Consider the following 72,089-nt stretch of genomic DNA (forward strand, 5'->3'; position numbering starts at 1 on the left):
TTTTCTGTTTTATATTACTTGTTTCTTCAAAAAGCAATCAGTCAGTGCATCACTTTGGGAGTCAGCATTTGCTTATTGTTTTAAAGTTTTCGGTAGACAGCTACAGTCCAGGCTGGTGGCCAGGTGTGCTTCTCTGACAGCTTTTTTCCAGAGGCCAATGGGAAATTATTTAACGAGACTCCTCTTTTCCTTGCCAGTATAGTACTGTTTTTCTGAGATCAATGACAGTACACTATTTACACACACACACTCTTGATTGTTTCCTCTATGAATATTCTGAGCTTTCATTTGAGAATATATGTAGAAATATGAGTAGTGTATAGTTAATTAATGCACATACAATACATGAATAAGGTAACTTGAGGATGATTTAAGATGCAGCAACCCTTTAAAGTGAAGTCAATCAAGCAAACACATGAATTGGCTAGAAAATGAGACCCCTTCAAAGTCAATAGAAAATAAAACATTCCTCCTAGGGCTAATATATAACTAATATAACTGTCATAATTGTGACATAATGGTCCAAGACATTTTCTGCAACAGGTTACACATACCTACATCCCACAATAGCTAACCCTTGATGCCTGTATTTTTCCATCACTTCCAGTACCTTGTCCCAGTCTCTGCATCCACTTCACCCTATATAAACCAACATCTGGGCTCATCGGTGACTCTTTATTCTGCTTCTCTCCTCAGCTGAAGGCCGTTCACGAACAGCTGGCTGTTCTGTCGCAGGCCCCAGTAAGTAAACCAAAGAAAATGGAGAAAAAGCAAAAAGATAAGAAGAAAGAGAAGGACAAAGACAAAGCCAACAAGGGGAAGGCTGATGACGAGAAGAAGCCCAAGTCAGCACAGCAAACCAAGCCAGCTAATCAGAAGAAGGCTCCAGCCCGGAAACCAAACCGCACGGGGACGGCTACCAGGTACTACTGCCCAGTCTTATCATACAGTGCCTTGAGAAAGTATTCACACCCCTTGACTTTTTCCAAATGTTGTTGTGTTACAGCCTGAATTTAAACGTTTGTGTCACTGGCCTACACACAATACTGGAATTATTTTTTTAGAAATTAAAAATGAAAAGCTGAAATATCTTGAGTCAATAATTATTTCAACCCTTTGTTATGGCAAGCCTACCATAATTTCCGGACTATTAAGCGCACCTGAATATAATCCTCACCCACTGAATTAAAAAAATAATAATATTTTGAACATAAATAAGCTGCACATGTCTATAAGCTGCAGGTGCCTACCGGTACATTGAAACAAATGAACTTTACATAGGCTTTAACGAAACACGGCTTGTAACAAAATTAAATAGGCTTTAACGAAACACGGCTTGTAACAAAAAATAAAAAATTACCAGTAAGCTTTAGTTGTCTTTTTGCACTGAGTCAATTCCTCACGCTGCTGTTTCCAACGTCTTATCATCGACTCATTAAGACCAAGCTACCGTGCAGCAGCTCTATTTCCTTTTCCAACAGCCAGATCAATCGCCTTCAACTTGAAAACTGCATCATATGCATTTCTCCGTGTCTTTGCCATGATGAGGGTGACAAAATGACTACCGTAATCAGAATGATGGGAAATTTGAGAGCGCTCGATTTAATCTAAACAGTAAACAAAAATGTTGTTTGACCATAACCCGTTCGGCAATTTCATTGGTCTAATGAAAGCTTCATGCCGCCAAAAAACTGAGCAAGTCACAGAATGTGTTTTTTTTGGAGGAAAAAAAATTTAAAGCGGGAAAAATGCATATATTAGCCGCGTCATTGTTTAAGCCGCGAGGTTCAAAGCCTGGGAAAAAAGTTGCGGCTTATAGTCCGGAATTTACGGTAAATAAGTTCAGGAGTAAAAATTCACTCTGTGCAATAGTGTTTAACATGATTTTTGAATGACTACCTAATCTCTGTACCCCACACATACAATTATCTGTAAGGTTCCTCAGTCGAGGAGTGAATTTCATACACAGATTTAACCACAAAGGGCACCTATTGGTAGTCAGCTATGGAGTTTAATGACTGTGATAGGAGAAAACTGAGGATGGATCAACAACATTGTAGTTACTCCACAATAATAACCTAAAATGACAAAGTGAAAAGAAGGAAGCCTGTACAGACTAAAAAATATTCCAAAACATGCATCCCATTTGCATAAAGACACTAAAGTAAAACTGCAAAAAAATTGGCAAAGAAATGTACTTTTATGTCTTGAATACAAAGTGTTATGTTGGGGGCCAATCCAACACAACACATCACTGAGTACCACTGTTCATATTTTCAAGCAGGTGGCTGCACCATGGTATGGGTATGATCGTCATCGGCAAGGTCTAGGGAGTTTCTTGAGGGGATAAAAAGAAACGGAATAGAGCTAAGCACAGGCAAAATCCTAGAGGATAACCTGGTGTTCAGTCTGCTTTCCAACAGACACTGGGAGACATTCACCTTTCAGCTGGACAATAACCTAAAACACAAGGCCAAATACACTGGAGTTGCTTACCAAGATGACAATGAATGTTCCTGAGTTGCCTAGTTAGTTTTGACTTAAATTATTCTAACATGTATCGACTCGGGTGTGAATACTTATGTAAATGAGACTTTTGTATTTCATTTTCAATACATTTGCTACAAATTCTAAAAACATGGTTTCACGTCATCTTTATGCTGCGTTGTGTGTAAAAAAAATAAAAAAATCTAATACATTTTGAATTCAGGCTGTAACACAACAAAATGTGGAATAAGTCAAGGGGTATGAATACTATCTGAAGGCACTGTATCCGTTTCGTAATTTGTCACAATTAATTTGCTCAATACTGCAGGGAACGTGAACTTTTGGATGAATCATAATTACCCATGCCACTTGTTGTAACAGTGTTACGCTCTGCTGTGTTACACTTTCCCCTTGTAGTCTGATCCAGACGTGTCAGTCTGTCACAAATCATCTGTACTTTAAACTTCTCTCAATGCTAATTTGAGCATCCTGAGAGAGGCAAAACCCGTAGGCCTATCAAAGATCTGACCAAACCATTTTCAGGCAACCGAAGAAAGGGACCAAGGTGGTGGCGGCAAACAACGAGTCTGAAGAGGAGCCGTCCCTTCCCATGTCATACGACGAGAAGCGCCAGCTCAGCCTGGACATCAACCGTCTTCCGGGTGAGAAGTTGGGCAGGGTGGTCCACATCATCCAGGCCCGGGAGCCTTCGCTGCGTGACTCCAATCCGGACGAGATAGAGATAGACTTTGAGACACTCAAACCCTCTACCCTTCGTGAGCTCGAACGATACGTCAAGTCTTGTTTGCAAAAAAAGCAGCGGAAACTTTTACGTAAGTTGTGAGCTATTACTCTTGTTGTTTTTACAGATGCCCTTCTCCAGTCGCTAATGGTTACCTGGTTCTTCAGGGGTAAACCTCTCTTTTCTCTGCCTGTTTACTAAATGCTCTCAAGCTCCCTTGTGTTTGTTCCCCCTCTTTTTAACACTGATGTTGCTCACCCTCCCACCCTTCGCGCAATTGCTTTTTGGTATTTTATTAGGATCCCCGAAACATGACATATTACTGAACAGAAATAGACAAGTAAAGCACGAGGACAGAACTACGTGAATTTAGAAACGACACACACAGCCTACATTTCAATACATATACACAAAATATCTAGGTGAAATAGGGAAGAGGCGTAGTGCCGTAGGTAGTGGTGAACGGGTCAACTGTTTGTTCACCCGCCCGCAATTGCAAATAACTCATCCACAACCGCTCAACTATATGCGATAAAGTGAAACTCTGAGGCCTGCACCCAACCCTAACCCGTAAATATAGAAAATGTCAGACTGTAGAACAAGTTTTTGAGTGTGTGTGCAGGATTTTGTTTTGCCTGATTTAGATATGTTTCTGCTTATAATATCCAACATTTTGGTAGGCTATTTGTTAGTCAACTTGTCTATAATTAGATATTATGTAGCTTCTCTTTTGTCATTATGTTTCCCTAAAATATACCCTTGCTCAACAGAATAGTGTAATAGCTTGATAGAATGAATGCTTCAATCTAGTTGACATCGGTAAAGTTCTCTGTCGTCTTTCGCAGAGCAAAGACCTTTCGGGACTGGGGAGAAAATACAATGCGATACAAACGTAAGACTTTCTGTGAAAAATGTCCAAATGACATCAGTTTGACCAGTTGTAAGGAAAAAGAATACTGTGAATACGACCCAACGTGTTTCAATTCGGCTTCAATGCATATTTTATGTGGTTGAAATTACCCAATCGTCGTACTTGATTAAAGTAAACTTAATAGAAAATGACCCAAGTAAAGTTGAAAGTCACCAAGTGAAATTCTACTTGTTTAAAAGTATTTGATTTAAAATATACTTAAGTATCAAAAGTAAAAGTATAAATAATAAAAAAAATCCTTATTAAGCAAACCAGACAGCACCATTTTCTTGTTTATTTAAATGTATTCATTTACAGATAGCCAGGGGAACACTCCAACACTCAGACATCATTTACAAACAAAGCATGTGTGCTATGAGTCAGCCAGATCAGGGGCAATAGGGTTGACCAGGGATGTTCTCTTAATAAGTGTGCGAATTGGACCATTTTCCTGTCATGCTAAGCATTCAAAATGTAAATAATGCTTTTGGGTGTCAGGAAAAATGTATTGAGTAAAAAGTACATTATTTTCTTTAGGAATGTATTGAAGTAAAGGTTGTCAAAATTATAAATGGTAAAGTACTGATACTTTAAAGTATTTTTGCTTAAGTACTTTACATCACCTGTTGATATACTGTCTCCTTTTATGATGCTTTCATGATGAAGACAGCAGCTCTAAAGATTGTATCTAACTGAACATTGCAGTCTCTCAAGATGCAGAAAGATATCATATTTCTCTACTCCTGTTCCCAAGTCCAAATTTTGCGTACATTTAGTGTATAATTTTACTGCAAGGAATGCTTAGTTCTGCAGGAGTTATAAGTAAGGCTATATCCCTATTCGCGTTGGGACTAGTTATGTATTTATTATCACAGAATGTCCGTTAATCCAGAGGACGATTCGGACAGGATATGTTTTTTCCAAACTGCACCCTGTAATTTATTTTTTATATATACACACTACCATTCAAAAGTTTGGGGTCACTTAGAAATTTCCTTGTCTTTGAAAGAAAAGCACATTTTTTGTCCATTAAAATAACATCAAATTGATCAGAAATACAGTGTAGGCATTGTTAATGTTGTAACTCACTATTGTAGCTGGAAACTGTTTATTTTCTTAATGGACTATCTATCTACATAGGCGTATAGAGGCCCATTATCAGCAACTGTCACTCCTGTGTTCCAATGGCACGTTGTGTTAGCTAATCCAAGTTTATAATTTTAAAAGGCTAATTGATCATTAGAAAACCCTTTTGCAATTACGTTAGCACAGCTGAAAACTGTTGTTCTGATTTAAGGAAGCAATAAAACTGGCCTTTAAACTTGTTGAGTATCTGGAGCATAAGCATTTGTGAGTTCGATTACAGGCTCAAAGTGGCTAGAAACAAAGACCTTTCTTCTGAAACTCGTCAGTCTATTCTTGTTCTGAGAAATGAAGGTGAGAAATTGCCAAGAAGCTGAAGATCTGGTACAACGCTGTGTACTACTCCTTCACAGAACAGCGCAAACTGTCTCTTACCAGAATAGAAAGAGTGGGAGGCCCCGGTGCACAACTGAGCAAGAGGACAAGTACATTAGAGTGTCAAGTTTGAGAAACAGACGCCTCACAAGTCCTCAATTGGCAGCTTTATTATATAGTACCCGCAAAACACCAGTCTCAACGTCAACAGTGAAGAGGCGATGCTTGAAGCACAGCGCGGTTTATGACTTCAAGCCTATCAACTCCCGAGATTAGGCTGGCAATACTGTAGTGCCTATAAGAACATCCAATAGTCAAAGGTATATGAAATAGAAATGGTATAAAGAGAAATAGTCCTATAATAACTACAATCTAAAACTTCTTAACTGGGAATATTGAAGACTCATGTTAAAAGGAACCACCAGCTTCCATATGTTCTAAGCAAGGAACTTAGACTTTAGCTTTTTTACATGGCACATATTTCACTTTTACTTTCTTCTCCAACACTGTGTTTTTGCATTATTTAAACCAAATTGAACATGTTTATTTATGAATTATATTAAGTTAAAATAAGTGTTCATTCAGTATTGTTGTAATTGTCATTATTACAAATAAATTAGAAAATCGTCCGATTAATCTGTATCGGCTTTTTTTGGTCCTCCAACAATCGGTTTCGGCGTTAAAAAAATCATAATCGTTCGACCTCGTGTGTGTGTGTGTGTGTGTGTGTGTGTGTGTGTGTGTGTGTGTGTGTGTGTGTGTGTGTGTGTGTATATACAGTTGAAGTCAGAAGCTTACATCTTAGCCAAATACATTTAAACTTAGTTTCACAATTCCTGACATTTAATCCTAGTAAAAATTCCCTGTCTTAGGTCAGTTAGGATCACCACTTTATTTTAAGAATGTGAAATGTCAGAATAATAGTTGAGAGAATGATTTAAAGCTTTTATTTCTTTCATCACATTCCCAGTGGGTCAGAAGTTTACATACTCTCAAATAGTATTTGGTAGCATTGCCTTGAAATTGTTTAACTTGCGTCAAACATTTCGGATAGCCTTCCACAAGCTTCCCACAATAAGTTGGGTGAATTGTGGCCCATTCCTCCTTACAGAGCTGGTGTAACAGAGTCAGGTTTGTAGGCCTCCTTGCTCACACACGCTTTTTCAGTTCTGCCCACAAATCTTCTATAGGATTGAGGTCAGGGCTTTGTGATGGCCAATCCAATACCCTGACTTTGTTGTCCTTAAGCCATTTTGACACAACTTTGGAAGTATGCTTGGGGTCATTGTCCATTTGGAAGACCCATTTTCAACCAAGCTTTAACTTCCTGACTGATGTCTTGAGATGTTGCTTCAATATATCCACATAATTTTCCTGCCTTATGATGCCATCTATTTTGTGAAGTGCACCAGTCCCTCCTGCAGCAAAGCACCCCGTGCTCCATGGTTGGGATGGTGTTCTTCGGCTTGCAAGCCTCTTCCTTTTTCCTCCAAACATAACGATGGTCATTATGGCCAAACAGTTCTATTTCTGTTTCATAAAAGTAGAGAACATTTCTCCAAAAAGTACGATCTTTGTCCCCATGTGCAGTTGCAAACCGTAGTCTGGCTTTTTTATGGCGGTTTTGGAGCAGTGGCTTCTTCCTTGCTGAGTGGCCTTTCAGGTTATGTCGATATAGGACAGGTTTTACTGTGGATATAGACACTTTTACACATGTTTCCTCCAGCGTCTTCACAAGGTCCTTTGCTGTTGTTCTGGGATTGATTTGCACTTTTCACACTTAAGTACATTCAACTTAGGAGACAGAACGCGTCTCCTTCCTGAGCGGTATGACGGCTGCGTGGTCCCATGGTGTTTGTTAAAGGTCGGCCGATTATGATTTTTCACTGCCGATACCGATTATTGGAGGGCCAAAAAAAGGCGATACCGATTAAAATCGGCAGATTTTTTTCAAATATATTTATTTATTTATTTGTAATAATGACAATTTCAACAATACTGAATGAACCACTTTTTTTTTTACTTAATATAATACATCAATAAAAATCAATTTAGCCTCAAATAAATAATGAAACATGTTCAATTTGGTTTAAATAATGCAAAAACAAAGTGTTGGAGAAGAAAGTAAAAGTGCAATATGTGCCATGTAAAAAAGCTAACGTTTAAGTTCCTTGCTCAGAACATGAGAACATATGAAAGCTGGTGGTTCCTGTTAAAAGAACTTAGTATAATATTCACAGGTAAGAAGTTTTAGGTTGTAGTTATTATAGGACTATTTCTCTCTATACCACTTGTATTTCATATACCTTTGACTATTGGATGTTCTTATAGGCACTTCAGTATTGCAAGTGTAACAGTATAGCTTCCGTCCCTCTCCTCGCCCCTACCTGGGCTCGAACCAGTAACACATCGACAACAGCCACCCTCGAAACATCGTTACCCGTCGCTCCACAAAAGCCGCGGCCCTTGCAGAGCAAGTTGAACAACTACTTCAAGGTCTCAGAGCGAGTTACGTCACCGATTGAAACGCTATTAGTGCGCACCCCGCTAACTAGCTAGCCATTTCACATCGGTTACACCAGCCTAATCTCGGGAGTTGATAGGCTTGAAGTCATAAACAGCTCAATGCTTGAAGCACAACAAAGAGCTTCTGGCAAACGCACGAAAGTGCTGTTTGAATGAATGCTTACGAGCGTGATGCTGCCTACCACCGCTCAGTCAGACTGCTCTATCAAATATCAAATCATAGAATTGATTATAACATAATAACACACAGAAATACGAGCCCTAGGTCATTAATATGGTCAAATCCGGAACCTATCATTTAGAAAACAAAACGTTTATTTTTTCAGTGAAATACGGAACCGTTACGTATTTTATCTAACGGGTGGCATCCCTAAGTCTAAATATTGCTGTTACATTGTACGACCTTCAATGTTATGTCATAATTATGTACAATTCAGGCAAATTAATTACGTTCTTTGTTAGGAATAAATGGTCTTCACACAGTTCGCAATGAGCCAGGCGGCCCAAACTGCTACATATACCCTGACTGCTTGCACGGAACGCAAGAGAAGTGACACAATTTCCCTAGTTAAAAGAAAGTCATGTTAGCAGGCAATATTAACTAAATATGTAGGTTTAAAAATATATACTTGAGTATTGATTTTAAGAAAGGCGTTGATGTTTATGGTTAGGTACACATTGGTGCAACGACAGTGCTTTTTTCGCAAATGCGTTTGTTAACCTCTTACATCTAGATGTTCCGCTAGCAGAACGTCTGCTCCAATATCCAATGATGGGCGGGGCGCGAAATACAAACTCCTCTAAAGCCGAAAACTTCCACTTTTCAAACATATTACTATTTTACAGCTATTTAAAGACAAGACTCTCCTTTATCTAACCACACTGTCCGATTTCAAAAAGGTTTTACAGCGAAAGCAAAACATTAGATTATGTCAGCAGAGTACCCAGCCAGAAATAATCAGACACCCATTTTTCAAGCTAGCATATAATGTCACATAAACCCAAACCACAGCTAAATGCAGCACTAACCTTTTATGATCTTCATCAGATGACACACCTAGGACATTATGTTATACAATACATGCATGTCTGTTCAATCAAGTTCATATTTATATCAAAAACCAGCTTTTTACATTAGCATGTGACGTTCAGAACTAGCATTCCCACCGAACACTTCCGGTGAATTTACTAAATTACTCACGATAAACGTTCACAAAAAGCATAACAATTATTTTAAGAATTATAGATACATTACTCCTCTATGCACTCGATATGTCCGATTTTAAAATAGCTTTTCGGATGAAGCACATTTTGCAATATTCTAAGTACATAGCCCGGCATCACAGGGCTAGCTATTTAGACACCCAACCAGTTTAGCCTTCACCAAAATCACATTTCCTATAAGAAAAATGTTATTACCTTTCCTGTTCTTCGTCAGAATACACTCCCAGGACTTCTACTTCAATAACAAATGTTGGTTTGGTCCCAAATAATCCATCGTTATATTCCATCAACGACGTTTAGTTCGTGCGTTCTAGACACTATCAGAATACTAAATCGCGGTCACGAGCATGGCGCAGAAAGTGACAAAAAAAATCTAAATATTCCATTACCGTACTTCGAAGCATGTCAACCGCTGTTTAAAACCAATTTTTATGCAATTTATCTCGTAGAAAAGCGATAATATTCCGACCGGGAATCTGCCTGTCTGTAAACTGGGGGAAAAACCGAAAGCCGGGGGCGGGGCAGGTCGCAAGCGTAAGGCTTACTCCACTGATTGACCACTTAGCTTTTGCTCTCCTTTGTTTCAGCCAGGGCTTTGAATTACGTCATTCCTGTTTTTCCCGGGCTCTGAGAGCCCATTGGAGACGTGGGTATTGTCACGTAACAGCAGAGATCCTTAGTTTTTGGAAGAGATGTCAAAGAAAGCAAATAAATGGTCAGACAGGGTACTTCCTGAACAGAACCGTCTCAGGTTTTTGCCTGCCATTGGAGTTCTGTTATACTCACAGACACCATTCAAACAGTTTTAGAAACTTTGGAGTGTTTTCTCTCCAAAGCTAATAATTATATGCATATTCTAGTTTCTGGGCAGGACTAATAATCAGATTAAATTGGGTACGTTTTTTATCCAGCCGTGAAAATACTGCCCCCTAGCCATAAGAGGTTAAATAACCGTTTGGCGAAGTAGGCTACGATTCAATGATAAATTAACAGGCACCGCATCGATTATATGCAACGCAGGACAAGCTAGATAAACTAGTAATATCATCAACCATGTGTAGTTAACTAGTGATTATGTTAAGATTGATTGTTTTTTATAAGATACGTTTAATGCTAGCTAGCACCTTACCTTGGCTCCTTGCTGCACTCGCATAACAGGTAGTCAGCCTGCCACACAGTCTCCACGTGGAGTTCAATGTAATCGGCCATGATCGGTGTCCAGTAATACCGATTGTTGTGAAAACTCGAAGTCGGCCCTAATTAATCGGCCGACGTCTAGTGTTTATACTTGCGTACTATTGTTTGCACAGATGAACGTGGTACCTTCTGGGATTTGGAAATTGCTCCCAAGGATGAACCAGACTTGTGGAGGTCTACAATTTCTTTTGAGGTCTTTGCTGATTTCTTTTGATTTTCCCATGATGTCAAGCAAAGAGGCACTGAGTTTGGAGGTAGGGCTTGAAATACATCCACAGGTACACCTCCAATTTACTCAAATGATGTCAATTAGCGTATCAGAAGCTTCTAAAGCCATGACATAATTTTCTGGAATTTTCCAAGCTGTTTAATAACCTCTTACATCTAGACGTTCCGCTAGCGGAACACCTGCTCCAATAGCCAATGATGGGCGTGGCGCGAATTACAAATTCCTCAAAAATACAAAAACTTCAATTTTTCAAACATATGACTATTTTACACCATTTTAAAGACAAGACTCTCCTTTATCTAACCACACTGTCCGATTTCAAAAAGGCTTTACAACGAAAGCAAAACATTAGATTATGTCAGCAGAGTACACAGCCAGAAATAATCAGACACCCATTTTTCAAGCTAGCATATAATGTCACATAAATCCAAACCACAGCTAAATGCAGCACTAACCTTTGATGATCTTCATCAGATGACACCCCTAGGACATTATGTTATACAATACATGCATGTTTTGTTCAATCAAGTTCATATTTATATCAAAAACCAGCTTTTTACATTAGCATGTGACGTTCAGAACTAGCATACCCCCCGCAAACTTCCGGTGAATTTACTAAATTACGTTATGTTTTTTGTGAACGTTTATCGTGAGTAATTTAGTAAATTCACCGGAAGTGTTCGGTGGGAATGCTAGTTCTGAACGTCACTCGCAAAACACCAGTCTCAACATCAACAGTGAAGAGGCTAAATGTAGAGAGCAAAACTGACTTGAGCTGGAACTATTGTTTTGGTCTAATTGAATTTCAAGTGGACTCGTTAGCACCACCAAAACAGAAAAACAACAATTTAGAGGGGACAGAGAGATGTAGTTTGTTGCCACATCGGCAAAGTAAACGTGGGAACTTATTCAATGGCGTTGTCTGCCGGATTGGGAAAAATAGTGCCAAGAACTGGTTCAGGAAAACATAAAAAGAGTTAGAAAAGAGCCTACAACTGAACCACATTAAGAAACTGCCAGCTTTGGGATGTGTATAATATATTGTCCATTGATGCTCTCTGTGAAAAGGATGTTTGTCTTTTTTCTGTAGTTGATATCTCTGGATTTGACTGTATGCCTCAGTATTAACTTTCCCCTTACCTCCTTCCTTCTCCTGTGCAGAGAAGGCAGGCTCGGCGCCAGCAGGGGGCGCCTCTCGAATGAGTGGCAGCAGCAGCTCCTCTGACTCTGGCAGCAGCAGCTCCAGTGGCTCCAGCTCAGAAAGCAGTGACTCCGATTGATCAGAGAAAGACCCACATACAGTCCAGTCCCTCTCTTACCGTAGTTAATTTACCCCCCATTTTAGCTAGTAGTCTACTCTCTTTTTTCTTCCCCTGGATGACTTTTATAAGATAATGAAAAGACTTTGAATGACGAGGATATTGATAATGTTTTGTATTTAGAAATGCCTTTAAAGAAAAAACGTAGGAAACGTGTAAGAAGATATAGCTGACTGAACATAGTCAGGATTTGTTTTTGCTGGCCCTTAAAGGGAAATGCCTGGTATCACCAGAACAACATGCGTTTAGTTAATATTATAATTTTTTAAAGACTATGTTACGTAAGTAGTAAACCGTTAAGAAACACTGAGATTGATTTTGGTTTGGACAAAATTGTCTCAAGGAACAAATATGGTCTTTCTCTTCCTGGGATGGCTGTTGCCTCTAGTTTGACCTTTGCGACCACACATTATTCCATTTTTTTTCCCCTCGGTTTTATGGATACAGCTATATTTAAGAAATTAAGATAATTGTTATTTTATGGTCATACATATAATTTCTGTTGACAATGTAAAACAAATGGTTTTAATGATCATCTAAAGAAGAGAATTGATAACTGTTTATTTTTGTTCTCAATCTTCCATTCTCCATTCAGTGTTTGTAAATCTGTTGTCTCAAGGGTCTGTTCAATGTAGTTGACGGTTAACACTAGACTGCGGTTGAGTGATACATTGACTTAATCATGGCCCTACTTGTATTTACTGAGTGTTTTATCTACACATTTATGGCAAAGTAAAGTTGCTGTTTGATACATTTTCTGATTGTCTTAAAGATTATTTTTGAGTCTCATGCTTTGATATTCTGTCCCCAGTATGTGGTGGCATATAGAAAAATTCACTTTTTGCAGCCAGTGTTAATGTTAAATGCTCCCTTACTAAGATGTAACACACATCACACACTCTTGTGGTTTGTTTCCCAGCCTGTTTGTATATTTGGCATGTGCCATATCTGACAACTTTCATTATTGAATGTTATAACTTTTTCCTTTGTCTGTGTATGGGCTAGTCTTTCATTTGAACATTATTGTTATATTCCATATGTAGGTGAATTAACACTCACAGTATAGCCTGTTTCTTTTTTTTTCTTTCTCTGTGTAAACGACTAATCGCCACGTGTACAAAAACTTACAAAAGACAGAAAATTTGAATCTAAAAGTAAATAATCTTATTGTTATTTTGTTAATATTTGAGCATTACAAAGACCTCTGTAAACAAAACTAGGTAGATGTGTCATAATACACAACCTAGTCTTCCTTCCAAATTCAGAATCATGAAGTCTGCTTGTTTACCTTTTACAATACACCTGTTGTGACTGGATTTTTACAATTATGTATCTGTAATTTCTGAGGTGGTAAGTGTATTTTCTATACATTTTAGATCATTTACAACTGCAGTTGACAAAGCTGAGATCATTTGGTTAGTTGTTAGTAGTGGTGATGTTTTAAACTTGATCTGCTAAATCCCCATTAACCTCATTATACAGATTCAGACAACCTCTTACATAAAAAAAAAGCTGGTTTTGCCCGAGGGATGTCATACGAATTGTTTTCACCATATTCACTTATTTGTTCATTTTAGTTCTTGGTCAACATATAATAGATAATTTTTATATTTTAATAAAATAATTTTATGTATTTGCATGCACTCCTGCTGTAACTTTCTGAAATATTTTTTAGCACTGTATTGTAACTTCTGTAGACATCAATCTTTGAGAACTAAAGATTTGTGTTGTAGTTTTAGGGTTGTTTAAGGGTGAAATTACATAGGGATGCTGGGCAAACAAAAAGTTAATATTTGATGTAATTATTTACATGGGATACCATATTTTCTGAGTTCCTTTGTTTTCATAAATAAACCACATAAACATACATGATTGTGAGCTCCTTTGTATCCCATCCACATCACAGCTGTTTAGGCCAATAACTGTCAGGGGCATAGCTATGTGAAAGGTTTGTGGTAAGTCAGAACTTATAGTAGTAGACAGACATTTAATTGAAAGAGCACACTTCTATTCCACATGACAGTGCACATAATCAACCTCTACTTGCTGTTGGAACAGTTTGTTTATTTTTTGTAATTGTTTCAGTTTACTTACGATAATACTGCATTGAAATGCAAAAAAATCAAGACATTATACATAGGCCTGAGCTTATACTGCCATGCCCAATACATACACAGGAAGCCTCTTTTAGAATCAGAGATTGAAATACTTACACATTCATCTTTAACATAATGTAGGCTCAGCATTCCCGAACAGTCTCATTTACAAGTCAGAATGTTGAACAAACTTCATTTCAACTTCACCTGTTGTCCGCAAATTTTTGTCCCTATGTCGGTGGTAATCTAATAGAAAATCACACTTTATTTGGATACTACAGAAAGTGTCATACTATCTGTTGATAAGCAACTACTTGCTAATGTTACGGTTAGGGTAAGGGTTAAGGTAAGTGATGAGCGATTAACCAACATTTCTGTTATTTTTCAGATTTAAAGCAACTAATTGTTTTGTTTTAGGTTTTTTTCTCTGTGCTCTATGTGCACATTGCACAGTTTCTCTAGAGATAAATCAGATCCAGCCTGAACTGTGCAATGGTAGTAGGGAGTTATAGTGCAGAAAACATGGTAATTACCTACAATGACCATAATCCATTGCACCTACTTGTCCAGTCTGTGTTTCTTTTATGCCTGCTATGGAAGAGAGAAGAATGCACACCTAAACTCAGCCAAAAAATAAACGTCCTCTCACTGTCAACTGCATTTAATTTCAGCAAACTTAACATGTGTAAATATTTGTATGAACATAAGATTCAACTGAGACATAAACTGAACAAGTTCCACAGACATGTGATTAACAGAAATTGAATAATGTGTCCCTGAACAAAGTGGGGGTCAAAATCAAAAGTAACAGTCAGTATCTGGTGTGGCCACCAGCTGCATTAAGTACTGCAGTGCATCTCCTCCTCATGGACTGCACCAGATTTGCCAGTTCTTGCTGTGAGATGTTACCCCACTCTTCCACCAAGGCACCTGCAAGTTCCTGGACATTTCTGGGGGGAACGGCCCTAGCCCTCACCCTCCGATCCAACAGGTCCCAGACGTGCTCAATGGGATTGAGATCCGGGCTCTTCGTTGGCCATGGCAGAACACTGACATTCCTGTCTTGCAGGAAATCACGCACAGAACGAGCTGTATGGCTGGTGGTATTGTAATGCTGGAGGGTCATGTTAGGATGAGCCTGCAGGAAGGGTACCACATGAGGGAGGAGGATGTCTTCCCTGTAACGCACAGCGTTGAGATTGCCTGCATTGATAACAAGCTCAGTCCGATGATGCTGTGACACACCGCCCCAGACCACGATGGACCCTCCACCTCCAAGTCGATCCTGCTCAAGAGTACAGGCCTCGGTGTAACGCTCATTCCTTCGACGATAAATGCGAATCCGACCATCAACCCTGGTGAGACAAAACCGCGACTCGTCAGTGAAGAGTACTTTTTGCCAGTGCTGTCTGGTCCAGCGACGGTGGGTTTGTGCCCATAGGCGACGTTGTTGCCGGTGATGTCTGATGAGGACCTGCCTTACAACAGGCCTACAAGCCCTCAGTCCAGCCTCTCTCAGCCTATTGCGGACAGTCTGAGCACTGATGGAGGGATTGTGCGTTCCTGGTGTAACTCAGGCAGTTGTTGTTGCCATCCTGTACCTGTCCCGCAGGTGTGATGTTCGGATGTACCGAACCTGTGCAGGTGTTGTTACATGTGGTCTGCCACTGCGAGGACGATCAGCTGTCCGTCCTGTCTCCATGTAGCCGTGTCTTAGGTTTCTCACAGTACAGACATTGCAATTTATTGCCCTGGCCACATCTGCAGTCCTTATGCCTCTTTATAGCATGCCTAAGGCACGTTCACGCAGATGAGCAGGGACACTGGGCATCTTTCTTTTGGTGTTTTTCAGAGTCAGTAGAAAGGCCTCTTAAGTGTCCTAAGTTTTCATAACTGTGACCTTAATTGCCTACTGTCTTTAAACTGTTAGTGTCTTAACGACCGTTCCACAGGTGCATGTTCATTAATTGTTTATGGTTCATTGAACAAGCATGGGAAACTGTGTTTAAACCCTTTACAAGTCAGATCTGTGAAGTTATTTGGATTTTTACGAATTATCTTTGAAAGACAGGGTTCTGAAAAAGGGTTTATTTTTTTCCTGAGTTTACTTGTCAGGTCTGTGTGTTCATTTTATGCCTGCTATGGAAGACAGAAAAATGCGCAATTGTGAGGGGATATTGAGAGCAGCTGTTGCTTCGCAAGGTATCTCTACCTGAAAATTCAAGATCTAAGTAATTGATAGTTGGTATTCCGCAGTCATAAAAGTATGCCTTATTTACTTTGAAGTACTACAAAATAGTGATTTTGTCAGACAGCATAGGCAGCAGTTCTGTAGACTTGAAATTAAATAATATTATAGAAATGGAAAACCATGATTATTTTTTACTAATCTAAGCGAAACTGAACAGACCTCAAAAGCACTAATCGCTCAGAACTAGTGTTAGGATTAGGGCTGGGGTTAAATTTAGGGTTAGGATAAGGGTTAAGATGTTAACAGAATGTGTAATTTACCATATTAAACACAAAACTATGTTTCATGTGAGAATTAGAAAGGAGTGATGCTGAAAAAGAAAATTCATTATTGCCTACTTCACCCATATTTTATTTTCTATTAGCAAAAAAAATTGTAATTCCAGAAGTTAGCTACACCGCTACATGGCAAAACTACTGAAAACACTACCTATATTTTAATTTAATTCAACTACCACCAAGCTACTGCAAAATGTAGTTAAATTACTAGTTGAACTGCATGTAGTTCACTACTCCCAAGTGGTGTAGTGCTATTTTTTTTAGGTGAGGTAGCGCAATTTTTTTATTTTAAATAACGTCATCAGTTCATCAATAAAAGTTTGTATTGACAGATATAGACTATTGAATAGCCTATCATTATAGAATATTCATAAAATGCATCCTCCAATTGCTACATCTGCCAATGCCCACACTTAGGCATACCTCATTTCAAAACAGGCCATCATTACTGTCAATTGTGAATTATAATTATTTATGCTTTACCGGTTAAAAGTCCAAACTGCATCTGCATGCTAATCATTCGATTGACCTAAATCAGTTGGGAATATGCATTTACCTTATAAACTACATGACCAAAAGTATGTGGACACCTGCTTGTCAAACATCTCATTCCAAAGTCATGGGCATTAACATGGAGTTGGTCCCCCATTTGCTGCAATATCAGCTTCCACTCTTCTGGGAAGGCTTTCCACTAGATTTTGGAACATTGCTGTGGGGACTTGCTTCCATTCAGCCACAAGAGCATTAGTGAGATCGGGCACTGATGTTGGGCGATTAGGCCTGGCTCGCAGTCGGCGTTCCAATTCATCTCAGAGGTGTTCGATGGGGTTGAGGTCAGGTCTCTGTGCAGGCCAGTCAAGTTCTTCCACACGGATCTTGACAAACCATTTCTGCATGGACCTCGGTTTGTGCACTGGGGCATTGTCATGCTGAAACTGGAAAGGGTCTTCCCCAAACTTTTGCCACAAAGTTGGAAGCACAGAATCATATAGAATGTCATTGTATGCTGTAGCTTTAAGATTCCCCGTCACTGGAACTAAAGGGCCTAGCCCGAAGACCATTATTCCTCCTCCACCAAACTTTATAGCTGGCACTATGCATTGGGGCAGGTAGCATCCTCCTGGCATCCGCCAAACCCAGATTCGTCCGTCTGACTGCCAGATGGTGAAGTGTGATTCCTTACTCCAGAGAACATGTTTCCATTGCTCGGGAGTCCAACAGTGGCGAGCTTTACAAAACTCCAGCCGACGCATGGCATTGCGCTTGGTGATCTTAGGCTTGTGTGCAGCAGTTCTTGTGCTGACGTTGCTTCCAGAGGCAGTTTTGAACTCGGCAGTGAGTGTTGCAGCTGAGAACAGACGATTTTTACACGCTACACACCTCAGCCCTCGGTTGTCCCGTTCATTGTGCTTGTGTGGCCTACCACTTTGCTGCTAAGCTGTTGTAGATCCTAGACGTTTCCACTTTACAATAACAGTACTTACAGTTGACCGGGATGGACGAACTGACTTGTTGGAAAGGTGGCATCCTATGACAGTGCCACATTGAATGTCACTGAGCTCTTCAGTAAGGCCATTTTACTGCCAGTGTTTTTCATTGGAGATTGCATGGCTGTGTGCTCGATGTTATACACAGCCATATAGCCGAATCCACTAATTTGAAGGGTTGTCCACATACTTTTGTATATAGAGTGTATATATTAGATCCAAATAAACCAATAAACAAACAAAGCACATATCCTGCCTAGTGGCACGCTCTGTTGAGTTTTGGCGCATGAGAAAACATTGACTATTCAGCTTCAGCTTTTTTTCATCATAAAATCTCAGAATGAGGAGGTGTTTTTTGTGTAACGTTTATATGCCTACTATGCTATGCTATTATATTCGGTTATGTTATGTAAAATTCAAATAATCATGTGATCGTGCGAGACATTGATTCATCTTTGATCTAACTTTACTAAACGAGCACCATTGAGAGATGTGATAATATTCTATTTGTAATAATAATAATAATGAGTAATGAGTAGGACTTATTATGAATTTTTGGGGGGGGATCCAGCAACATTAAGGCAGTTGTATACAATTTAAAATTTGACATGACATTACATTTCATAACACATTAATTGTCTGCCCTCAGGCCACTACTTTACTATCACATATTTACAATACAAAATCCATGTGTACTTGTGTGTAGAGTGCATGTTTTATCATCTGTATGTTTATCTGTGCCTGTGTGTGTGTGTGTGTGTGTGTGTGTGTCTTCACAGTCCCCGCTGTTCCATAAGGTGTATTTTTATCTGTTTTTTAAATCTGATTCTACTGCTTGCATCAGCTACCTGATGAGGAATAGAGTTCCATGTAGCCATGGCTCTATGTAGTACTAGGCATATACAGTAGCCAAAAGATCTTGATGAGTGTTATTTTAAGCAATTTGAGTGACCTTCATGGTACTGCAACAGCACCACTTTAGCATTGTTAATGATAGTTGTGCCTGTTCATGCACTCTTCATTGCTTGTGTTGGAAAGGTTTTTTCTGCAGCTATTTCAGCTGTGCGATGTGATTTGAACCACTATGACTTTGGACAAACACCGTTCGTTTGAAAGTGTCAACCCTTGAGACTTGTAGACTGACTGATGTGTGACAGCACGTTTTGCAGCCCAGCTTACCTTCTTTACAATCTATCCATGGGTATGCATCCTGTTTGTTGCTCCACATACTGTTTGTCCATACATCAGCGCATGGTAACAGGCCTATTGGTGCCGTGGTGGTGGTACCAGCTGCAGGGAGAGGAGGGAGTTCCCTCCTGTCATCTGAGGGAACCGAGGTAGCTGAGGTGGTGGTGGGATTGGTAGCTGAAGACATGTTGGGATCGGTAGCCGAGGTGTTAGCATCGGTAGCTGAGGTGGTGTGATCGGGAACTGTCAGTGTTGCGGAGATTGGGCCAGGACCCGGGGATTGGGAGGGAGCTGTCAAGGTCATGGTGGGGGCTCATGTATCACTGCCACGTTTCCTCTACAGTTGCCATAGTCTCTACAGTATCTATACTCTCTATAGTATATATAGTCTTGCGTATCTATCTATAGTCTCTCAGTGTCTGTAGTTTCAGTAGTTTATGTAGTCGTAATTGCTATGGTCTCTATAGATTCTATAGTCTCGCCGCATACATATATAATAACACACACACTTTAACACATTCACTCAGTACTTATTATCCCATTTTGAATCACTTAACTAATGTTTCTTAGTATCCAAATTTCAATCTTTTATTATCCAAATTTCAATCAGCTTAATAGCCAAATTTCAATGCTGTTATTATCCCAATGTCAATCAGCTTCTATACTTTCCAGACTCACACAACTTTCACATCCACATTCACTACACTCACACAACTCACATCCACATTCACTTTGTGCTATTACTTGATTTAGGACTAGTGGTACCCTTCTCCATTTTTACGTTGAGTTTTATTATTATTATTCTTTACAAATTCATTTAAATTGACTTACTGAAATCAGTTGCGGTGTCTCTCAATTGTTCGCAATTGATGTGTCTCCTCCTGAGAAGCACACAGTAAGGGTCTTGGCGAGTCTCGTCCTCTTTTAATCAGATGAGAATTTCCCTCACGCTTCATAAAATGCGTCACCAGTTTAACTTGCAGACCCCCACAGAAAAGCTCCGCAGGCAGAATCAATCATCCTGTTCTTTGACGCCAAATTGTCATGGACATTCTACACATGGGACACTCAAAGTCAATCTTAAATTAATATTTGTTTATTAACAGTTAACTGGAGAGGTTCACTCAATGCACCAAGTACACATGTTGATCAGGAGCTCACCGGGGCAGTCCCGTTAGTTCTCTTATATACTGCAGACAAGTTATATTTGCATGATTTAGCTTATTCATCGTTCATAATTAATTCATCATTAGCGTTTGATTCATTCATGTGACCGACCAATACCTCACAAGGCTTCTTCTCTCTAAGATGAGACTTTGAAACTGAGATATCTTTTGTTCTCAAAACAATGGTCTGGGCATACTGCCAAATTGCAGATACTGATAGGGGGGATTTGTTCAATCAGTCACTTGCATGAACACAGAAATTGGTTTTTAGAAAAGCACAAACATAAAATGTTCCATCACAACTTGTAGCTCAACTAATGCAGCATAGTGGCTATAAATATATAGGCTAAAGCATGTCCATCTGTATTTGTGCTATATCAGTGCTACCCAATCTTTTCCAGTCATGCCCCCTATCATCATGGGGGAACATCCTATGCCCCATTACCTCCCCCAATTGAATGTTACACAAAAATATGGTATAAGAATACCTTTTACCAGGGGCACAACTTCGGTTTTAGAAGTGGGGGGACATAATATTTATATATAATTTTTTTTATCCAGTCGGATAAACACTCCAAACAGCCTACCCGACCGCTCGGATGCATCCGCATGGTCCTAAAGCACAACCGTTGACTCGTTTTGTATCACATTACAATGATAAACTGGGGGGGACAAAAATGCAATTTCAGAATGTGGGGAGGACATGTCCCCTCCGTCCCCAGTGAAAGTTGCGCCCCTGCCTTTTACTCATCAAGAAACACAAACACCAGTACCTGGTTTCCCTTCCATATTGAAATCAAAAAGAAAAATCTCATAGAAATAAACCAGCTTAATGTTGTGCAATGAATGTCACATGCATCTCTATCAATAAAGACTAGGGTGGGCCAATTTCTTTTGTAAATTTTCCAATTTAAATAAAATATAAAAGTGGTTCTGGAAGTATTCTTTGGGTGATTATTAGGTTTCATAAACATGATGAGTGCTTTCCCCCCACAATTTTGGCAGTTTTCTTAACATACAGTGAGTGCCCTCTGTAGTTATTGAGACAGTGAAGCATTTTAATTTTTTTGGTGCCATACTCCAGCATTTTGGATTTAAAATGATACAATGACCATGGGGTTAAAGTGTAGACTGACAGCTTTAATTTGAGGGTATTTTCGTCCATTTCAAGTGAACCGTTTAGAAATTACAGTGAGAAAGTTAGACTCGCAAATATCTCCTAAGAAGAAAAATTCAAATAAATATCATCCACCCCAAAAATGCTAACCTCCCCTGTTATTGTATTGGTGAGAGGTTAGCATGTCTTGGGGGTATGATATTTCTGCGTCTTTCTGACTCATCATTATTCACAATTCATTCAGGACTATCTGTAATCATGGAAGCATCCACATTAATGTAGAAGTGTGAAGAAACATATTCTATTCTTAGATTATTGATATACTGACAAGATACACGTGTCACGTCTGCTCCCGCTCTTCCCTCCCCTGGCGCTTGAGGGCGCCAGGCTGCCCTGCATCACTCACTCCTATCATCTATTATGCACACCAATGGAACCGGGGGTGCCTAAGCCAGCCCGTCGGCTTTCACGCCCTGGCTGGCTCGAGAGGTTTCCTTGCCTCAGTTGGCTCGGCGGCTTCCCGTCCCACATCACTCTCCACCAGATCATCGGGCTCCCTCGCTGCAGCAGGATCGACAGGCGTCTTGCCTCAGTCGGATTGTCTCTCACATTCCTGCCAGTTCGTAGGGCTTCCATGCCCTAGCTGGCTTGAGAGGTTTCCTTGCCCTGGTTGGCTCGGATGGTGCCCATCCCACGTCGGGCCAGCCGGATCGTCAGTTCTTGTTCACCCAGCCGGTCCAGGAGTTTTTTTGTTTGTTTGTTGTTTGTTTTGTTGGTGATGTCGGGGTGGATTCCGCCGTAGATGGAACCGGGGGTGCCTAAGCCAGCCCGTCGGGCATTCACGCCCTGGCTGGCTCGAGAGGTTTCCTTGCCCTGGTTGGCTCGGCGGCTTCCCATCCCACATCACTCTCCACCGGATCATCGGGCTCCCTCGCTGCAGCAGGTTTGACAGGTGTCTTGCCTCAGTCGGATTGTCTGGCTTCCATGCCTCAGCCGGCTCGCCAGGCTCTCACACTCCTACCGGTTCGTTGGGCTCCCACGCCCCAACCGGTTTGCCCTGCGCCCAGGTGGGATGCCGGGTGGTGCCCCTAGGGGGGGGGGTACTGTCACGTCTGCTCCCGCTCTTCCCTCCCCTGGCCCTTGAGGGCACCAGGCTGCCCTGCGTCACTCACTCCTGCGATCAATTATGCACACCTGCCTTCCCTTGTCATGCGCTTCAGCGATATTGGACTCACTCATCATCTGTTTATTTCCTCCCCTATATTTGGCAGTTTCCTTGCTCTGTTCCCCGGTGCTGCATTGATTGTTTTTTGTCTTTGTTTTCTTGTATGCTGACGCTGTTCCTCTCGTTCCATGTCCGTTCCTTATTAAATGTTTACTCCCCGTACCTGCTTCGTCTCTCCAGCGTCAACTCATGTGACAACATGTCTCTCCGCCTATCCTTTCTTTGGATTGGTGGATTCATCTCATTATTGTAATTCTGTTTTAAATATTCGATGAGAGCTGTTGACGTCAACCGCCTGTATTCAATGGCGAGAGATACTATGCTACTAGCCTCATGCCATGAATATGTATAGCCATCTCGAGACAACTCAAATATAAAGTGTTTTTTTTCTCAAATTTACAAAATTTCTATTCGATCAAATAAACCTCACGTAGAAAATAGGCCATACATTTGTGTCGACCTTCATTCAAAAACTCCTTGCTTGGTGGGTGAAAAAAAGAGGGGGGAGACAGATTTTCCGCTGACTTGGGCCTCTCTCTTCCTCTCTGTTTTTACAAAATGGTAAGGGTGTCAAACAAAGATGTGGGGACATGCTTTTGTGCACGCACATCCGGACCTAGTGTCAATCAGACCAGTAGCTTGCCAACAATCTAGGAGGTTGGCATATAGCTACACTAGCACACACTTCTGCTACTTTAAATAGTTTTTTATTAATGTAGCTAGCATTAAATCATTTTTACTACTGCCTTATTTAATAATATCTTGAATTTTGTAGTGTATATTTGTGGGTTTCCTATGAACAATATTAAGCTAGCCTAGCTACATGTAACTAGGTGGAAACATTATCAAGCCAGCTAGCGAGAGGCTGGACAATAGAACGAGTCAAAATTCACCCATGGCTGATAAAAGGCCATAGAACGTTGGCTGAGCTGGAACACTAGAGTGAGGCCATAGCAAATGAATTGAAACAAACCTTCGCTGAGCCTCATCTGACTGGAGTGATGTCACCAAATAATGTCTACCTTTTTATTTTACCAATACAATCTGTTCTTAGGACAAATCTGAAAAATAACAACTCATGTAGAAAGTAAAGATCCGCACCTCGATAGTGTCAAGTGTGCTTATGTCTGCGTAACGAGGAAGTAGGGAAAAAAATTCGGACCATTTCTGGTCTAGCGATAGATGACAGCAGAATATGCTGCCCAACCTTATGTCATTAGAAAGAGGATATTATTCTGATTAAAATGGTGTCCGACTTGGGAAAAAAAAATTGAATGTACACATTGTGAGATATTTGGCGAAATAGACTGTGTAGAATTTCCCCATAGGGAAACAAGGGAGCAGGCTCAGAGTTCCAACGGTAATGTGTAGTTTCTGACATTTTAAAGGCTAGCGTTTGATAACAGCAGAGCTTACTGCCCAGCCTTACATCATTACAAAGAGGAGATTATCCTGATTAAAATGGTGTCTGACTTGAAAAAATCTAAATATACACATTGTGAGATATTTGGTGAAATAGAGTTATACCCCCTATTTCCCCTATAGGAAACAATGGGACAACCTTAGAGTTCCATTTGTAAACATTTTACCAGCAATTGATCACAGCATACTATGCTGACCAAATTTACATAATTAGAAAGCATAGATTATCCTGAATTAAATGGTGTAAAACATAAAAATTCATCCATTTTGAGTTATTTGGCGAAATACAGACATGTCCCTATTTCCCCCAAAACAATGGCAGTCTAAATATTCTAAGAGCAGTCTTTTATTTAACCAAATTACTATTTATCTGCTAACATTTGCCTTTTTTGTGTTCTACATTTTGTGGTTTGAACTAGGCCTCTATGAAAGTGTGGCAATAACTTAACTTTTCATTATTCACAGGTCTACTCTGATCACATGGCAGGCAGGCATGCAGCACAATTCTAAAAATGAACTGCTCAGCAAAACAAAGGCACTTTTAAGAACTGTCACCAGCAAAGCACCCCCACAGCATCATACCTCCTCCATGCTTCACGGTGGGAACCACACATGCAGAGCTCATCCGTTCACCTACTCTGCGTCTCCCAAAGATACAGCAGTTGGAACCAAAACTCTCAAAATTGGACTCATCAGACCGAAGGACAGATTTCCACCGGTCTAATGTCCATTGCTCGTGTTTCCCAAGCAAGTCTCTTCTTCTTAATGGTGTCCTTTAGTAGTGTTTTTTTTTGCAGCAATTCGACCATGAAGGCCTGATTCATGCGGTCTCCTCTGAACAACTGATGTTGAGATGTGTCTTTTACTTGCACTGTGAAGCATTTTTTTTTGGTCTGCAATCTGAGGTGCAGTTAACTCTAATAAACTTATCCTCTGAAGCAGAGGTAACTCTGGGTTTTCCTTTCCTGTGGCGGTACTTATGAGAGCCAGTTTCATCATAGCGCTTGATGGTTTTTGTGACTGCACTTGAAGAAACGTTCAAAGTTCTTGAAATTTTACAGATTGACTGACCTTCATGTCTTAAAGTAATGATGGATTGTTGTTTCTCTTTGCTTATTTGAGCTTTTCTTGCCATAATATGGACTTGGTCTTTTACCAAATAGCGCTATATTTTGTATACCACCCCTACCTTGTCACAACACAACTGATTGGCTCAAACACATTAAGAAGGAAAGAAATTCCACAAATTAACTTTTAACAAGGCACACCTGTTAATTGAAATGCATTCCAGGTGACTACCTCATGGAGCTGGTTGAGAGAATTGTAAAAGTAAAAGGGTGGCTACTGTTTAACCCTTTTTTGGTTACTACAGGACTCCATATGTGTTATTTCATAGTTTGAATGTTTTCGCTATTATTCTACAATGTAGAAAATAGTAAAATAAAGAAAAACCCTGGAATGAGTAGGTGTGTCCAAACTTTTCAATGGTACTGTAGCTAACTGTCAAGTAATGATTGATGATTTTAGAAAATCATGGGACATCTCGTCTTTGGTCTTATTCCGCCATCTAATGGAAATGTTTAGCAATTAAAAGTTATTAATCTGTTTAATGGCCATTGTTATTCTTGATATATCCATTGATTCCTGAAGAATATAACTTATGAATGCCCAATGAGCTTAGCACAACAGTCTTACCCTGTCATAACCCAAATAGATGGTTCCCATTGTTTACAAACAAGAATGTAAAATAACTATGTATAGCTACCAAATGTGGATGTCATAAACTGTCTTTGGTTGCGTTCCAGGCTGACACCATTGCAGAGACATTGCATTACGTCAACCAATGGACTTGTGTGCCACATCATCGACGGCACAGTCACGTGTTGACTAAATCATATGATGTGGTTAGCTAATATGTTAAATACCTATCCAGATGCTGTTAGATCTATCAGGTGTCTCAAATGTAGTCAGGCCTGCCTGACCAATCCTTATCAATCCAATCTACTCTCAACAAACATGCAGGACTTCCACCCTCAATCCCTAATTTAAGCCTTGTTCACATTGACAGTTTGAAATGACTCATCCTATTTTCTTGCATACCCAATTTGAATCTGTTCTTTTTCCTGAACAGCCAAAAAGCACATAGAATCAGATCTTTCAAGCCACATTCAGATACAAATCTGATTCCTGGACATGCGACTCAAATGTTTATTTATTTGTATTATTTTGGGGGGGTTGACAGCTGATTCAAATAATCAAAGCTTGATGATGAGTTGGTTACTTGAATCAGCGGCGTAGTGCTAGGGCAAAAAACAAAACATGCTGTCACGACACCGACGGATGGTGGCGCCCCTCCTCGGCCGGGCGGAGCTCGGCGGTCGTCGTCGCCGGCCTACTAGCTACCATCGATCCCTTTTTGTTTCACTTTCTGTTGGTTAGGTCTAGGTAGGCACGCACCTGTTTTGGGTTAGTCATTAGTAGGGGGGGTTATTTAGTTTAGCGCTATTCGGTTTTGTGTATTCGATCATCCCCCGGAAGGGAGAGCGGTGGGTGAGCGGCTGTTTCACCTGAGGCAGGAGACGAGGAGCGCGCAGGATTTTGCTCTCGAGTTCCGGACCTTGGCCGCGGGAGCAGGGTGGAATGAGAGGGCCCTTATAGATCACTACCGTTGTAGTTTGAGGGAGGACGTCCGCCGGGAATTAGCCTGTCGGGACACGACCAACACACTGGACCAACTGGTGGATCTGTCCATCCGACTGGACAATCTGCTGGCCGCCCGCGGACGTCCGACCCGGGCCCTGCTCATTCCACCCTCCAGCCCTCCTGCTCCCACGCCTATGGAGATAGGGGGGGCAGCAGCCAGGAAGACTGGAGGGGGAGTTCGCTCCTGCACCTCATGTGGTCGCAGAGGGCACACTGTGGACCGGTGCTGGAGAGACTCACCTGGGAGTCCAGAAGGCAGGCAGAGCGCTCCTTTGACACCTCAGGTGAGTCAGCACCAGCCTCACCCAGAGCCCCCTGTCCGTCACATGTATGTGTCAGTGTCTTTTCCTTGTTTCTCCCCTCACTCCCGGTTTAAGGCGCTAGTCGATTCAGGCGTGGCTGGGAGTTTTATGGACCGTGGGGTCGCGGCTAAGTTAGGGATTCCCCTGGTCCAGTTGAACCAACCCTTCCCCGTGCACGCCCTAGACAGTCGACCACTAGGGTCAGGGCTGGTCAGGGAGGTCACTGTGCCACTTGTCATGGTAATGCGGGGGGGTCATGAGGAGCAGATTAGTCTTTTCCTCATTGATTCCCCAGCGTTTCCAGTGGTTCTAGGGATTCCCTGGCTAGCCACTCACAACCCTAAGATTTTGTGGGGACAGAGGGCTCTTAAGGGGTGGTCAAATGAGTGCTTGGGCAGGTGCATAGGAGTTTCCATCGGTGCGACTACGGTGGAGAGTCCAGACCAAATCTCCACCGTGCACATTCCCTCAGAGTATGCCGATTTGGCTATCGCCTTCAGTAAAACGAAGGCGACCCAATTACCACCTCATCGACGAGGAGACTGTGCGATAAACCTCCAGGTGGGCGCTGCACTTCCTCGTAGTCACGTTTATCCCCTGTCTCAGGAGGAAACAGCGGCTATGGAAACATACGTCACTGAGTCTTTGAGGCAGGGATACATTCGGCCATCTAACTCACCCGTCTCCTCGAGCTTCTTTTTTGTGAAGAAGGAGGGAGGTCTGCGCCCGTGCATTGACTATAGAGGTCTAAATGCCATCACAGTGTGTTTCAGTTACCCACTACCTCTCACCGCCTCGGCGATGGAGTCATTTCACGGGGCGCGCTTCTTCACGAAATTGGATCTCAGGAGTGCATATAATCGGGTGCGTATCCGAGGAGTGGACGAGTGGAAAACGGCATTTAGTACCACATCTGGCCATTATGAGTACCTCGTCATGCCGTATGGGTTAAAGAATGCTCCCGCAGTCTTCCAATCCTTTGTGGACGAGATTCTCCGGGACCTGCTCGGTCAGGGTGTAGTGGTGTACATCGATGACATTCTGGTCTACTCCGCTACATGCGCCGAGCATGTGTCTCTGGTGCGTAAAGTGCTTGGGCGACTGGTGGAGCATGACCTATACGTCAAGGCTGAGAAATGTGAGTTTTCCAAACCAGCCGTCTCTTTCTTGGGGTATCGCATTTCCTCATCAGGGGTAGTGATGGAATGTGACCGCATCTCAGCCGTGCGTAATTGGCCGACTCCCACCACGGTGAAGGAGGTGCAGCGGTTTTTGGGATTTGCCAATTACTACCGGAGGTTTATCCGGGGCTTTGGGCAGGTGGCGGCTCCCATTACCTCACTGATGAAGGGGGGCCCGGTGCGGTTGCGGTGGTCCGCGGAGGCGGACAGGGCCTTTAGTCGTCTGAAGGTTTTGTTCACCGACGCTCCGGTGCTGGCGCACCCGGACTCCTCTTTGCCCTTCATAGTGGAGGTGGACGCGTCCGAGGCTGGGGTAGGAGCCGTGCTGTCCCAGCGCTCGGGCGCCCCCCCAAGCTCCGCCCCTGCGCCTTCTTCTCTAGGAAGTTGAGTCCGGCGGAGCGTAACTATGATGTGGGGGACAGGGAGCTGTTGGCTGTGGTCAGAGCCCTGAAGGTGTGGAGACATTGGCTTGAGGGGGCGCGTCACCCTTTTCTCATCTGGACTGACCACCGCAATCTGGAGTACATCCGGGCGGCGAGGAGACTGAACCCGCGTCAAGCCAGGTGGGCGATGTTCTTTACGAGATTTCAGTTTAACATCTCGTATATCCCAGGTTCCCGGAACACTAAGGCCGACGCACTGTCTCGTCTCCATGACGCCGAGGAACGGTCCACCGATCCCACGCCCATACTTCCAGCCTCCTGCCTGGTGGCACCGGTGGTCTGGGAGGTGGACGCGCACATCGAGCGGGCGTTACGGACGGAGCCTACTCCTCCGCAGTGTCCAGTGGGTGGTAAGTACGTTCCGCTCGGTGTTCGCGATCGTCTGATTCGGTGGGCTCACACGCTTCCCTCCTCGGGTCACCCAGGGCTTGAGTGGACAGTGTGTGGTCTTAGTGGGAGATACTGGTGGCCCACCTTGGTGAGGGACGTGAGGCACTATGTCTCCTCCTGTTCGGTGTGCGCTCAGAGTAAGGCTCCCAGGCACCTGCCTAGAGGGAAATTACAACCCCTCCCGGTTCCACAACGACCATGGTCCCACCTGGCGGTGGATTTCCTGACCGATCTCCCGCCGTCTCAGGGCAACACTATGATCCTGGTCATTGTGGACCGGTGCTCTAAGTCTTGCCGTCTGCTTCCGTTACCCGGTCTTCCTATGGCCCTGCAGACCGCGGAAGCCTTATTCACCCACGTCTTCCGGCACTACGGGGTGCCCGAGGATATCGTCTCAGATCGAGGCCCCCAGTTCACGTCCCGAGTGTGGTGGGCGTTTATGGAGCGACTGGGGGTTTCGGTCAGTTTGACCTCGGGGTTTCACCCCGAAAGTAATGGGCAGGTAGAAAGGGTAAACCAGGAGGTGGGCAGGTTTCTGCGGTCCTACTGCCAGGACCGGCCAGGGGAGTGGGCAAGGTTCGTGCCATGGGCCGAAATGGCTCAGAACTCTTTGCGCCACTCCTCCACCAACATGTCACCATTCCAATGTGTGTTGGGTTATCAGCCGGTCCTGGGGCCATGGCATCAGAGCCAGACGGAGGCCCCTGCGGTGGAGGAATGGGTTCAGCGCTCAAGGGAGACCTGGGACGCTGTGCAGGAATCCCTGGAACGAGCCAGGGAGCAACAAAAAGCGAGTGCTGACCGGCACCGCAGCGAGGCCCCCGTGTTCAGCCCAGGGGAGAGAGTCTGGCTCTCGACCCGGAACCTGCCCCTCCGCCTGCCCTGCCGGAAGCTGGGTCCGCGGTTTGTGGGGCCATTTAAAGTCCTGAGGAGAATAAACGAGGTGTGTTACAGATTACAACTTCCTTCTTATTATCGTATTAACCCCTCGTTTCATGTGTCTCTCCTCAGGCCGGTGGTAGCTGGTCCGCTGCAGGAAAATGAGGTACGGGTGGTCCCTCCACCCCCCCTGGACATCGGGGGGCCCCCAGCGTACACAGTCCGGTCCATCTTGGACTCCAGACGCCGGGCGAGGGGCCTGCAGTACCTCGTGGACTGGGAGGGGTACGGCCCGGAGGAGAGGTGCTGGGTACCGGTGGAGGACATACTGGACCCAGGAGTCCGGGAGTTCCACAGCCTCCATCCAGATCGCTCTGCGCCTCGCCCTCCGGGGCGTCCTCGAGGCCGGCGTCAGGGGGGGAGTACTGTCACGACACCGACGGATGGTGGCGCCCCTCCTCGGCCGGGCGGAGCTCGGCGGTCGTCGTCGCCGGCCTACTAGCTACCATCGATCCCTTTTTGTTTCACTTTCTGTTGGTTAGGTCTAGGTAGGCACGCACCTGTTTTGGGTTAGTCATTAGTAGGGGGGGGGTTATTTAGTTTAGCGTAGGATGTCTGTGTTTGTGCGTGATTGTGTTTCTTGTCCGGTTTTGTGCTATAGGAACGTGTACTGGTTTTCCTCTGCCTGTGGTTGGTTTCATTGTGTACACCACCGCAGAATAATTTAAGGGCTGCGTCCCTATATTTTTGGCGACCACATCCAGTTTTCTTGAATAAAGAAGTGTGGTCAAGAACTCTCTGTCTCCTGTGCCTGACTCTACCTCTCCTGGTTTTTTTCGAGCCAGCCCGTGACACATGCACCCAACAGGGGGCCCAGGACCGAGTTTGGGAAACCCTGAACTAGTTGACAGCTGTGGCTAGCCAAAAATGACTCTTTTAAAAATTGGATCATGTTATCCTTTGAGGCTTTAAAGGTTTGAAACGTCCATGGCAGGCATTGTTGTCACCTTAGCTTGCTACATAACTTCTGAGTGATAGGAACCATGAGCACCAACACCAATCAGCCTGTCATTACTATGACAACTAGCATAGCCATGTCAGCAAATTACTGCTGTCTGAACACAGACAAATCCGATTCGGTCACTTGTTTCTTGCTGTTTCGACAGTCAGTATTCCAAAAGGATTTGAAAAACATAAGGCAGTGTGAACAAGGCTTTAGAGATAGGCAGGATCTAGGAACAACCCTTAGTCCAGCTATTAAATCTGCCTGGATGTAAAGCTCACTGATTGGACAGAGTCCACACATCTGGTGTCCCATTTTCCTGATTATATGGCGAGAATGAGAGCCAGCAGTACTTAAGTCCTCAAATGTACATTTGAACAGACTCACTTTCAGCCAATTACGACGCAATCTAAGTGCACACTAGTTAAAAAGTAACATTTGACATTTTAATATATATGGTTCAATTCTGACACATCTATTACAACTTGTTTGTCTTGTTTTATTTACAGATCCTTGCAATACCACCACCAACTGGACCAATGTTCCCAAGACAGTTGGTATGTACTATATATCTTTTACTGTCTTGACAAATTGTCTTGACAAACTTTGATTATAATAGTTGGTTAGGGTGCTCATACACACTGAGGAACAACTTATGATCATACAGTATATGTAATAAACATGGAATTGGATGAGTGCTTTACGATCACCAGTCACTTTAAGAGCAGTTTTCTCGCAGTACGGTATAGGCATATAGGCCTAATGTTTTTAGTTTTTTTTCAATAATGTAATAATGCTACCTTGCACTTATTTTGTTTGAATATCAGCTTTGTGATAGATGCAGAGATGGATGTTAATTTTGCGTTTGCTTTTAATTAGTTTCGTGATGATTCAATAGCATAATAACTCAATCTGTCAAGACCATATCTCATTGACAACTGGCTGGCAGTGGAGGATGTCACCTCATCACCCAAATGTCAACAGTGCGGTAATCAACCCAGCTGTCGTGCGCTGTAGAGACTGCCTTCCGTGTCCCTTCTTCTGTGCTGATTGTGAAACAGTCAGGCATTCCATTTTTGTGGTCCACAATCGATATGCCATGGTGAAAGGCTTTCTACAGTCACTGCCTCCCACTGACGGCAGCCTTACTTCAAACCAACTTGGTAACTTTTTTGTGTTTAAAAAGATAACACATTCTATTTACCTTCCTTGCCATGTTCAATATCCTTTGTCATTAATTGTATTCTGATATCTGATGTTTTTATTTAGATCATCTTCTGCTTGTAGAGATCCTGCAACGTTTTTGTCTGTGTCCACAACCGGCAATTACACGGAACCCAAACCGGCTGCGCGTGTGCGCTATCGTGCAGAAATGTATTGTGTCCCCCTACACCAAACGCGATCACGACACGCAGGTTAAAATATCAAAACAAACTCTGAACCAATGACATTAATTTGGGGACAGGTCGAAAAGCATTAAACATGTATGGCAATTTAGCTAGTTAGCTTGCACTTGCTAGCTAATTGGTCCTATTTAGCTAGCTTGCTGTCGCTAACTAATTTGTCCTGGGATATAAAAATTGAGTTGCTATTTAACCTGAAACGCACAAGGTCTTCTACTCCGACAATTAATCCACACATAAAACGGCCAACCGAATTGTTTCTAGTCATCTCTCCTCCTTCCAGGCTTTTTCATCTTTGAATTTATATGGTGATTGGCATCTACACTTTTACCACAACAACCGGCAAAACATTTCGTCTTTCTATCAGCCACGTGGGTATAACCAATGAGGAGATGGCACGTGGGTACCTGCTTCTCTATAAACCAATGAGGAGATGGGAGAGGCAGGACTTTCAGTGCGATCTACGTCAGAAATAGGAATGACTTCTATTTTAGCCCTTGGCATCGCAGACGCTCGTTGGCGCGTGCGAGCAGTGTGGGTGCAATAATTGAATAACATGGATTTCTAAATTTATTTTGCGAGGCTCGCGCACGCGACGTGTCCGGTCTGGACAGCATGTTAGGGTTTGCCCTGGCAGATCTGTTGCACTTTTAACCATGAATACTAAGGATGCAGTATATCTTTATTTGGTTTGTCTTGTTTGACTTTTAAACCAATCAACTCATTCCTCTCTTTAGGTCGTTAAAATCTGGCATTGCCTGAGCTCCATTTCGAGACCTGCAAGGAGACCGGTAAAGCAGGCATAAAAGACCTGCAAAGGAGTAGCTACTGGCCTGCCACCATCAACTTTTGCACCATCTTCTCAACAGACGTGTTCTCTTCATATGAAGAGATGAAGATGGCTGCGCCAGGCATGTCACGACAAGCATTTTTGACAATGCCTGACCAGAGGACAGAGCGTTTTGGAAGAGTAAGTTTATCCTCATTATTCTAAAGCAAAACTGACAGACTGATTGTAATGCAAGACTGGTGGTGGCTATTTTATAATTAACTGCTATTTTGTTATTTATCAGACAGGGGAAAACAATGCTGTCTTCTAAACTTCCATGGCTAGTTGCAGGGGAAATGTTGGAATTTAGAAAATGCTCTGTTACTAAAATTAATAATTTTTGGCTCCGTGAAGTAATCCAACAACGTGTACGCCGCCATCTTGTCTATTTCAAATCTTCTCTCATTGAGCGAGACAGGTAGTTGTCCACCCCAAAGTGCTGCATGTCATGCGTGTCTCAGGAATCAAACGTCGCTTTGAATGACACTCACATGTCTCCATCAATGAGAGAAGATTTGAAATAGACAAGATGGTGATGTCTTTCATGCCATTGTTGGATTACTTCATGGAGCAAAGAAATTGATTTAATTTAATAAATGGAGCATTTTCTAAATGAGTGCCCCATGGTGGCGGTCGGGTTATGGTATGGGCAACGAACACAATTGCATTTTATCGATGGCAATTTGAATGCACAGATATACCGTGATGAGATTGTGAGGCCCATTGTCGTAAACATTCATCCGCCGCCATCGCCTCATGTTTCAGCATGATAATGCACGACCCCATGTTGCAAGGATCTGTACACAAATCCTGAAAGCTGAAAATGTCCCAGTTCTTCCATGGCCTGCATACTCACCAGACATGTCACACATTGCTCTGGATCAACGTATGCGAAGGAATTGTGTCGACCTGCATTAGACAAATGGTGATCACACCAGATACTGACTGGTTTTCTGATCCACGCCCCTACATTTTTTTAAAGATATCTGTGACCAACAGATGCATATCTGTATTTCAAGTCATGTGAAATCCATTGATTAGGGCCTAATTCATTTATTTCAATTGACTGATTTCCTTATATGAACTGTAACTCAGTGAAATCTTTGAAATTGTTGCATGTTGTGTTTATATTTCTGCATTGATCCAACATTGTATGGAAGGGCTCTTCAACCCTGTTCCTGGAGAGCTACCGTCCTGTAGGTTTTCGCTCCAACCATAATCTATCTCACCTGGTAAGCTAAACCAGGTAAGTTATCACTTTGACTGGAGCGAAAACCTACAACCCTCGAACAGGGTTGGAGAGCACTGATGTGCAGTAACAATGTATTTGTGCACTAATATTCCTCCTCCCTTCCTTTGCAGTGCCTCAGATGGTGACAGACACTCCGTAATGACGGAGCAAGCCGAGCTGCTGGAGGGCCACCACGAACTGATGAACCTGGAGTGCTCATGGAATGACCTCATGTATTAGCAGTACCGAACAGACAACAAGAACACTCACAACATTAACCTCATTCCAAACTACTTTGGAAAGGTGCAGAGGCCCTGTCTGACCTGGCCAAGCAGCTGTGGATAGCGCGCATTGAGGGCACCCAGTTGTGTCACGCTAGTCGGACAAGATGTGGCTGAAGGAATCACAAACCTAAAACTTCAGTTTTACAGCAGCACACTGGCAATCTGCCATGGATGTTGTTTATAATTAGGGCCTTGTGTTTTGAGCAAGCATGTGTCATAGCAAGACTTTATCCTGTATTTTAAGCCTTATCTAGAATTGAGAATTACACCAAAAATGAAAGCAATTCCGAGGATGGTGCTGGATCATCTGACATAAAAAGAAAAGATATACAGTTTAAGGAAAAATCTTTAATCAAACTGTCCCTGCATTCATCTCCTCCCAACTCCACTACTGCAACGAATTACTCTCCAGCATCAACTCAAGCTCTCTCCATAAACTCAAAATGTTCCTGACATCACATAATAATAATTTGGTGGGGGCTTATATTTGTCCTATTTCACAATCTACAGGTTTGTATTAATACACGTGTGAATTTGATTTTAATTTTTTTTGCATAACGCAACTTGGACAAATTAAGGCACATGGACATATTTTTTTACCTTGTCGGCCCAATGCGTTAACCACTAGGCTACCTGCCGTCTTCATCACCCCCATCCGCCGTGAATTCCCCTGGTACCCTGTCTGCCACCACATTGAATACAAGATCCTCTTTCTGACCTACAAAGCTCTTCACCACCTTGCCCCCATCTTACCTCTGACTTTCGCCCCGACCTTTTCCCCTACCAACCCACATGCTCACTCCGTTCTACCACAGCTGGCCACCTTGTTCCACCAAAGCTCTGGAACTCCTTCTCTCCAGCTGTCATCCCACGCTCTATTTACATAAAGTTGCCTCATGAAACAGAAGATAGACTTCTGCCGTATGAGCCGTTATGGCTGGGACAAGGCTAATTATAATGCACCCACTGGTAACGTTAACAATTTTGCACCAAACTTAAACGTTTAAAGGTTGTTGATTACATTTACTTCTTGCAGTCAGTTGTGTAAAGTAATGAAGTAGAAATACTTCGTTACTGTACTTAAGTAGTTTTTTGGGGTATCCGTACTTTACTTTTTACTATTTATATTTATGTCGACTTTTACTTTTACTTCACGACATAAAAAAATAAAACAAGTATACTTTTACTCAAATATCAAATCAATCTGAAGCTGGAAGAGAAAAACGAATCATGTTGGAAAAAGATGCAAGCAACATTGGCGAGTCGGCACACTCAATGGAGGAACTTGTTTTGCAAGGCAGCAGGCAACGACATGCAGAGTTGAGTTGATCCAATCCTCATCAATTTGGGCAAATCCAAGGGTCCTAAAGTGTAAACCCCACCCACCGGGAGCCTGTCACTTGCAAAACAGTCATCCACTCAGCAGCACTTTGCTCAAGCGTGTCCGAAATCGATCTACCACCACCTCCCGATGAGGACGAACACCCTTAGCTGTATGTAAAATACATTTTTTATTTTTTCGGAATGAAGGATTCATCCTACCCGGATGAAATGTCTGTTATGTTTACCAAAAGTTCAGGAAATAACGTTACTAGCGTTCAAGAACTCGCCATCGAACCTAAAAAAAATACAGGTAAATATACTGGTAGCTTGCTAGAATAACGTTAGCATGCTAGCTAACATTAGCTAATCTAGCTAGCCCACATTTGCTAATGCAACAAGCAGTGGTAGTTGATGCTAGCTAATCTACCTAAATTGTTCACTAGCTAGTAACTAATTATTTTAGCTGGCTAAAATGTGCCCAGATTCAGAAGCTTTGTTAGCTAACGCAATCTAACTAAACGAGCTAACTAGCTAGCTTAAGCGAACTGGTAGTTTCCAAATCTGGGCACATTTTAGACAGCTAACGTTAGTCTAGCCAAATACCTTGACTAACTGGTCAAGTTAGCTAGCCAACTGTTAGCTTTTGAATTTTAGCCAACTTCCAGTTAGCTAGCCATTTTATTAATTGTGTTAGTTGATAAAGTTGTTCTTAACTCGCTAATTACTATAGACGTAATTTATTGACGTAACCTACTAGCTAAATCAATTAACATCGTTTTTTCTCATTGTAATATTAAATGGTGGTCACAAACTCTCACTTAACCAATGTTGTTTATAGCTTTAAAATGTGGATCCTATACCACAAGTATCTGGTGATGGTAGTTATTTAGCTAAGTTCTGTCTCATTTCATTTTCTTCTTATTTCAGAGAGCATGTACACCATCTTAAGAATAACACACTGAAGAGAGAACATGCCCGTACGACTCCCTCCACAATCAAGTAGAGCACATTATTGAAGACAGTGTCTCAAAAGTCCATTGACAAAGCATGTGGTCCAAGGGCTCCAACCATTCGCTGTTGTGGAACAAGAACCGTTCAGAGTTTGTCCAGGATCTGCAGCCTAACACAAAGATCTCATCAAGGCCCACACTGCACTCCAGGCTTGAAGAAGCCTCCAAGGTAATGAAGAATAAGGTAACTGAGGCCATGAGAGGAGTTGACCACATTGCCGCCACCACCACCGACTGCTGGTCTGCAAGAAGACGGAGCTTCATTGGTGTTACAGCCCACTGGTTTAGACCCTGACAGTCTCAACAGATGCTCTGCAGCCCTGGCCTGTAAACGGTTGAGAGGATTGCATACCTTTGTGTTGGCAGGCGCCCTAACTGACATCCATTCTGGGTTTGAAATACAGGTTAAGATTGTGAGAACAACAACAAGACAACAGCTCTAACTCCTTGAAAGCATTCCAAGTTTTTGGAGAAGATGAAAACGAGACAGTGGAAGCAGTGGGTAATGAAGCAGCTCAGCCAGGACAGGAAGATGGTGAAGAGGAGAGTGAAGAAGTGGAGTTTGTTGATGTGGCAACAATCCTGAATGAAGTTGATGATTTTGAGTACAAGCTGATGAAGCACCAGCGCTGTGCTTGCCACCTACTCAACTTAGCATCTACAGTCAATGCCCTGAAAGCAACATCCAGTGAGGCTTACAAAAAAGTGTCTCGTTCAACATTTGGCAAGTGCCAAGCAAATGCGGAAGATCCACACTTGCAGCCGAAACTGTTGAAGATGCTTGCAACCTCCAGCTGCTGCGCCCGAATGCTATAAGGTGGAACTCCTGGTTCATAGCTGTAGAAAGACTCCTGAGGATCGTCAAAGACAAAGGAGAGGCGGCCGTCAGAGTTCTCTGCACAGACTTCAAGGTTCCAATGTAAGTAAGGATAATGTATTATTTTGTCATAATTTAAGGTCTTGAATGTTGTCTAAATATGTTGCAGTGTTTCCTGACCCTTTGCTTGGGGACTAATAACTGTTTCACATGTTGTAGCCATACACTATCATTGATCCATTTAGTCCACTACTCATCCAGCCATTGATTACTGTAGTTAAATCAGGTGAAATGGTTAGTGGTCCCCTTTGTATAGGGTCAGGAAACACAGTATTATATATATATATATATATATATATATATATAATATTATTTTTATTTTTTCCCCGTTGGATAATTCCAGCTGAACTCGCCTTCCGCACAGAGTATGCTGCCACCATGAGCCCAGTCGCTAAGGCCATCAACATCCTGCAGGCTGAAACCAATGTCCAGATGGGGTGGCTACTTCCAACTATCAACCAGCTGATCACAAAACTTGACCGAATCAAGTTGTCCCTGTGGTTAATTAACAGTTATTATTCATAAACAACTGTGTATATTTTGACACTTCATAGATTTGAGAACCACCCATTTAAACTACAATCCTGACATTGTGGTTAAGTCCAATGGGTAGCCTACTTAGCCCATATATATATATATATATATATATATATATATATATATATATATATGGGGATGTATTAATGTAGGCTCATAACTGCATGATTTCTATTGTCATCTTCCTTGTATTTCAGGAATGGACTACATCAAGGACCACCTGGAAGAACCCTTGCTGCAGCTATGTGATGGCACTAGTTCATCAGATGAGGAGGACTTCTTCTCTGCCATGAAAACGTCTCAAGCACAAGAAAGCTCTAAACAGCTGGACGGATACCTGGTCTGTTCAGCTGATCATATGGAGTTGCTTCCTGGCAGTATATAAGCTGTCTCTGAGGTTAAACACACCCTTACCTGCATCAGCTGCTTGTGTTAAGTAACCTACAAAGGCATGAGAGTAGTCGTGCTGCACTTCGCTCCGCAGGTAATATTACATTTCATTACATTACAACGGTTTGATTTGGTTGATCTGAGCAATTTTTAGCTAGCTACATAGCTGTCTTTGTATCAAAGATAATTGTGTAATTTAGAGTAATTATCGAGGTTAGATAGCCAGCTATTTTCGTCGTCCGTGACGCCGTTCCCCAAAACTTAGTCAACACTGCTAGCTAGCCAACTTCTACCGACTAGCAGCACTGTAGAAACTAATACATTACAACGGAATGATTTGATTAGTGTAGTGTTAGCTAGCTACATAGTTGTCTTTGCTGTCTTTGTATCTAAGATAATTGTGTAGTTTAGAGTAATTATCGAGGTTAGCTAGCCAGCTATTTTCGTCCTCCGTGACGCCGTTCTCCAACACTGCTAGCTAGCCAACTTCTACCGACTAGCAGCACTGTAGAAACTAATACATTACAACAGAACGATTTGATTAGTGTAGTGTTAGCTAGCTACAACTTTGTCATAGTTTGATAATTGTGTAGTTTAGAGTAATTATCGAGGTTACCTAGCCAGCTACACTTTCAAACAAAGTCAACAACGCAGCCACTGCTAGCTAGCCTACTTCACCAGCCAGCAGTACTGTATCATTTTAGTAATTTTAGTCTAAGATTTTTGCAACGTAAGCTTAACTTTCTGAACATTCGAGACGTGTAGTCCACTTGTCATTCCAATCTCCTTTGTATTAGCGTAGCCTCTTCTGTAGCCTGTCAACTATGTGTCTGTCTATCCCTGTTCTCTCCCCTCTGCACAGGCCATACAAAAGCTTCAGACCGCGCGGCCGCTGCCACTCTAACCTGGTGGTCCCAGCGCGCACGACCCACGTGGAGTTCCAGGTCTCCGGCAGCCTCTGGAACTGCCGGTCTGCGGCCAACAAGGCAGAGTTCATCTCAGCCTATGCTACCCTCCAGTCCCTCGACTTCTTGGCGCTGACGGAAACATGGATTACCACAGATAACACTGCTACTCCTACTGCTCTCTCCTCGTCTGCCCACGTGTTCTCGCATACCCCGAGAGCATCTGGCCAGCGGGGTGGTGGCACTGGAATCCTCATCTCTCCCAAGTGGACTTTCTCTCTTTCTCCCCTGACCCATCTGTCTATCGCCTCCTTTGAATTCCATGCTGTCACAGTTACCAGCCCTTTCAAGCTTAACATCCTTATCATTTATCGCCCTCCAGGTTCCCTTGGAGAGTTCATCAATGAGCTTGATGCCTTGATAAGTTCCTTTCCTGAGGATGGCTCACCTCTCACAGTTCTGGGTGACTTTAACCTCCCCACGTCTACCTTTGACTCATTCCTCTCTGCCTCCTTTCCACTCCTCTGCTCTTTTGACCTCACCCTCTCACCTTCCCCCCCCTACTCACAAGGCAGGCAATACGCTTGACCTCATCTTTACTAGATGCTGTTCTTCCACTAATCTCATTGCAACTCCCCTCCAAGTCTCCGACTACTACCTTGTATCCTTTTCCCTCTCGCTCTCCTCCAACACTTCTCACTCTGCCCGTACTCGGATGGTATTGCGCCGTCCCAACCTTCGCTCTCTCTCTCCCGCTACTCTCTCCTCTTCCATCCTATCATCTCTTCCCTCTGCTCAAACCTATCTCCTGATTCTGCCTCCTCAACCCTCCTCTCCTCCCTTTCTGCATCCTTTGACTCTCTATGTCCCCTATCCTCCAGGCCGGCTCGGTCCTCCCCTCCTGCTCCGTGGCTCGACGACTCATTGCGAGCTCACAGAACAGGGCTCCGGGCAGCCGAGCGGAAATGGAGGAAAACTCGCCTCCCTGCGGACCTGGCATCCTTTCACTCCCTCCTCTCTACATTTTCCTCTTCTGTTTCTGCTGCTAAAGCCACTTTCTACCACTCTATATTCCAAGCATCTGCCTCTAACCCCAGGAAGCTCTTTGCCACCTTCTCCTCCCTCCTGAATCCTCCCCCCCCCCCCCCCCCTCCCTCTCTGCGGATGACTTCGTCAACCATTTTGAAAAGAAGGTCGATGACATCCGATCCTCGTTTGTTAACCTGTTAGGGTATAGGGGGCAGTATTGAGAATTTTTTGAAAAAATATGTGCCCATTTTTAACTGCCTCCTACACCTACCCAGTAACTACAATATGCATATATGGATAGAAAACACCCTAAAGTTTCAAAAACTGTTTGAATGGTGTCTGTCAGTATAACAGAACTCATTTGGCAGGCAAAACCCTGAGACTGATTCTGACAGGAAGTGGATACCTGATGTGTTGAATTGACTTTGAGCCTATGCCATTGAAAAACAAAGGGGGTGAGGAATATTCTGGCACTTCCTATTGCTTCCACAAGATGTCCCCAGCCTTTACAAAGTGTTTTGAGTGTTCTACAGTGAGATCTGACCGAATAAGAGCCATGGAACGTGATGGTCCATTAGACACCTGGCTTGCGATTTGATGGTGGGTACTCTCATTCCGAAACGTTTTAAAAGAAAACCCAATGGTCCGCCTTGAATTTTATTCATGTTCTGGTTAAAAAAGGCCCTAATGATTTATGCGATACAACGTTTGACATGTTTGAACGAACGGAAATATATTTTTTCCGTTCTTGAAGTGAAGTGAAGTCCGGCTGGCTTAGATCATGCGCTACAACACGGAGGTTTTTTGACATAAATGATGAGCTTTTTTGAACTAAACTACATTCGTTATGGACCTGGGACTCTTTGGAAGTGACATCTGATGAAGAGAATCAAAGGTAATGGATTATTTATATAGTATTTTCGATTTTAGATTCCTCCAACATGGCGGTTAGTCTGTATCGCGATGCGTATTTTTCTGGCGCAGTGCTCAGATTATTGCAAAGTGTGATTTCCCAGTAAGGTTAATTTTAAATCTGACAAGTCCATTGCGTTCAAGAGATGTAAATCTATAATTCTTTGAATGACAATATAATATTTTAGCAATGTTTTCTAATATTAATTAATTATTTTGTTGTCATGACTTGACTGCCGGTATTGGAGGGAAACGATTTCCTGAACATCAACGCCATAGTAAAACACTGTTTTTAGATATAAATATGAACTTGATAGAACTAAAAATGCATGCATTGTCTAACATAATGTCCTAGGAGTGTCATCTGATGGAGATTGTAAAAGGTTAGTGCATAATTTTAGCTGATTGTATGGTTTTGGTGAAGCCTGTCTTTGAATCGACAATGCATTGCACACCGCTATTGTCAATGTACTCTCCTAACATAACCTAACTTTATGCTTTCCCCGTAAAACCTTTTTGAAATCGGTAAACGTGGTTAGATTAAGAAGATGTTTATCTTTCAAAGGCTGTAAGTTAGTTGTATGTTTGAGAAATTTGAATTTGTACATTTATTTGGTTTCAAATTTGCCGCTCTTGAAATGCACCTGCTGTTGATAGGGTGCGCCACGGGGGGCACGCTAACGTCCCAGGTAGCCTCAAGAAGTTAAGTCAAACAACACCGCTGGTCCTGCTCACACTGCCCTACTCTGTGCTTTGACCTCTTTCTCCCCTCTCTCTCCAGATGAAATCTCGCGTCTTGTGACGGTCGGCCGCCCAACAACCTGCCCGCTTGACCCTATCCCCTCCGCTCTTCTCCAGACCATTTCCGGAGACCTTCTCCCTTACCTCACCTCGCTCATCAACTCATCCTTGACCGCTGGCTACGTCCCTTCCGTCTTCAAGAGAGCGAGAGTTGCACCCCTTCTGAAAAAGCCTACACTCGATCCCTCCGATGTCAAAAACTACAGACCAGTATCCCTTCTTTCTTTTCTCTCCAAAACTCTTGAACGTGCCGTCCTTGGCCAGCTCTCTTGCTATCTCTCTCAGAATGACCTTCTTGATCCAAATCAGTCAGGTTTCAAGACTGGTCACTCAACTGAGACTGCTCTTCTCTGTGTCACGGAGGCTCTCCGCACTGCTAAAGCTAACTCTCTCTCCTCTGCTCTCATCCTTCTAGACCTATCTGCTGCCTTTGATACTGTGAACCACCAGATCCTCCTCTCCACCCTCTCCGAGTTGGGCATCTCCGGCGCAGCCAACGCTTGGATTGCGTCCTACCTGACAAGTCGCTCCTACCAGGTGGCGTGGCGAGAATCTGTCTCCGCACCACGTGCTCTCACCACTGGTGTTCCCCAGGGCTCTGTTCTAGGCCCTCTCCTATTCTCGCTATACACCAAGTCACTTGGCTCTGTCATATCCTCACATGGTGCGAAAAGTGAAAATCAATCCCAGAACAACAGCAAAGGACCTTGTGAAGATGCTAGAGGAAACAGGTACAAAAGTATCTATATCCACAGTAAAACGAGTCTTGTATCGATATAACCTGAAAGGCCGCTCAGCAAGGAAGTGGCCACTGCTCAAAAACCGCCATAAAAAAAGCCAGACTACGGTTTGCAACTGCACATGGGGACAAAGATCGTACTTTTTGGAGAAATGTCCACTGGTCTGATGAAACAAAAAAATAACTGGCAATTATGACCATCGTTATGTTTGGAGGAAAAAGGGGGAGGATTGCAAGCCGAAGAACACCATCCCTACTATGAAGCATGGGGGTGGCAGCATCATGTTGTGGGGGTGCTTTGCTGCAGGGGGGACTGGTGCACTTCACAAAATAGATCATCATGAGGGAGGAAAATGATGTGGATCTATTGAAGCAACATCTCAAGACATCAGTCAGGAAGTTAAAGCTTGGTCGCAAATGGGTCTTTCAAATGGACAATGACCCCAAGCATACATCCAAAGTTGTGGCAAAATGGCTTAAGGACAACAAAGTCAAGGTATTGGAGTGGCCATCACAAAGCCCTGACCTCAATCCTATAGCATATTTGGCAGATCTAAAAAAGAGTGTGCGAGCAAGGAGGCCTACAAACCTGATTCAGTTACACCAGCTCTGTCAGGAGGAATGGGCCAAAATTCACCCAACTTATTGTGGGAAGCTTGTGGAAGGCTACCCAAAATGTTTGACCAAGGTTAAACAATTTAAAGGCAATGCTACCAAATACTAATTGAGTGTATGTAAACTTCTGACCCACTGGGAATGTGATGAAAGCAATTAAAGCTGAAGTAAATCATTCTCTGTACAATCATTCAGATATTTCACATTCTTAAAATAAAGTGGTGATCCTAACTGACCTAAGTCAGGGAATTTTTACTTGGATTAAATGTCAGCAATTGTGAAAAACTGAATTTAAATGTATTTGGCTAAGGTGTATGTAAACTTCCGACTTCAAATGTACATATTATGGAGTTGGTCCCCCTTTTGCTACCATGGCAGCCTCCACCCTTCTGGGTAGGCTTTCTACTAGATGTCGCAACATTGCTGTGAGGACTTGCTTCCATTTAGCCACGAGCATTGGTGAGGTCAGAACAGGCTCGCAGTCTGCATTCCAGTTCATCCCAACGATGTCCGATGGGGTTGAGGTCAGGGCACTGTGCAGGCCAGTCAACTTCTTCCTCACCGAACTCGACAAACCATTTCTATATGGACCTCACTTTGTGCACATACTGAATCAGGAAAGGGCCTTCCCCAAATTGCCACAAAGTTGGAAGCACAGAATTGTCTAGAATGTCATTGTATGCTGTAGTGTTAAGATTTCCCTTCACTGGAACTAAGGGGCCAAGCCTGAACCATGAAAAATAGCCCCAGACTATTTATTTGGCACTATGCATTGGGGCAGTTCGCGTTCTCCTGGCATCCGCCAAACCCAGATTTGTCCGTTGGACTGCAAGACGGTGAAGCATGATTTATCACTCCAGAGAATGTGTTTCCACTGCTCCAGAGTCCAATGGTGGCGAGCTTTACACCACTCCAGCCGACGATTGACATTGTGCATGGTGATCTTAGGCTTGTGTGCGGCTGCACGGCCTTGGAAACTGATTTCATTAAGCTCCCGACTAACAGTTCTTGTGCTGACTTTGCTTCCAGAGGCAGTTTGGAACTCAGTGAGTGTTGCAACCGAGGACAGGCAATTTTTACGCAGTACTCGCTTCAGCACTCGGTGGTCCTGTTCTGTAAGCTTGTGTGGCCTACCACTTCGCGGATGAGCCGTTGTTGGTCCTAGACCTTTCAACTTTACTATAACAGCACGTACATTTGACTTACAGCTCTGGCAGAGCAGAAATTTGAATTGACTTGTTGGAAAGGTGGCATCCTATGACGGTGCCACGTATAAAGTCCCTGAGCTCTTCAGTAAGGCCATTCTACTGCCAATGTTTGTCTATGGAGATTGCTCGATTTTATACACCTGTCAGCAACGGGTGTGGCTGAAATAGCCGAATCCACTAATTTGAAAGGGTGTCCACATACTTTTGTATATATAGTGTATCTCAGGAAAAGTGAGACAGTATATATATTTTGTTCCAGTACATTTTTAACATAATAATTTTTAAATAGTTTTACATTTTTTATCATAAACTTTAAACATGATGTATAAACACTCAACAAACTACAAATCAGGTGTCATAACCAGGCCAAACCCCCCAAAATTAAAATAGAACTAGTATTGGGGTATCGGGTTAAAGCAGTGGTTCTCAATCCTGGTCCTTGGGACCCAAAGGGGTGCACATTTTTGTTTTTGCCTTAGCACTCCACACATGATTCGTAAAGCTTTGATGATTTGAAACAGCTGTGAAGTGCTAAGGCTAAAACTAAAATGTGCACCCCTTTGGGTCCCCCGGACAAGGATATAGAACCACTGGGTTAAAGAACTGTCATAAATTACAATAATTAAATTACAATACTACACATTAAAAGTAAAGTAAGTAAATAAGTTTGCGACAGCATACAATGTTATATGGCCTATGCCAGGGCTCTCCAACCCTGTTCCTGGAGAGCTACTGTCCTGTAGGTTTAAGCTCCAGCCCTAATCTAGTGCACCTGGTTCTAATAATTAGCTGGTTAATAAGCTGAATCAGGTTAGTAACAACTGGGGTTGGAGTTAAAATCTACAGGAGCGTAGCTCTTCAGGAACAGTGTTGGAGAGCCCTGGGCCCGGTTTCCTAAAAGTAGGATCCTATGGTTCTAAGATGAATTTAGCCTAAGATGCTTTTGGGAAACCAGGCCCTGGTCTATACAATGTACAGTATGTGGGAAAATTGCAACCAACATTGGCAGTAAGATCACCTAACGGTGATTTCTACATTAAATGGATGTTCCACTCAAAAACAACTTTAAAATGTGTCTTCATTAGATTTCCATTTGTATTTTGAGTGAAACATTCCCTCAACAAAGATCAGCTGGTTATAGTGAAAGGCACAGCACTCAGTTTAGGCAAGGATGTAGAACATAAGGAGTGACTGCTGCAGATCACAGTGGGGTCTGTCTCCTCAGCCTGGAGAACAGAGATAGGACAGACAAACTGTAACAGCAGTATACACAAGGCCCTAAAATACAAAATAATAACAGTGTCAGTGGAAATGGCAGTGAATAGTTGTCTTAATTACATCAGAAATCATAAGTTAATGGCTGAAATTGACTGAGACCTCTTTGGGGTAAAACAAAACAGTAAGTAAAAACAAATACACTCACAAGAGGGTTGCTCCCTCTTTCCATTTAGATGTGTGGTTATACAAGGCCACATTTAGTCAGATAATATATTAATTACCATTTATATTTAAAGTGAAATGTACAATATTTGACAATTGTAGACCAGATGTACAGAAAGGCTCAATTTGAATTGAAGGCAGTCAATTCACTAATTCAAACGGAATCTATTTTCAATGACTTATCAATAAACTGAAAAGGAGAAGCTATTTATATCAGAAGTTTTTCCAGTTTGGGATTTTAAATTGAAATTAGTGGATATACTTTCAATGCAATAAAGAATAAATTAAATGTACTTGAAGGAAAAGATAGTACAATTAAACCGGACTACTTGTTCAAAATCCCAGAGTTTAAAATTCTCACTTGCTCCTCCATTATTGATAATAACGGGCATACCACCAACACCATAGCATTCTCTGGCCATTGCTCTGGGTATAGCCTACGACAGCAAACTGCACAAACCTGCCCACAGTTAATGAATCAAACTTTTGCCATAGCCAGTTAGCAAGCATTCTATAGCATTTATTTTGTCGGTCAACATATTTTTTGCAGAAATGTTGCAGTGGCTTAAATGGAGGCATGGAATGGACAGTACTAAGAATTGAAATAGCAGTGTTGAAAACATCTCACACTTCCATGTTGACACTCATTCAGTGCTTTGCATGTGCCAACACAGATGATAAATGGTTGTTGCTCTCCGGGGTCCTTGGGATGTCCCGACCCCATTGAAATTTACATTTTAAAAGGATACGTTTTGCCATAGGTAAGGGTTAGCACTAACTGATGATAAAAACAGGAGAAATTTCAGTGTTTCCGTGTATGATGGTGGACACTTCGCAAGTCGCGTTAGCACATATTCTAACATGTCTCCCCCAGAACTTGATCGAGGATCTGACAAATTACGCAAGATTTTAGTTCTGGGTTAACCGGGATTAGCCATGAAAGACTGAAGTGTTTTTGTATTGCTTTCAAGCCCACATTCAGTCAAAGACCATACCACACCATACTTGGCATTGTTGGTATCATAGAACATATGGATAAATCGTTTTTGTCAATAACATTTGCTCATTAAATGGCGACAGGTTGCTTAGCAGTTATGGTAGAAAATTACAAGATTATGTTTTAATGCTGTTTATGCATTGAATAGCTTTGTGTGTCTGTGTGACTGAGTTGGGGCCAGGCGCTGGCAATTGATTTATGATGGCTTGGTGATAAAACCTACAGACTGCATTCCATAGAATGAGTTGGTGTTTGTGTGCTATGAGGTACCAGGGAGGAGATATCTCTGGTGTGGACGGCTGATGGGAGGAACCTTGTCTATGGGGCCAAACCCTGGTTTCTATACAATTAGAAGTCTTCACAGCAAATGTTATCGGGCTGGGGGGTTACTTCTTTCACACATTCAAAACCTCACCTATGACCCACTCCACACATCTGTTGTTAGTCATGTAGACTAAGAGGTTTGCTATATCTTTGCTATAAAGTTTGTAACCCAACTCTGTTTTTTTGGGTTCTCAACGATCACCTCCGGGTAGTTGTTGACCAGCTCCATTATTGCAATAATAAATCGATATTAAAGTATGATTGTTTGAAGGAATAACAAAGTCTCTCTCACTTGGTTAGAATTTCCACCACACAGTTAAGAGCGTTAGGCCAGTAACCGAAAGTTTGTTGGTTTGAATCCCCCAGAACCGACTAGGTGAAGAATGTGTTCTTGAGTAAGGTATTTAACCCTAATTGCTCCTGTAAGTCGCTCTGGATAAGAGTGTCTGCTAAATGTATAAAATGTAAAGCTCGAATTCTTAATTGCTGGAACTGTCAAGTCCGAAGTTACTGGAAACAACGAACACAGTTTACAACAGCAAAATATGTACAGATTTATTTTTACCACGCTGCCGGATACTCCTCTTTTCTGTTTCAAGTAACAAAACAAAGGCGCTGGGCGAACAGTGGCACTGTTTCCCCAAATGCTGAATTGATCTTTAAGACACATTTGACGTATTTTATTCATTTTAGACCATTTTAAACCTGCCAGGAGCCTAAATTTGACTCTCGTCACTGGAGTACAAAGGGTCATTGCAAGTGAGCGAGTGAGTGAGCAAGGCAACCGGTTTAATTATTTTGTTGAATAAAATGTAGGCTAAATTATTTATTCACATGCCAGTAAATCATCAACCTCTAGTCCTTCACCAATAATTGTACTTTTTTTACAAGCAGGATGCCATAGAGATGGGCTATATCTTCTTTAAAATGTATTTATGTAGGCCCACTTGAACTGGACCCAAGGCTCTTCCCAATTTCTAGGATGGGTTTAACCAAGTTCATGCAACTCCTGCACTTGAAACACAAACATTAACTCACAACATTTCTGATCTTTACAGAGAATACAAAAGTAAAACAGTGTAACTTCTGTGGTCTCGAAGTGAGTCAAGTCAGAGTTCAGGGGCCATACAGTATGTACTAACTATATGTATCAAGGATCTCAGAATAGGAGTGCTGATCTAGGATCAGACCCCCCGTCAATGAGGTCCATTAGTCCATGAGGTCCCCGAGTCTCGACATGACGATACTATCCCTTGCCTGGCAGACCCACTTCCTCTCTGCTTTCCTTGCTTCAAAATAGAAGTCCTGCATTCCTGTATTCAACATTTGTGATAGACAAGGGACAAGGGAAGTTTAGGTTTTCTTTTATGTAAAAATGTGTGGCGCTGCTGTAGTAACCAAAAAATTGGTTACTACTACTATATTTAATATTTTAGATTCTTCAAATAGCCACCCTTCTTCGCCTTGATGACAGCTTTGCACATTTCTTGGCATTCTCTCTCCAGATTTTTCAGGCGGTGCTGAAGCACCCTCATCACCCCTACTTCCCGCAGCAATGAATGCATGAGAAATAAGAGGTGTGGCGTGTGAAGAGGGTCAAATGAGTGTGTCTCCTGTCCAATGCGTGAGAGTTGGCAGCACTGTAAATAAAAACATGCATGCGGATAGAGCTAACCTTAGCTAGCTCCCTAACCAAGGTATTTTTATCAACTGCATTTCTTTCGGCAAGGGTTGTTCATTGCAATTCCATAGTGATTCACAAAGATTTGCAATCTTGTCGCAGGTTTAATAACATCAATTATTGTATCATTACCACCACCAGCAGACATCGCTGAGGTGTTTTGTTGCTGCTGCCCACCCGATTAACTACTCAAAGATGGAAATAATTTTACCAATCACACCATGGTGTTATGTGGTAGCCTACCCACCGCCACATATGTGGTAAGTGATACCTTTGAATTGTGATTCAGAACCACACGTCATACTATGTGATAGGCAATCCTTTAAATGGGGATTTTGGACAATTTTAGCTGACACTGAGTGCACATGTCCACTTAAGAAGCCTAGCTGGGTCATCACTAGTTACCACAGCTAAGTCAAAAGGCCCTACTCTACCAACCAGATGAAGGAGTGTGATGACGCGTATGCCGGCTAATGGTGAGTTCAAGACAACTGGGAAAATACGTGATCAAATCATGACGTCAGTGATCTTCAGATCGGAAAGTTGGAGCTCAGGAAAGAGGCCCGAGTTCCCGAGTTGGAATTCCGAGTTGGATGACCGTTCAAAACTATTTTTCCCAGTCGGAGCACGTTTGTTTCAGAGTTCCCAGTTGTCTTGAACGCACTGAAGTCGGAGAATTCCAAGTTTCAAGGTTCTCAATTGTTTTGAAAGCGGTATTACGGTTCATGGGAACCGACTAATCAGACAAGGGAGTGTGATGATACATACAATATGCCGACCGGCTTGCAGGAGCAGACGAGAGACATGCGTTTCTTTCATCTATTGATACATCAATTATTTGGTTATTTATTAGATACAATAAATCCAACCGTTATAAATGTGAAGTGTTAACCTGATGTCTTGTTCAAACTCAGTTTGCAAGCTGATGATGATGTTTGCCCTTACTCATAGTTACTTGTCTTAACCCAAAATAGGTTTACTCCAATATTGGCGTCATTTTTTAAATTAACACATCCTGAGTTCAGAATTTTATTTTCTAAATCCACAATTTATCCATAAGTAAAACATACACAGTTTTACAGAAATTTTCACAGAAATGTGCATTTTTGAAATTGGCTGATTTTTGGCTGATTTAAGACGAAAACTTCAGCCCTGTTACTTTATTTGGCACCCTGGCACTTACTATAGTCATTTATTTAACTTAACATACATAGCCTTGTAGTCCACCTTTTTGGTATTTTGTACTGGTTCCCGTCTCTACAAATATAAGGTCTTCTAGCTATGGAAGATGGCAAAACATTTAATAATACTAATAATTGATTGGACTTTTGTAACGCTGTCTTCGTCGTCAGACGAAACAGAGAAGTCATCGTCTGAGAAAGTGGACCAATACGCAGCGGAGTTAGTGTTCATCATAGAAGTTTAATTTACTAAAGAACACTACACAAAACAAAACAAGAAAACCGACAGCCAAACAGTCCTGTCAGGTGCAAAACACTAAACAGAAACAATTACCCACAAAACCCAAAGGAAAAACATGCTCCTTATGTGTGACTCCCAATCAGCAACAACAAACTTCAGCTGTGCCTGATTGGGAGCCACACACGGCCCAAAACAAAGAAATACAAAAAACCTAGAAAACGAACATAGAACGCCCACCCAATGTAACACCCTGACCTAACCAAAATAAAGAACAAATAAACCCTCTCTATGGCCAGGGCGTTACAACTTTCTAGACACCCAAAGCTCTTTACAGTGTAAGCGGAAACTCACCACCCTAACCCCACTTACATACTCTTAATTTGTATTTATTTTACTGGCCCATCCACCTCCCTCTCTGGAGGACAAAAGTAACTTTGTTTTACATTTTGGTTTTGTTACATTCACATTATTCATACACTTTACATACATGGTACTTTTATACACAGTATTACAAGATGGGAATACAGTTTGATATGCACATGCAGATAAAACAGAACAAATATAAGCACCAGCCATGGGATCTTTAGTAACCACAGTTGGGACACCCGTTTAAAGTCCCATCTTCTTGAATTTCATTGAGGAACATCCTGTCCTTAGTTAGTACTTTAACATTATTAAAATTAAATTGTTGTAAAACTGTATGGTATAAATTACAGTGATCTTTCTTTGAACTTACTACCTTCTTTTTCATTTCAGCAGCATACTTCTCTTTGGCTTTTGTTTGTCTGTCTTTCCCCTGATCGCATTCATACGTCTTTGTTCCCACAACTTGAAACGAAACACCATTAAAAGGGAACTTTTACTCTCCCAAATGACTTTTTTTCCTGCCAAAGTTTGTGCATCTCTTGAAGGTCAAGAATATGATATATTACTGTTAGAATGAAAGGCTTGTAGGGAAAACAACATTACTCTATCAAACAGAATAACTAATCTGTGCTTGGACTGGAATTCATTATGCTACCTAGCTAGCTCATTTTAGATGAGAGTAGCAAAAGTTAGCAAAAAAACAGAAAATATCCTGGTTATTTCAATCACATTCATCTCTCTACTCCGCCTGTCTGCCTCCCTCTTTTTCTGTCTGTCTTGACTTGAGCTATTGAAGTGCAACATTGTATCAAACTGTCACCTCAGAGTTTCTGTGTCGGGACAGACAGCTGGTTTCTACTGGATATATGGGATCATCAGACCATGATAGGCTTTCACACCAAGGCTTGGTGATTATCGAGGCCAGGAGTGTTGGAAAGATGATTCAAATAGGTTTTTCAAATAATTCGCAATGGAAGTAAAAAAAAATAATAATAATAACATTACTGAGCAGCTCAGCTTATTAGTACTGGATGTGGTGAGTTAAGACAATCAGAAATCAGACATTGCCAAATGGGCACTTTCCTACATTAACTTGTTGTAGCAGGTTGTGAACTTTGCAAACAATGTGTCCACTCTGAGAATGAACAGTAAATGACTGTAATTAATACTTGCATTAACCTTTTCACGTGTGAGTTCTAAATATCTCTAACGGTCGCCCCCAGCGTGAATTTTTTTATGCGCGTGATGTCAGAATGCACCACTGTTCCAAAATGTGATTGTTATGCAACAGGACAATTAACCCGCGCTGCCCTCAAACAAAAAACAAACGCTGTCTGCAGATTTTTCAACATATTAATTAAAAAATGTTATTTGTATTTTCTAACAACAGTTTGAATTGAGGTGTGTTCCGCCTCCTCATTAATTCACATAGAAGTAGCCCATTTCACTGTTGCAGACAATTTATGTTTCTCTTCAATGAGAGCCCAAGCACTTCCCCTGTTTTTCCCTAGATCAAGTATGCAGACATTTGCGCAGTCTAGCACAAACTTTATCCCCTTGGCACATTTTCTGTCTGGCACTCACATTTCCTTCATTGTTGTTTTCCTTACAAATAATAACTTTGGACATGTGTGGACATGGGTTGAGCGTGGGTTGAGCGTACGCTGCAGGGACCAAAGTAGAATGATCACACCCTTGTGATGGTATGCGACAAAGGGTTAACAGATAGTAATGTAACCAAATGACAGGGGATTAACAGTACTTTAACTAGGCCTACTTGTGAATTGGTGAATTGATAAAACATAAACAAAGGGCAAACAATTCACATAATGAAACAATGAATGTGCAAGAATTGACGGAAGACCACTGAGTGCTTTCTGGAGAGCTGAGTGCATGCATTCTGGAGAGAGACATGCCATATCTTCACCACTCTCCTCTGCCCTCCTTGTTGCAAAATTTTCAGTTATACTCAAGACACATTATCTTCACATATATTTTGGATGCTTTTTACTGACAGCCACAGCTCATTCAGCTAGACATATTGTATATCCTGTTGGGGATAGGGGGCAGTATTTGCACGGCCGGATAAAAAACGTACCCGATTTAATCTGGTTACTACTCCTGCCCAGTAACTAGAATATGCATATAATTGTTTGATTTTGATAGAAAATACCCTAAAGTTTCTAAAACTGTTTGAATGGTGTCTGTGAGTATAACAGAACTCATTTGGCAGGCCAAAACCTGAGAAGATTCCACACAGGAAGCGCTCTCTCTGACTATTTCTTGGCCTTCTTGATCATCTCTAACCAAAACAGGGGATCTCTGGCATAACGTGACATTTTCTAACACTCCCATAGGCTCTCAGAAGGCGCCAGAACGATGAATGGTGGCTTTGCAGGCCCTGGCTGAAAAACATTAGCGCATTTGGATAGTGGTCGATCTGAGGACAATGAGACTGGAGGCGTGAACACGAGCCGACACCATGTTTACTTTCTCTCTCTTTGAATGAAAACAACGACTCCCGGTCGGAATATTATCGCTTTTTTACGAGAAAAATTGCATAAAAATTGATTTTAAACAGCGTTTGACATGCTTCGAAGTACGGTAATGGAACATTTTGAATTTTTTTGTCACGAAACGCGTCGGGCGCATCACCCTTCTTTACCCTTCGGATAGTGTCTTGAACGCACGAACAAAACGCCGCTATTTGGATATAACTAAGGATTATTTGGAACCAAACCAACATTTGTTATTGAAGTAGAAGGCCTGGGAGTGCATTCTGACGAAGAACAGCAAAGGTAATCAAACTTTTCTAATAGTAAATCGGAGTTTGGTGAGTACCACACTTGGTGGGTGTCAAAATATCTAGCCTGTGATGGCGGGCTATCTACTCAGAATATTGCAAAATTTGCTTTCACCGAAAAGCTATTTTAAAATCGGACATAGCGAGTGCATAAAGGAGTTCTGCATCTATAATTCTTAAAATAATTGTTCTGTTTTTTGTGAACGTTTATCGTGAGTAATTTCGTAAATTCACCGGAAGTGTTCGGTGGGAATGCTAGTCACATGCTAGTCACATGCTAATGTAAAAAGCTGGTTTTTGATATAAATATGAACTTGATTGAACAAAACATGCATGTATTGTATAACATAATGTCCTAGGATTGTCATCTGATGAAGATCATCAAAGGTTAGTGCTGCATTCAGCTGTGGTTTGGGTTTATGTGACATTATATGCTAGCTTGAAAAATGGGTGTCTGATTATTTCTGGCTGGGTACTCTGCTGACATAATCTAATTTTTTGCTTTCGTTGTAAAGCCTTTGGGCTTTTTTTGTCGGTAGGGTGCTGTTTACTGGGTAACAGAACAATCTAGAAGATTTTTTTTAAGACCCTTGCTCCCTTCAGTCTCAACGTAGACTTTGATCTGAAGCCATTCTTGTGATTATTGTGACTTTGTCATTGTAATTGTTTGTAAGCTTGTGTAGTCTAAAATGAATCTATGATCGTATGCTATCCATTTGTTTTTTGTATGCTGTTCTTTGTATGCCATTTTTATATTTGAGAATTAACCAATCACATTAGGCCACACTTGGCCATGATTACAGACACCTGTGTGTCTTTTGACACTATATAAACAAGTCATCCCGCAGTGTTTGTGATTATACCCTGATGAAGACAGCTTGGCTGTCGAAACGTTGGATATTACATTTTTGCCAAATTCTCTAAAACGACTTTGGTGGCGGCTTATGGTACAGAAATGGACATTCAATTATATGGAAACAGCTGTGGTGGACATTAATGCAGTCAGTATGACAATTTTCACACTCCCTCAAAACTTGAGACATCTGTGGCGTTGTGTTGTGTGACAAAATTTAGAGTGGCCTTTTATTGTCCCCAGCACAAGGTGTACCTGTGCAATGATCATACTCTTTAATCAGCTTCTTGATATGCCACACCTGTCAGGTGGATCGATTAGCTTGGCGAAGGAGAAATGCTCACTAAGAGGGGTGTAAAGAAATTTGTGCACAAAATATGAGAGAAATAAGCTTTTTGTGCATATGGAACATTTCTTGGATCTTTAATTTCAGCTCAGGAAACATAACACTTCACATGTTGTGTTTATATTTTTGTTCAGTGTAGAACGTTAGAGTATGCCAGAAAAATAAACTCAATAAAAACACTCACCAAATGCTCTTTCAATCTTTCCCATGATTTGGTTGTTGGGGATAGCCTTTCCAGATTTGTAGTATCCAATTATCTGTTTTTTTCAATGCTTTTCTAAACAAATAGACCAACAACCTATCCATGACTGGTATAAAAAATGAATTTGATTTCCTATATTTGTATTTATTCATCCACGTTTGGGAGAATGTACTCACAGTGGCCAGGTCCTTCTGTGTCCAGCCCTGATTTTGCCGGCCTAGCTGGATGACCTTGCCCATCTCCAGAGATAGTCTTTGGTGATGAAGCTCTCCAGTCGCTCTGTCAAACTTGGCTGTATTCTTGGGAATCATGTGTTGTTTGTTTTGTCCTGTAGCCCCTGAGAGAGGGAGAGAAGGATAGAGAGGTAAATAGGCTAACACAAACTCAACATCTCATTCTTGGGAATATCATGCCAATGCAGCACAATCTAAATGCATTCTAAGATACAAGAAAAAAAAGGGCCATCCTCAGTGTTCGGAACCATTGCTGGTTAACGTCGGCCAGTTACAAGCTCGAATGAAAATAAGCTAGCTGGGTTGACAGCTAGCTAGTTTCTCAGAAAATAATTAATGACATGCTAAATAGTTTGCAAGCTAAAGATAGCCAAGCCAGCTAGCTATGTCCCAGTTCACTGGCAATGATAAACAAGCATGTTCAGAAGCTGGCTAGCCAGACTGAGCTAGTTTAAAACTAGCTAATGTTAGCAAGCTAACTAGCTACCTGTTTCAACTTGGACTGTGCAGTAGTTGGTCCCTTCTTACTCAATACGGTCACTGTATCCCAGTCACTTTCTGGCATGTTCTTGAGTGTACCTTGTTGGCAAAAATGTAGAAAATAGGTTGGCTTAGATACAAATGTAACATCGGTATGCTATGTGATAACTTTAGAGCTCGCTAATAAACGTTTCCACCGAATAGTCATAATACCTTCTCCTTCTTCTGTGGGTTTTATGGAGGACTACAACCCCAAAAGGTGTATTGCCGCCACCAACTTAATGGGGAAGAAAAAACAAGGTAAAAAGAAAATCCATACACGATAGGTAAAACTAACTTAATCCACCCAAATAAAAATAGTACATTGACAAAAACAAAACTCCCACTTCTTCCTTCCTTCAAATCTCTATATTCCCCTTCTCAGGCTGTAGGGCCTGAGAGGGTGGTATGGCTTGTGACAATACTGCATGCAACTCCTCCGCCAAGATGTCTTTCAGTCCTATCCACCATCATGGACTCTTCAGGAGTACCATTCGAACCCTCAACCCATTTAACAGCCGCTGCATATGAAATGCTCTGAACAGCCCTGACTTTGGCCACGTCAATCTCTTGTACCCTTGTCGGGCATTCCAAAGACGTGGCTTCATGGTACCCACCACAATTGCAACATGTCACATTTTCACTTTTAAAACATCATATGATCTTTACCACAACTTGGACATCTCGGCTTCTCCCTTTTGCAAACATTTGAAATATGTCCAAAAGCTTTGCAGTGATTACACTGCATTGATCTTGGGATAAATGCTCTGACTCTGTAGTTAATATACTCCAACTGCACTTGAGTAGGCAGAGACTCCATATCAAAAATAAAAGAACAGATACTCTTCACTTTTATTTCATTCACCACACAACTCATTTGACGTGAATATTTTTCATCTCTGTAACATCGATGTCACAAGAGGAACTGAAGGCCAACTTGCCAATGAAATTTAAAAGCTACGCAGACAGGCAGGTCATTGTTAACTGCACCGAGCTTAGGTGTCTGACACTGTCCTTTTTTCTGCTGCAGAGTGAGATGTTCTCCAACTACAAATCCCACTGCACAATGAAGGCATTAGTGGGAATAGCTCCACTGTACGCATGTTCCATCAGCGACAAATACATTTCAAACAGTCAGGATTCCAACACTTTCTCACCAAGGACATGTGAGTAATAACAAGGGGTTCCTCATTGATGATCATGTACCAGGGAAGGTCTACCGTACCCCATTACTCTCAAAACAGAGCCAAATGCCAACAGCAGAAGTTCATCAGACACAAGAGATCGCTCGCCTGAGGATCCATATGGAGCGGGTAATTCGGAGGGTGAAGGAGAACAAGTTGTTCGACACCAACATTCCGCTAGCTATTGCAGGAAGCATCAATCAGCTCTTCATTGTGGCATGCCTGCTCTCCAACTACCAGTTGGCCAAGGAGGTGTGAGATTTATTTATTTTTATTTCACCTTTATTTAACCAGGTAGGCAAGTTGAGAACAAGTTCTCATTTACAATTGCGACCTGGCCAAGATAAAGCAAAGCAGTTCGACAACATACAACAACACAGAGTTACACATGGAGTAAAACAACATACAGTCAATAATACAGTAGAAAAAAAAAATGCAGTTAATTGATATGTGATATTGGGCTCCCGAGTGGTGCAGTGGTCTAAGCCACTGATTCTCAGTACAAGAGATGTCACTGCAATACCTGGTTCAAATCCAGGCTGCATCACATCTGGCTGTGATTGAGAGTCCCATAGGACGGTGCACAATTGGCCCAGTATCTGCTGGGGTAGGCTGTCATTGTAAATAAGAATTTGTTCTTGCATAGTTAAATAAAGGTAAAAAAATATTGACATTGACATGCAATTTTAAACCTTAAATATCAGCTGATTACCATTTACCAGTTGGAAATAAATCAAATCAAAATATGTTTTTCTATGTAAGAAAATAATATTTCAGTCTCATTAATCCTCCTAGAGCAAACCTATTCTGATTAAGAGTATCCTAGCCCAGTTGCACATACAGTTTAAGAGTATTTGAGTAATTCTACATTGTGATCTCTACACATTGAAGTGACATTTCTACATCAAACACATATACATGAAGATACTGTTACAATAAATATATCTTTAATATAAATATATTAACACATTGAACTATAACTTAGGTGTTCTTGAATGAAACAATAACAAACAATAGCGGATGCACAAATATCATTGTCAAAAGACTGTATTGGCTCTTGCCAGCCAATTCCATGCCAGCCATTCCCATTGTTTACTGTTCTAATTGCGTTAGTAACCAGTTTATAATAACAATAAGGCACCTCAAATATCAATATCAATTTGGCTATTTGGCTCTTACATCTTGAGACCATGCTGGGAGCTTACATCTTGACCAGAACCACCTCGTAAACAAATCAATCATCAACAAGAAATTAGTTCAAAGACAGTACAGTATGAAGATAAAGCTGCTTCTCCAATAGAAATTGCCAATCACAGTTGTAAGCGATGTCATGGTGACATTGTCTAGCTAAGCTCATGCGTAGAAGTAGAAGCACAAGCACGTCATCGGATCTAATATGGAACCCAAACCGGCTGCGCGCATGTGCCATCGTGCACTATCGTACATACATTTATTTTGTCCACCTACACCAAACGTGATCACGACACGCAGGTTAAAATATCAAAACAAAAGGCTCCAAGATGACAGCTTGAACGCAGGCTTCCTACCGAGCTCTGCATACCAACTTTTGCAAGATAGTGAAAAGTGTATTATTTTGAACTACCAAACTAATACTTTGCTTGCTAAAAACACCATGTTATTGATGATTTAAGATTATATTTTCCAAAATGTCACAGCACGCTGACAGAAAGAGAAATCTTTTGGCAAACTCCTCAGCTAGCAATGCTCAAGCATCATGTCATTACACAGGAGGCAGATGCTTTGATTGACAACTGCCACAACTTTACTGGTCAGACAGACTCTATGACACTTACCGTGTCAGATGAGAATTTTCCTACTTTGCCTATAACCCCAAGCAAACCTCCAGCTTCCAAGAAAGGCATGTTTGAGCTGGGCCCAGATGCCACTGCCAATAATGATGTTATCGCCACTATTTCCAGCCTCATCAATGCAAGGTCTGATGCCATAGAGAAAATGGTTGGCGACAACGCAATGAAAATCGAGAGCAGTCCTACATATTGTAGTAGGTGGAACACAGAGAAAACTTGCTTCTTCTTAGAAGAGGCACAGCTTCTCTCTGCCTTACTATGCTCTGTGCTTGCCAGATTTCTTTCAGATCGCTTGTTTCAAAGTGTGGTGTGGATATTTTTTTAACATTTTTATTTCACCTTTATTTAACCAGGTAGGCTAGTTGAGAACAAGATCTAATTTACAACTGCGACCTGGCCAAGATAAAGCAAAGCAGTGTGACACAGACAACAACACAGAGTTACACATGGAGTAAACAATAAACAAGCCAATAACACAAACAAGTCAATGACACAGTAGAAAAAAAGAAAGTCTATATACAGTGTGTGCAAAAGGCATGAGGAGGTAGGCAATAAATAGGCCATAGGAGCAAATAATTACAATTTAGCAGATTAACACTGGAGTGATAAATGAGCATATGATGATGTGCAAGTAGAGATACTGGTGTGCAAAAGAGCAGAAAAGTAAATAAAATAAAAACAGTATGGGGATGAGGTAGGTAGATTGGGTGGGCAATTTACAGATGGACTATGTACAGCTGCAGCAATCGTTTAGCAACTCAGGTAGCTGATGTTTAAAGTTGGTGAGGGAAATAAAAGTCTCCAACTTCAGCGATTTTTGCAATTCGTTCCAGTCACTGGCAGCAGAGAACTGGAAGGAAAGGCGGCCAAATGAGGTGTTGGCTTTGGGGATGATCAGTGAGATATACCTGCTGGAACGTGTGCTACGGGTGGGTGTTGTTATCGTGATCAGTGGACTGAGATAAGGCGGAGCTTTACCTAGCATAGACTTATAGATGACCTGGAGCCAGTGGGTCTGGCGACGAATATGTAGCGAGGGCCAGCCGACTAGAGCGTACAGGTCGCAGTGGTGGGTGGTATAAGGTGATTTGGTAACAAAACGGATGGCACTGTGATAGACTGCATCCAGTTTGCTGAGTAGAGTAATGGAAGCTATTTTGTAGATGACATCGCCGAAGTCGAGGATCGGTAGGATAGTCAGTTTTACTAGGGTAAGTTTGGCGGCGTGAGTGCAGGAGGCTTTGTTTCGAAATAGGAAGCCGATTCTAGATTTGATTTTGGATTGGAGATGTTTACTATGAGTCTGGAAGGAGAGTTTACTCTCTAACCAGACACCTAGGTATTTATAGTTGTCCACATATTCTAGGTCGGAACCGTCCAGGGTGGTGATGCTAGTCGGGCAGGCAGGTGCGGGCAGCGAACGGTTGAAAAGCATGCATTTGGTTTTACTAGCGTTTAAGAGCAGTTGGAGGCCACGGAAGGAGTGTTGTATGGCATTGAAGCTCGTTTGGAGGTTTGTTAGCACAGTGTCCAAGGAAGGGCCAGAAGTATACAGAATGGTGTTGTCTGCGTAGAGGTGGATCAGGGAATCGCCCGCAGCAAGAGCGACATCATTGATATATACAGAGAAAAGAGTTGGCCCGAGAATTGAACCCTGTGGTACCCCCATAGAGACTGCCAGAGGTCCGGACAACATGCCCTCCGATTTGACACACTGAACTCTGTCTGCAAAGTAGTTGGTGAACCAGGCGAGGCAGTCATTAGAAAAACCAAGGCTATTGAGTCTGCCGATAAGAATACGGTGATTGACAGTCGAAAACCTTGGCCAGGTCGATGAAGACGGCTGCACAGTACTGTCTTTTATCGATGGCGGTTATGATATCATTTAGAACCTTGAGTGTGGCTGAGGTGCACCCGTGACCAGCTCGGAAACCGGATTGCACAGCGGAGAAGGTACAGTGGGATTCGAAACGGTCAGTGATCTGTTTATTAACTTGGCTTTCGAAGACTTTAGATAGGCAGGGCAGGATGAAAATAGGTCTGTAACAGTTTGGGTCTAGGGTGTCACCCCCTTTGAAGAGGGGGATGACCGCGGCAGCTTTCCAATCTTTAGGGATCTTGGACGATACGAAAGAGAGGTTGAACAGGCTGTTAATAGGGGTTGCAACAATGGCGGCGGATAGTTTTAGAAAGAGAGGGTCCAGATTGTCTAGCCCAGCTGATTTGTAAAGGTCCAGGTTTTTCAACTCTTTCAGAACATCTGCTATCTGGATTTGGGTGAAGGAGAAGCTGGGGGGACTTGGGCGAGTAGCTGCGGGGGGGCGGAGCTGTTGGCCGGGGTTGGAGTAGCCAGGAGGAAGGCATGGCCAGCCATTGAGAAATGCTTATTGAAATGTTCGATTATCATGGATTTATCGGTGGTGACCGTGTTACCTAGCCTCAGTGCAGTGGGCAGCTGGGAGGAGATGCTCTTGTTCTCCATGGACTTTACAGTGTCCCAAAACTTTTTTGAGTTAGAGCTACAGGATGCAAATTTCTGCTTGAAAAGCTAGCCTTTGCTTTCCTGACTGACTGCGTGTATTGGTTCCTGACTTCCCTGAACAGTTGCATATCGCGGGGACTTTTTGATGCTATTGCAGACCGCCACGGGATGTTTTTGTGCTGGTCAAGGGCAGTCAGGTCTGGAGTGAACCAAGGGCTATATCTGTTCTTAGTTCTACATTTTTTGAATGGGGCATGCTTATCTAAGATGGTGAGGAAATTACTTTTAAAGAATGACCAGGAATACTCGACTGACGGGATGAGGTCAATATCCTTCCAGGATACCCGGGCCAGGTCGATTAGAAAGGCCTGCTCGCAGAAGTGTTTTAGGGAGCATTTGGCAGTGATGAGGGGTGGTCGTTTGACCGCAGACTCATAGCGGATACAAGCAATGAGACAGTGATCGCTGAGATCCTGATTGAAAACAGCGGAGGTGTATTTGGAGGGCAAGTTGGTCAGGATAATGTCTATGAGGGTGCCCATGTTTACGGATTTAGGGTTGTACCTGGTGGGTTCCTTGATGATTTGTGTGAGATTGAGGGCATCTAGCTTAGATTGTAGGACTGCCGCGGTGTTAAGCATATCCCAGTTTAGGTCACCTAACAGAACTAACTCTAAGGCTAGATAGGGGGCGATCAATTCACAAATGGTGTCCAGGGCACAGCTGAGAGCGGCGGGGCAACAGTGAGAGACTTATTTCTGGAGAGATTATATAAAAAAAACAATTAGAATAACATATATTCCTAAATTTATTTTGCGATGCGAACGGTGTAGTCAGGGTATAACATGCTGACCAGACCGGACACGTCGCGTGCGCGAGCGTTGCAAAATAAATTTAGAAATCCAAGTTATTCAATTATTGCAGCCACAGTGCTCACGTGTGCCAACAAGCGTCTGCGTTGCCAAGTACTCCAGTAATCAAAGATACAAGGTGATTTGACATAATTTTATCTGTGACCAATGACCTTGTGCTTTCTTGGACAGTCACTTCTACTGTAAATCTATGGCAGCACCCAAGGGGGCTTGAACTGCCTAGCTCTCCCAAAGATTCTGTGGTGACATAGTGTCCCCAGGAGTGACAGAACCCTGAGCTAATCACGGCGCAACCAGAGAAGATTAACGCTTACACTCCGTGCTTTCGCTGGCTGCCGCTCCATTCCTGAAAGCACTGAGCTAGGCTGAAACAGCTGTATTTTGGAGCTGCCTTACTCAAAGAAAGTTTGTATGCTGCTTTATTAACTCAATGACATTTTTTTACATTGTTTGCTAAACTGATATGTGAGACGAATTAATGCCAGGATTACATGCAAAACAGGCCAACTACATGGCACATTTCTTGGGGGGGGGGGGGGGTACAGATGGGAATCAAAACAGGTGGGGCAGCCCCATCTGCCGAGAATGACGCATAGCCACTGGTAGCTGTAATATTATGTAGAAAGATTTACCAAACTAGGTATGTGTGATCAAACCTACCACAATGTTTTTCAGGCAGGAGTATAGAGAGCTGCTGGGTCCACAATTGGAGAGACTGGTTTCAGACTAGGGACCAATCCCAAATGGACCCCCAGACCATATGTACTTGTGGAGATCTGAAAAGATTTGACAGGTGCAGTCAATATGGCAGTAGCTCCACCTTGTTGAAGCTTTACCATATTGCTTATACCAGTTCCAAAACTTTTTATAGTCCTGTATGGGGCTGCGTACCCTTTCTAGCGCCAGGGTCAGCGCACTCTCAAATGTTGTTTTTTTGCAATCATTGTAAGCCTGCCAAACACACACTAAACAATACATTTATTAAACATAAGAATGAGTGTGAGTTTTTGTCACAACCCGGCTCGTGGGAAGTGAGAAAAAGCTCCTATAGGTCCAGGGCACAAATAACACTACAATAATAATCAGTAATTTTGCTCTTTATTTAACCATCTTACATATAAAACATTATTTGTTCATCAAAAACGGTGAATAACTCACCACAGGTTAATGAGAAGGGTGTGCTTGAAAGGATGCACATAACTCTGCAATGTTGGGTTGTATTGGAGAGAGTCTCAGTCTTAAATCATTTTCCACACACGGTCTGTGCATGTATTTAGTTTTCATGCTAGTGAGGGCCGAGAATCCACTCTCACATAGGTACATGTTTGCAAAAGGGCATCAGTGTCTTAACGCGATTTGTCAAGGCAGGATACTCTGAGCGCAGCCCAATCCAGAGTGGCTTCTGACTAAATTCCATTTTCACAGAATCGCATGTTGCAAATTCGATGAGGCTCTCTTGTTCAGATATTGGTAAGTGGACTGGAGGCAGGGCATGAAAGGGATAACGAATCCAGTTGTTTGTGTCATCTGTTTCGGGAAAGTACCCGCGTAATTGCGCACCCAACATTTGTCCGTAAGCTTAAGTTCATTTCCACACAAAAAAATCATACACTGATGGAAAGACCTGTGTTGTCCTTGTTAATGCAGACAGAGAAGAGCTCCAACTTCTTAGTCATAGCCTCAATTTTGTCCCGCACATTGAATATAGTTGCGGAGAGTCCCTGTAATCCTAGATTCAGATCATTCAGGCGAGAAAAAACATCACCCAGATAGGCCAGTTGTGTGAGAAACTCGTCATCATGCAAGCGGTCAGACAACTGAAAATGATGGTCAGTAATGAAAACCTTAAGCTCGTCTCTCAATTCCAAAAAACATGTTGGTGCTTTGCACCTTGATAACCATAACTTCTGTATGTTGTAAAAGTGTTACATGGTCGCAGCCCATATCATTGCATAGTGCAGAAAATACACGAGACTTCAGGGGCCTTGCTTTAACAAAGTTAACCATTTTCATGGTAGTGTCCAAAACGTCTTTCAAGCTGTCAGGGATTCCCTTGGCAGCAAGAGCCTCTTGGTGGATGCTGCAGTGTACCCAAGTGCCGTCAGGAGCAACTGCTTGCACGCGAGTTACCACTCCACTATGTCTCCCTGTCATGGCTTTTGCGCCATCAGTACAGATAGCAACATGAGCAGCAGCTACATTTGGCTACATACTGTATGGACCGTTAGTGGAATTTCCACGAGAGAGTAACGGTTAATGTGATTGGATGTTAATTATTTGACTAGGCTACTTGTATTTCACATTGTGTTGTTATTTCGCTGAACACTAGATGGTTGAATTTTATTTTTAGCAGTGAAACGAGGTTTCTCAGGCAAAAAAAAAAAACTTGGCCAAATGTATAGCCCCATTGGAAACATAAATGTACACTGAAAATGTGAAGAAAAAAAAGTATTTATTTATTTATTTTTTCTTATTATTATTATTATATATATATACATTTTAAATGTGAATCACATTTTTCTTTGGCGTACCCCTGACGGCATTGCCCAGTTTGGTAATATCTGTCTTATATCAATCAAATCCAAGCAGATCTCCACAAGTGCATGGGGCATTGGGTTTAGGGGTCTATTTGAGATTGGGTTTATATTAGAATTGTAAAAAGTCTGCAAAGTCGGAAACATCATCTAGTCTAGTCAGTGACACATCCCTTGTGGCCCCATAACAATTGAACCCTGTGGCAACCCCCAGACAGAGTTCAATGTGTCAAATCGGAGGGCCTGTTGACCGGACCTCTGGCAGTCTCTATAGGGGTGCCACAGGGTTCAATTCTTGGGCCGACTCTTTTCTCTGTGTACATCAATAATGTCACTCTTGCTGCTGGTGATTCTCTGATCCACCTCTATGCAGACGACACCATTCTGTATACCTTTGGCCCTTCTTTGGACAGTGTGTTAACTAACCTCCAGACGAGCTTCAATGCCATACAACACTCCTTCCGTGGCCTCCAACTACTCTTAAATGCAAGTAAAACTAAACGCATGCTCTTCAACTGATCGCTGCCTGCACCTGCCCGCCCGTCTAGTATCACTACTCTGGACGGTTCTGACTTAGAATATGTGGACAACTACAAATACCAAGGTGTCTGGTTAGACTGTAAACTCTCCTTCCAGACTCACATTAAGCATCTCCAATCCAAAATCAAATCTAGAATCGGCTTCCTCTTTCGCAACAAAGCATCCTTCACTCATGCTGCCAAACATACACTCGTAAAACTGTCTATCCTACCGATCCTTGACTTCGGCGATGTCATTTACAAAATAGCCTCCAACACTCTACTCAGCAAATTGGATGCAGTCTATCACAGTGCCATCCGTTTTGCCACCAAAGCCCCATATACTACCCACCACTGCGACCTGTATGCTCTTGTTGGCTGGCCCATCCGTTCATATTCGATGCTAAACCCACTGGCTCCAGGTCATCTATAAGTCTTTGCTAGGTAAAGCCCTGCCTTATTTCAGCTCACTGGTCACCATAGCAGCACTCACACGTGGCACGAGCTCCAGCAGGTGTATTTCACTGGTCACCCCCAAAGCCAACTCCTCCTTTGGTCGCCTTTCCTTCCAATTCTCTACAGCCAATGACTGGGACGAAGTGCAAAAATCACTGACGCTGGAGACTCATATCTCCCTCACTAACTTTGAGCAGCTAACAGATCATTGCACCTGTACATAGCCCATCTGTAAATAGCCCACCCATCTACCTCATGCCCATATTGTACTTTTTCTTGTCCTTTGCACCCCAGTATCTCTACTTGCACATTCATCTTCTGCACATCTATCACTCCAGTGTTTAATTGCTAAATTGTTATTATTTAACCACTATGGCCTATTTATTGCCTTACCTCCCTAATCTTACTTCATTTGCACACACTGTATATAGACTTTTCTATTGTGTTATTGACTGTATGTTTGTTTATTGATTTGTTTATTTGTTTATGTGTAACTCTGTGTTGTTGTTTGTGTCGCACTGCTTTGCTTTATCTTGGCCAGGTCGCAGTTGTAAATGAGAACGTGTTCTCAACTGGCCTACCTGGTTAAATAAAGGTAAAATAAAAATGTAAAAAAAATATCCACACCACACTTTGAAACAAGCGATCTGAAAGAAATCTGGCAAGCACAGAGCACAGTAAGGCAGAGAGTGTAATGGGTGTCGTCGTAATGAGACCAAGGTGCAGCGGAGGATGTGTGTTCATCTTAGATATTTAATGAAAAAAGGAGAACACTATACAGAATCAAAAACGGACCAAGCAGCGGAGGAAGGAGCAGCACAAGGAGGGGATGACGCAGCGTGCTCGGGAGGTCATGGCATCCTGGTCGCTGGAGGTGTTGGAGTCAAGGATTGACTGGACATGGGATCAATTATTTGACCACTGCAACAACCTGCCGAGGGAGAGCGACGGACACGGGAGGCAGCCCCAACATTTTTTTGGGGGGGGGGGCACACGGGGAGATTGGCGGAGTCAGGCGATAGACCTGAGCCAACTCCCCGTGCTTACTGGAGGCAGCGCAGTACTGGTCAGGCACCGTGTTATGCGGTTAAGCGCACGGTGTCTCCAGTGCACGTTCATAGCCCGGTGCGCTATAGGCCAGCCCCCCGCAAGTGCCATGCGAGTGCAGGCATCGAGCCAGGACGGATTGTGCCGGCTCAGCGCATCTGGTCTCCAGTGCGCCTTTTCGGTCCAGGTTATCCTGCACCGGCTCTGCGCACTGTGTCTCCAGGGCGCTGGGAGGGTCCAGTTCGCTCAATGCCTGCGCTCCGCCCGTGCCGGGCCAAAGTGGGCATTCAGCCTGGAGTGTGGGTAAAGAGCCTACGTACCAGAACTCCAGTGCTCCCCCACAGCCCAGTTTATCCTGTGCCTCCTCCTCGGACCAGGCCTCCAGTGGATCTCCCCATCCTGGTCATTCCTGTGCCTCCTCCATGGTCCAGGCCTCCAGGGGGTCTCGCCATCCTGGTCAAGCCTGTGCCTCCTCCACTAACCAGGCCTCCAGTGGGTCTCCCCATCCTGGTCAGTCCTGTGCCTCCTCCATGGACCAGGCCTCCAGTGGGTCTCCCCAGCCTGGTGAGTCCTGGGCCAGAGCCGCCAGAGCCGCCCACCAGTCCGGAGCCACTAGAGCCACCCGCCAGTCCGGAGCCGCCAGAGCCGCCCGCCAGTCCGGAGCCGCCAGAGCCGCCCGCCAGTCCGGAGCCGTCAGAGCCGCCCGCCAGTCCGGAGCCATCAGAGCCGCCCGCCTGTCCGGAGCCGCCAGAGCCGCCCGCCTGTCCGGAGCCGCCAGAGCCGCCCGCCTGTCCGGAGCCGCCAGAGCCGCCCGCCAGCCCGGAGCCAGGCCTCCTTCAGGTCTCCCCAGCCTGGTGAGTCCTGTGCCTGCGCCCAGGGCCAGGCCTCCTTCATGTCTCCTCAGCCTGGTGAATCCTGGGTCAGTGCCGCCGGAGCCGCCCGCCAGCCCGAAGCCGCCGGAGCCGCCAGGGTCGCCCGCCAGCCGGGCGCAGCCATGGTCGCCCGCCAACCGGGCGCAACCAGAATCGCCCGCCAGCCGGGCGCAGCCAGACTCGCCCGCCAGCCGGGCGCAACCAGAATCGCCAGCCGGGCGCAGTCAGGGTCGCCCACCAGTCCTCCGGCGTGGCCAGGGGCGGCACCTAAGTGGGCGACGCTGAGGGTGGAGCGGAGGCCACGTCCCGCACCAGAGCCGCCGCTGTAAGAAGGCCCAACCGGACCCTCCCCTTCAGAGTCAGGTTTTGCGGCCGGAGTCCGCACCTTTGGGGGGGGGGGGGGGTACTGTAACGCCCTGGCCATAGAGAGGGGTTTTTGTTCTTTATTTTAGTTAGGCCAGGGTGTTACATTGGGTGGGCGTTCTATGTTCCGTTTTCTAGGTTGGTTTGTTTCGTTGATTTTGGCCGTGTGGCTTCCAATCAGGCACTGCTGTAGTTTGTTGTTGCTGATTGGGAGTCACACATAAGTAGCCTGTTTTTCCTTTGGGTTTTTGTGGGTGATTGTTTCTGTTTAGTGCTTTCTGTTTCGTTGTTAGTACCTGACAGAACTGTCGGCTGTCATTTTGTTTATTTTTTCAAGCGTTCTCTTTTTGTATTAAAATTCATTCAAGATGAACACATCCTCCGCTGCACCTTGGTCTTTCTCTAACGACGGCCGTTACAGAGAGAAGCCCTGCCTCTTCCACCTACTACAATATGTGTGGAGATAGGCCTTTGCAAAAAATTTAAGGAAAGGACTAGAAATCACTAAGGTACTAAATTCAGGATTTGAATTGAATCTGTTTTTCTTTCATGTGACTACAAGGCTGCTGTGATGTGGGCCAATGGGTTTCTTTCTAGAATCTACCATGAACAAATGCAAGCTGCAGTAGTGCAACTCCAACCAAGTTAGTTATTAAGCGGTGAGTGACAATCTAGCAAAATAAGGGAACATCCTGAAGTGTCTAAACCTCGTTGTCCTTCTCTTCATCTGGATAGAGTGTAGACTTCTAAATGTGGGCTGCTAAATGTGTAAATTTAATCATCACTAATGTAAAATAACTGGATAAGTATAATCATAATGTGAGAAGACATATAAAGTAGATAATGGAGAAAGGATTAATCAAATTCAGGTGTTAATTAAACATGCAAATCATTGCAGTGTACTTATTTATGCTAACAATATCTTGAATATTACTCTTTTAACTTTTCAGATTTGACAGTAATGTCCAGCCTGAGGAAAATCAGCAAGGAAGTGGTGAATGAATAACCATTACACACTGTAGGTGTAGCCTACTGTGTGGTCTTAGGCATGCTCTCCCTAACCACTCTTTTTCCATATCTCTATGTCTCCCCTGCCGGAGGGCCTGAGGCCTTAGGACCATGCTGAGGACACCCTGGCTTGATGACTTCTGGACGTGCCAGACCTGAGCCCACCTGGTTGTGCTGTTGATCCTGGTCCTTTGAGCCCACTATTCTAGTGGCACTCCCCTTGCTTGTAATGAGAGATATGTATTTGTATTTGCATTTATTATGGATCCCCATTAGTTGATGCCAAAGGAAGCTACTCTTCCTGGGGTCTGGCAAAATTAAAGCAGTTATACAATTTTAAAACACTACAACACATTCATTACAGAATTCACAACACACTAAGTGTGTGGCCTCAGGCCCATACTCCACTACCACATATCTACAAGGCAAAATCCATGTGTACGTGTGTATAGTGCGCATGTTATCATGTGTGTGTATGCATGTGGCTGTGCCTATGTTTGTGTTGCTTCACATTCCCCGCTGTTCCATAAAGTGTATTTATACTTGCTTTTTAAATCTGATTCTACTGATTGCATCAGTAACCTGATGTGGAACAGAGTTCCATGTAGTCATGGCTCTATGTAGTACTGTGCGCCTCCCATAGTTTGTTCTGGACTTGGGGACTGTGAAGAGACCTCTGGTGGCATGTATTGTGGGGTATGCATGGGTGTCCGAGCTGTGTGCTAGTATTTTAAACAGACAGCTCAGTACATTCAGCTTGCCAACACCTCTTACAAAACAAGTAATGATGAAGTGAATCTCTCTTCCCCTTTGAGCCATGAGAGATTGACATGCATGTCATTAATGTTAGCTCTCCATGTACTTTTAAGGGCCAGCTATGTTGCCCTGTTCTGAGCCAACTGCAATATTCCCAAGTCCCTCTTAGTGGCACCTGACCACACTACTGAACATTATTCTAGGTGCGACAAAACCAGGGCCTGTAGGACCCGCCTTGTTGATAGTGTTGTTAAGAAGTCAGAGCAGTGCTTTATTACGGACAGACTTCTCCCCATCTTAGTTACTGTTGTATCAACATGTTTTGACCATGACAGTTTACAATCCAGGGTTACTCCAAGCAGTTTAGGCAATTTCCACATTATTCATTACGAGATGTAGTTGAGGTTTAGGGTTTAGTGAATGATTTGTCCCAAGTACAATATTTTTAGTTTTGGAAATATTTAGGACTAACTTATTCCTTGCTACCCTTTCCGAAACTAACTAGAGCTCTTTGTTAAGTGTTGCAGTCATTTCAGTCGCTGTAGTAGCTGATTTGTATAGTGTTGAGTCATCCGGATACAAAGACACACTGATCGATAATGTCAAAGCTGCACTGAAGAGATGCATACAAAGCTCACCCCCGCACTCCATTTGGCAGATCTGACCATAAATATATCCTCCTGATTCCTGCTTACAAGCAAAAAATAAAGCAGGAATTACCAGTGACTCGCTCAATATGGAAGTGGTCAGATGACACAGATGCTACACTACAGGACTGTTTTGCTAGCACAGACTGGAATATGTTCCGGGATTCATCCAATGGCATTGAGGAGTAAACCACCTCATTCACCGGCTTAATCAATAAGTGCATCGACGACGTCGTCCCCACAGTGACTGTACGTACATATCCCAACCAGAATCTGTACGTACATATCCCAACCCGGACATCCTAGTCCCACTCCAATTCGCATACCACCCCAACAGATCCACAGATGACGCAATCTCAATCGCACTCCACACTGCCCTTTCTCATCTGGACAAAAGGAACACCTATGTGAGAATAATGTTAATTGACTACAGCTCTGCATTCAACACCATAGTGCCCACGAAGCTCATCACTAAGCTAAGGACTCTGGGACTAAACACCTCCCTCTGCAACCAGTTCTTGGACTTCCTGATGGGCCGCCACCAGGTGGTAAGAGTAAGCAACACCGGGGCCCCTCAGGGGTGTGTACTCAGTCCCCTCCTGTATTCCCTGTTCACCCACGACTGCGTGGCCAAACACGACTCCAACACCATCATTAAGTTTTCTGATGACACAACAGTGATAGGCCTGATCACCGACAATGATGAGACAGCCTATAGGGAGGAAGTCAGAGAACTGGCAGTGTGGTGCCAGGACAACAACCTCTCCCTCAATGTGAGCAAGACAAAGAAGTTGATTGTGGACTACAGGAAAAGGCCCCCATTAACATCGACGGGGCTGTAGTGGAGCAGGTCAAGAGTTTCAAGTTCCATGGGGTCCACATCACCAACGAACTATCATGGCCCAAACATACCAAGACAGTCATGAACAAGACACAACAAAACCTTTTCCCCTTCAGGAGACTGAAAAGATTTGGCATGGGTCCTCAGATCATCAAAAAGTTCTACAGCTGCACCATTG

At 42.9% G+C, this 72,089-nt stretch overlaps 1 protein-coding gene and 1 pseudogene across 5 annotated transcripts in view; one reads left to right on the forward strand and one right to left on the reverse strand.

Moving 5' to 3' along the window:
• Positions 1–13,959, forward strand: part of LOC115199698 (bromodomain-containing protein 3) — a 19,155-nt gene extending 5,196 nt beyond the window's left edge. For 3 of the 5 annotated variants that reach the window (XM_029762013.1, XM_029762009.1, XM_029762011.1), the window contains 3 exons: positions 697–923; positions 3,031–3,320; positions 11,935–12,053. In XM_029762013.1, the coding sequence (XP_029617873.1) occupies positions 697–923; positions 3,031–3,320; positions 11,935–12,053 (636 nt within the window). Of the gene's footprint in view, positions 1–696; positions 924–3,030; positions 3,321–11,934 lie in introns of all 5 variants that reach the window. The other 2 variants (XM_029762008.1, XM_029762012.1) reach the window with 1 other exon arrangement.
• A 32,578-nt stretch (positions 13,960–46,537) lies between these two features.
• Positions 46,538–56,826, reverse strand: LOC115199560 (endothelial differentiation-related factor 1-like; annotated as a pseudogene).
• Positions 56,827–72,089: the final 15,263 nt, after the last annotated feature.

This window comes from Salmo trutta, chromosome 9 (assembly GCF_901001165.1).
Source record: "Salmo trutta chromosome 9, fSalTru1.1, whole genome shotgun sequence".
Classification (NCBI taxonomy): domain Eukaryota; kingdom Metazoa; phylum Chordata; class Actinopteri; order Salmoniformes; family Salmonidae; genus Salmo; species Salmo trutta.